The sequence below is a fragment of the Balaenoptera borealis genome (assembly GCF_965194805.1).
Source record: "Balaenoptera borealis genome assembly, chromosome: 15".
Lineage (NCBI taxonomy): Eukaryota > Metazoa > Chordata > Mammalia > Artiodactyla > Balaenopteridae > Balaenoptera > Balaenoptera borealis.
This window is the reverse complement of record NC_138871.1, coordinates 21,457,366-21,529,454: the sequence shown is the minus strand read 5'-3', so window position 1 is coordinate 21,529,454 and position 72,089 is coordinate 21,457,366. Positions and strand designations below refer to the sequence as shown.

General features: G+C 33.5%; 1 long non-coding RNA gene across 1 annotated transcript; it reads left to right on the top strand.

Annotated features, from left to right (window-relative positions):
• Positions 1 to 40,420: 40,420 nt before the first annotated feature.
• On the top strand, positions 40,421 to 71,117 carry LOC309611509. The gene is made up of 2 exons (XR_014234568.1): positions 40,421 to 67,752; positions 68,257 to 71,117. It is a non-coding gene; the product is annotated as an uncharacterized lncRNA (long non-coding RNA).
• The last annotated feature ends 972 nt before the right edge of the window (positions 71,118 to 72,089 follow it).

Here is a 72,089-nt window from a genome sequence, read left to right as displayed (position 1 = left end):
CTTAAAGTGGTTCTATTTTAAATAAATTGAACCTAAGAATCTTGAAAAATTTCTTAATGTGTTTCTTATACAAGAGATTTGATATGAAACTGTAATCAGCACACTAGTCCTCAAACTAAATGTCTTTTTGCTCCCTGAAAAGATATATAAGTTAAAAAGAAATGTTCCAAGTACATAATAGACAACATTTAAGAATATTTACCAAATTTATATATATGTATATATATATAATAATAATTGCATATAATCTCTTAAACTATCAGAAGATAAGGACATATTTAAGCTAATTTTTTAAATGAATTTTTTTTGAACAAAAAATTCCCCTGTATTAGTTTGGTAGGGCTGCCATAACAGAATATCAAAGACTCATTGGTTTAAACAACAGAAATTCATTTTCACACAGTTTTGTAGATTAGAAGTCTAAGATCAAGGACCTGTCTTCAGGTTTGTGTTCTTCTGACACATCTCTCCTTGACTTGATCATCCCTTTGACTGTGTTGTCTGCAGCTAATCTTTGCCTACTATAATGACACCAGTCATATTGGATTAGGGTCCACATTTATGACCATATTTGACCTTAATTGCCTTTCTAAGGCCCTGTCTCCAAATACAGTCACATTCTGAGGTATGAGGGGTTAGCACTTCAACATGAGATTTTGGGGGGACACAACACTGCTCTTAACATCTGTCCAAAAGAAATTTATGATTGTAAACAACAACTTTCTGCATTAAAAAATAGTGTTATGTTCTAATGTTCAACTCAGACAGGTGGTCCTAACCAGGAATTTTTACATCTCTTTAGTTATTCAGTCCTCTTTGTATACTTTTATTTACCATATTTCACAGACAATTAGTGAGCTTGACTGAAGTCATTGGTTATTTGATAATCTTCGCTAAACTAACTTTTCAAAATATTTGCCTGGTTTTCCAATTTATTTTTTGTTGTAATTTGAAAGAATTTGTTTTTTAATTAAAGTATAGTTGATTTACAATATTATATTAGCTTCAGGTGTACAACAAAGTGATTCAATATTTTTATATATAATACTCCATTTTTAAAATATAAACAACATCATTTTATTTATATAAAGTTTAAAAAATGGACAAAATGAAGGTTAGAAGGTTATCTTTTGGGAGGAGAGTAGAATTACTAACTGGGAGGACCTGCAGAGGGTTTCTGAGGTGCTATTAATGTGATTGCTTGTATTATTTTTTAGACATCATATAATATTTGTCTTTTTAAGTATGACTTACTTCACTTAGTATGATATTCTCTAGGTCCATCCATTTTGCTGCAAATGGCAATATTTCATTTTTTTATGGTTGTGTAATATTCCATTTTATATATATATATATACCTCGTCTTCTTTATCCATCCATCCATTGATGGACACTTAGGTTGCTTCCATGTCTTGGCTATTGTAAATAGTACTGCTATGAATATTGGGGTGCATGTATCTTTTTGAATTAGAGTTTTTCTTTTCTTGGTATTTGCCCAGGAGTGGGATTACAGGATCATATGGTAGATCTATTTTTAGTTTTTTAAGGAACCTCCATGCTGTTTTCCACAGTGGCTGCACTGATTTACATTCCTACCAACAGTGTAGGATGGTTGCCTTTTCTCCACATCCTCATTTATTATTTGTAGACTTTTTGATGATAGCCATTCTGACCAGTGTAGGGTGATACCTCATTGTAGTTTTGATTTGCATTTCTCTAATAACTAGTAATGTTGAGCATCTTTTCATATGCCTGTTGGACATCTGCATTATATTCCATTTAAAGATATTATAAAATATTGGTTATATTCCCTGTGCTATACAATATATCCTTTTATCTTATTTATTTTATACACGGTAATTTGTACCTCTTAAACCCCTATTGCTATATTGCCCCTATCCCCACTTGTGACCACTTGTTTGTTCTCTATACCTGAGTCTGTTTTTGTTTTTTTATATTCATTCCCTTGTTTTATATTTTAGATTCTACACATAAATGATAACATAAGTATTTTTATTTCTCTCTCTCTCTTAGTTCACTAAACATAATAACCTCCAGGTCCATCCATGTTGCTCCAACGCAAATTTTTTTTTTTTTTTTTTTTATGGCTGAGTAATATCACATGGTATATGTATATTAGGTACACCTCATATTTTTTATCCATTCATCTGTTGATGGACACTTAGGTTGCTTCCATATTTTGGCTATTGTAAATAAGGCTGCTGTGAATATTGGGGAGCATATATCTTTTCAAATTAGTGTTTTTTGTATTCTTTGCATATATACCTAGGAGTAGAATCACTGGATCATATGATAGTTCTACTTTTAGTTTTTAGGAAGCTTCATGATGTTTTCCATAATGACTGCATCAGTTTAAATTTGTACCAACAGTGTACTAGGGTTCCTCTTTCTTCACATTTTTGTCAACATATGTTATTCTTGGTCCATTTGATGATAGCCTTTCTGACAGATATGAGGTGAAATTTCATCCTGTTTTTTTTTTAATCAATTTTTTATTGAAGTATAATTGACTTGCAATATTATATTAGTTTCATCTGTACAACATATTGATTCCATATTTTTATACATTGCCAGGATAAGTCTAGTTACCATCTGTCACCATACAAAGTTATCACAGTATTATTGATTATATTCCATATTATTTATAGTACATCTCTGTGACATTTATTTTATAACTGGAAGTTTGTAACTCTTAATCCCCTTTGCCTATTTTGCCCAACTCCTCATCCCCTCCCCTCTGACAAAAAACAGGTTTTTTTCTCTGTATCTATGACTCTGTTTTTGTTTTGTTATGTTTGTTCATTTGTTTTGATTTTTAGATTCCACATATAAGTGAAAAAATATGGTATTTGTCTTTGTCTGACCTATTTCAATTAGCATAATACACTTGGTTCAGCTATGTGGTCACAAATGGCAAGATTTCATTATTTTTGGTGGTTAATATTCCATTATACACACACACACATTTATCTCACATTATCATATTTTCTTTATCCATGGACACTTAGGTTGCTTCCATATCTTGACTATTGGGAACAATGTTGCAATAAACATTGGGATGCATGTATCTTTTTGAATCAGTATTTTTGTTTTCTTTGAGTAAATTTCCATTTTTAATTTTTTGAGGAATCTCCATACTGTTTTCCATAGTAAACACAGCCCACCAACAGTGCACAAGGGTTCCCTTTTCTCTACATCCTTGCCAACACTTCTTATTTCTTGTCTTTTTGATAATATCCATTTTGACAAGTGTGAGGTATCTCATTGTGCTTTTAATTTGCATTTCCCTGATGATAAGTGATGATGAGCATCTTTTTATATGCCTCTTGCCATCTGTATGCCTTCTTTTAAAAAATGTCTATTCAGGTTCTCTGTCCATTTTTTTTATCAGAGTGTTTGTTTTATTATTGTTGAGTTGTGTGAATTCTTTATATATTTTGGATACTAACCCCTGTTGGACATATCATTCTGGTTTTGATTTGCATTTCCCTGATGATTAATGATGGTGAACATCTTTTCATGTGCCTGTTGGCCATGTGTTTGTCTTCTTTGGAAAAATCTATATTCAGGTCTTCTGCCTATTTTTAAATTGGATTGTTTGTTTTCTTGATATTCAGTTGTATGCACTGTTTATATATTTTGAATATTAACCCCTTATCAGTCATATCATTTGAAAATGTTTTCTCCCATTCAGTAGGTCATATTTGCATTTGGTTGATGGTTTCCTTTGGTATGCAAAAATTTTTAAGTATAATTAGGCCCAATTTGTTTATTTTGCTTTGGGCTCCTGTGCCTGAGGATACAGATCTAAAAAATATTGCTACAGTTTATGTCCAAGAGCATTCTTCAAATACTTTCTTCTAAATGTTTTATGATCTCTAGTCTTATATTTATGTCTTCAATCCATTTTGAGTTTGATTTTGTATTTGGTGTCAAAAAATGTTCTAATTTCATTCTTTTGCACATAGCTATTCAGTTTTCCCAGTGCTGCTTATTGAAGAGAGTCTTTTCTCCATTGTGTATTTTTGCCTCTTGTGTCATAGATTAATTGACTGTAGTGTGAGGGTTCATTTTTGGGATCTCTATTCTGTTCCATTGATCTGTATGTTTGTTTTTGTGCCAGGACCATATTGTTTCGACAATTGTAACTTTGTAGTATAGTCTGAAGTCAGGGAACATGATACCTTCAGCATTGTACTTTTTTCTCAAGATTACTTTGGTTATTTGGTGTTGTTTGTTGTTCCATATAAATTTTAAGATTATTTGTTCTAGTTCTGTGAGAAATGTTATGACATGAGATAAGGGTTGCATTAAATACGTAGATTCCTTTGGGTAGTATGGCCATTTTCACATTATTAATTCTTCCAGTACAAGAGCATGGGATATCCTTCCATTTCTTTGTATCATCTTCAATTTCCTTCATTAGTATCTTACAGTTTTCACAGTATAGGTCTTTTTTACCTCTTTTGTTAAGTTTATTCCTAGGTATTTTATTCTTCTTGGTGAGATTTTAAATGGGATTGTTGACTTGCTTTCACTTTCTGATTATTCATTAGTAGTGTATAGAAAAGCAGCAGATTTCTGCATACTTATCTTGTATCCTTGAACTATACTTGATTTATTTATTAGTTCTAATACTTTTTTTTTTGAAGTCTTTAGGGTTTTCTATATATAGTATCATGTCATCTGCAGATAGTTACAGTTTTATATCTTCCCTTCAAATTTGTATACCTTTTATTTATTTTTCTTGTCTGATTGCTGTGGCTAAGACTTTTAATACTATTTAATATAGAAGTGGTGAGAGTGGGCATTCTTGTGTTGTTCCTGATTTTAGAGGGAAAGCTTTCAGCTTTTCACCATTGAGTATAATGTTAGCTGTGGGTTTGTCATAAACAGACTTTATTATGTTAAGAAATGTTCCCTAATGCTAACTTTTATTATTAGTTTTTATTATGAATGGAAGTTGAATTGTGTCAAATGCTTTCTCTGCATCTATTGAGAAGATTATGTGACTTTTCACCTTCTTTTTGTTAACGTGGTGTATCACATTAATCGATTTGCAGATGTTGAACCATCCTTGCATCACTAGAATAAATCCCCTATGGTCACGCTGTATGATCCTTTTTATATATTGCTGGATTCAGTTTGTTAATATTTTGTTGAGTATTTTTTCATGTACATTTATTAGAGATATAGGTCTTTGTCTGGTTTTGGTATAATGGTAACAGTGGACTCACAGAATGAATTTAGAAGAGTTTCCTCCCCTTCAACTTCCTGGAAGAGTTTGAGAAGTTCTTCTCTATATATTTGGTAGAATTCCCCTATGAAGCCATCTGATTCATGGATTGTTTTGGGGGAGGTTTTTAATTACAAATTCAGTTTCACTACTAGTGATAAATCTATTCAGATTTTCTGTTTCTTCCTAATTTAGGCTTGAAAAATTGTTATGTTTCTAGAAATTTATCCATTTTTTCCTAGGTTGTCTGATTTATTGGCATATAACTGTTCATAGTGCACTCTAATGATTTTTTTTAACCTGTTATATGGGTTGTTATTTCTCTTCTTTCACTTCTTATTTTGTTTATTTGGATCCTCTCTCTTTTTTTTCTTGATGGTCCTGGCTAAAACTTATCAATTTTGTTTATCTTTTCAAAAACCAGCTCTTGGTTTCATTGATTTTTCCTCCTCTATATTATTTATGTTCACACTAATATTTAGCATTTCTTTACATCTACTGATGTTTGTCTTTGTTTGTTCTTTTCCTAATTATTTAGATGGTAAGTTAGGTTGTTTATTTGAGATTTTTCTTGTTTCTTGATGTAGGGCTATATTGCTATAAACTTCCCTATTGGAACTGCTTTTGCTGTGTCCAATAGATTTTGGATTTTTTTAAAAAATTTTCATTTGCCTTGTTGTATCTCCTGATTTACTCTTTGATTTCTTCACTGACACATTGTTTTTTAGTAACATGTCATTTAGTCTCCATGTGTTTATGTTTTTCCAATTTTAATTTTTGTAATTGATATCTATTTCTATACTGTTGTAGTTGGAAGATATGCTCAAATATAATTTCTATCCTCTTAAATTTGTTGAGACTTGTTTTGTGGCCTAGCATGTGATCTATATTGGAAAACATTCCATATGCCCTTGAAAGGAATGTGTACTCTGCTCTTTATGGATGGAATGTTTTCATCAGTCTGGATGATATGTCCATTTATGTAAATGGGGTGTTAAAATCCCCTACTATTACTGTATTATTGTCAATTTCTTCCTTTGTGTCTGTTAACATTTGTTTAATATATTTAGGTGCTCCTATATTAGGCAAATATATATTAATAAATGTTATATACTCTTAGTGTATTGATACATTTATTATTAATTAATGCTCTTCTTTGCCTGTTTTATAAACTTTGTTTTAAAGTCTACTTTGACTGATATGAGTATCACTACCCCACCTTTCTTTTTGTTTTCATTTGCATGAAATATCTTTTTCCATTCCCTCACTTTCAGTCTGTGTGTGTCTTTAGCTCTGAAGTGAGACTCTCGTAAGCAGCATATAGATGGATCTCTTATTTTCATCCAATTATCCAAGCTGTGTATTTTTTGGAGCACTTAGTCCTTTGACATTTAATGTGATTATTGCTAGGAGTGTACTTATTGCCATTTTGTTACTTGTTTTCTATTAATTTTTGTAGGTCTTCTCTACTCTTTTCTTCTTTTAGTTTATTCCCTTGTGGTTTGATGATTTCCTTTGGTGGTATGCTTGTGTTTTCTTCTCTCAAGTTTGTGTGTATCTATTGTGGGTTAATAATCTGTGGTAACCATAGATTTCATATATGGTGACCTATAAATATATCTATTAGTTTTAAACTGAGAGTGATTTAAGTTCAAACACATTCTTAAAGATCACATTTTTTACTCCCCTCCATCACCTTTTATGTTTCTGATGTTATGTTTTATATTTTCATGTTTATCACTTAACTGTTAATTGAAGTTCAATAAATATTACATTTCTTAACATTTAATCTTCCTATTAGCTTATTTAATTGTTTGATCTATAGCCTTATCTATATATTTGCCTTTAGGAGTGGAATTTTTCCTTTCCTATAAATTCTTACTTCTTATAGCATTTTCATTTCCACTTAGAGAAGACACTTTAACCTTTCTTTAGGGTTGATTTAGTATTGAACCCTTTTAGTTTTCACTGATCTGAGAAGTACTTTATATATCCTTTAATTCAGGTAATAACCTTTCAGTGTAGAGTATCAAGTAGTAGGTTATTTTTGTTTTAGTATTTTAAATATATTATGCAAAGTTTTTTGCAGGGAAATAGCTGATAGCTTTATGGGTGTTCCCTTGTGTAAGACTCTTTTTTTCAGCTTTAGAAACTTTTCAGTCATAATTTTTATCAAATGCAATTTCTGTCCTTTTCTCTGTCTCTTCTTGTTTTGGGACCATAGTACTGTGAATGTTAGTTAGCTTGCTGTTGTTCCAGAAGTCCTTTAAACTATCCTCATTTTCTAAAATTTCTTTTTCTTTTTTGCTGTTTTGATTATGTGATTTCCGTTATTCTATTTTCCAGATTACGTATGCATTCTTCTGTATCACCTAGTCTGCTGTTAGTACCTTCTAGTGTATTTTTTATTTCAGTTATCTTATTTTTTATCTCTGACTGGTTCTTACTTATATTTCTACTTCCTCATTAAAATTCTCATTGTGTTCATCTATTTTTTCCAAGTTCAGTTAGCAGTCTTGCTATTAATGCTTTGAACTCATTATCTGGTAAATTATTTATCTCTGTTCCATTATGAATAATTTTTTCCTTGTCTTTTCATTTTTTCCTTGTCCTTTCATTTTAAACCAATTCCTTTGTCTTTTAATTTTGTTAAACTTTCTCTGTCTATGAATTTAGGTAAAACAGTTATCTATCCTGCTCTTGAAGGGGTGTCCATATACAAGTTTGGCTCTATGCACCCTGTGGGTGCCCAGTGGCTTTTGTGGGAGAGCTGGATCTGAAGTGAGCATGGGTCATGTCTTCTCTCGCCTTGTGCTAGCAGCTACCACCTTGGTGGGAAGTAAGGCTGGAGATGGAGGAGCTTGAGCCACAGTCAGTTGTGAGCCAGGGCTTCTCCTCTGCTGAGTGATTAACACAGCTCTCTAGGGGTGAGGTTAAGACCAAAGTGGTCAATCAGAAACCCAAGGGTCAGGTCCAAGCTGACCTCTAAGTGTGTGCTCTCCCTAGGCAACGACACCTCCAACCCTAATGGAGAGCATCACAGGCACTAGAGGGGCTGGAGCGAACACCAGGTGCAGTGCTGAGGTGCACTGGGACAGTCTCAGCAAACAGTCAGAGTCCCTGGCAGCTCCCAATCAACTGCCTCCACCTGCATGCTGGCAATGGCCAACTTCAACCTGTTCAGATACAGGGAAATGTCCAAGCCGGCTTCATTCCTACCATGTGTTCACACTCTCTTAATCAATGGCATCTCCTCCTCAATGGAGAGCAGTACTGAAACAAGGGAGGCTGGAGTGGGCATCCAGTGAGGGATGGGGTGCATGCTGGGATGGTGTGGGCCAGTCAGTCAGAGCTCCAGGCAGCTTTTATTTGACCACATTTGCATGCCCTCTGGCAATGGCTGCCTTTGCTCTCTTCAGCGGCAGGGTCAGGTCCAGGTTGGCCCCATTTTCTCTAAATGTGTTCTCTCTCTTTGGCAATGGTAGGCTTTGCCTTAGTGGAGAGCTTCCCCAGAGCAAGAGAGTCTGGAGTAGACCCCTAGTCTGGGCTGGAATGTGCACAATGGTGGCCTTAGGAAACTGGCAAGAGACTCAGGCTGTTTTCAATCTGTTTGCTCTGCCATATTCCTTGGAGTAAGCAAGCATCTATGCAGCTCTTCATGAGCAGAATCTTGGTTTCTTATAGCCCTCTGGTAAGTCCACTTGTTTTCAAACCAGCTAAAGAGACTTGTCTGTCCAGTGTTGGAGTCCAGGGTTATGGTGCCCAATTTGTGGCCTGAAGCCCTCACTCCTGATGGAAGATCCCTGAGCTTGTGATATCCCCCTCCTCTTCTGTGTCACCTACTAAGAGTGTGGGTCCCAAACTGATCACTTCTCCACCCTTCCTACCCAATTTCATGTTGATATTTCTTTGCAACCTTCAATGTATAATAGCCTTACTACCAGTCTTCAGTTTGTTTTCAGTAAGAGTTGTTCCACAGATAGTACATAAAATTATTTAGACCATATTCTTTGTTCCTGTGTATGTGAACTTGTCCCATTTTTTTCCTTATTTCAAGTGAGTTTACCTTAATCAAAATACCCTGATAGATTAGAAGGAAATGAAAAGGGTTAGATTAAGTTCCTCTAGCTAATATTAGTTAACTCTTCATCAAGAACTGCTCTCTATATACAAGGATTAAAACTCAAATAACATGAATATATGTGGGTACTTGTGCCATAGTTGATTAATATCTGAGTGGGACCCTAATTCAAGATGGGGTAAGCACATTGTCTCCCCTGAGAGACATAAAGACTGAATTCTTACACTGAACCTTTTATCAATTCTACAGTATATATTTTGAACCAGTTATTTAGATCCACAGAGTGGTCCTGTTATCAGTCCTTAAAAAGGCTTACTTGGTTTGCAAATATTTTCTTCCATTCTGAGGGCTGTCTTTTCATCTTGTTTTTGGTTTCTTTGCTGTGCAAAAGCTTTTAAGTTTAATTAGGTCCCATTTGTTTATTTATGTATTTTTCATTACTCTAGGAGGTGGGTCAAAAATCTTGCTGATATTTGTGTCAAAGAGTATTCTGCCTATGTTTTCCTCTAAGAGTTTTATAGTGCCTGGCCTTACATGCAGGTCTTTAATCCATTTTGAGTGTATTTTTGTGTATGGCATTATGGAATGTTCTAATTTCATTCTTTTACATGTAGTTGGCCAGTTTTCCCAGAACGAGTTATTGAAGAGGCTGTCTTTTCTCCATTGTATATTCTTGCCTCCTTTGTCATAAATTAGGTGACCATAGGTGCATGGGTTTATCTCTGGGCTTTCTATCTGTTCCATTGATCTATATTTCTGTGTTTGTGCCAGTACCAAACTGTGTTGATGACTGTAGCTTTGTAGTGTAGTCTGAAGTGAGGCAGCCTGATTCCTCCAGCCCCATTTTTCTTTCTCAAGATTGCTTTGGCTATTCAGGGTCTTTTGTTTTTCCATACAAATTGTAAAATTTTCTGTTCTACTTCAGTGAAAAATACCCTTGTTAATTTGATAGGAATTGTGCTGAATCTGTAGATTGCTTTGGGTAGTATAGTCATTTTCACAATATTGATTCTTCCAATCCAAGAACATGGTATATCTCTCCATCTGTCTGTGTCATCTTTGATTTCTTTCATTAGTATCTTATAGTTTTCTGAGTACAGGTCTTTTGCCTCCTTAGGTAGGTTTATTCCTAGGTATTTTATTCTTTTTGTTGCAATGGTAAATGGGATTGTTTCCTTAATTTCTCTTTCTGATATTTCATTGTTAGTGTACAGGAATGCAAGTGTATGTATACCTGAATCACTTTGCTGTACAATAGAAATTAACACAGCATTGTAAAGCAACTATACTCCAATAAAAATTAATTGAAAAATAAATAAATCAAAAGGCTTACTTTGATTCATCTTTAAATTCTATGAGGTCCTGCAATATTATTTTGGAGCATGTGTGTATGTGTGTGTATATAGATTTTTCATTCTCTGAATCTAGTTATTTGATGAAAATATATTTGATAGTAAATTTTAATATAACAGGAAACCATATTCAATTATTATAAATGGATAGAATATTAATATTTTTCCAGTTTATCCAAAAATCCTCAACCTATTTTGCAAAATATAAGTAAAAGACTACTAACAATATAGATAAAAATTTCAAAGGATTTCTAAATAATATAACTTATGAAAAAGTACTCATGCAATTATGTAATAATTAATTCATTAGTGCACCAAAAGGATATAGTTTCAGGTGGGAATTATGTTTACAATTAATAGTATTGTATAATACTATAGTATTATAGTGTAAACAAACAGAAATTATATGCTCAACATACACAATAAATGCTAAAAAATTATTTAAAATAAAATAAACAAAAATAAAATTTAAAATGATTCCAAATTTTTTATTTAATAAATACCTAACAAAAATGTATTCTGATCCAACAACTTTACTAGGTAAATGGAAAAACAGATAATGATATGCTTAAGATGAAAAACTTCATTTAATCTCCAGCTGTCTAGAATGTATTAGCATAATGATTCTTTGGTAAGAACACATTAGGCAATTCAAAACCCACCCACTGAGGACTACACAACAAAATATTAATATAATCTGCTTTACATCACTGACAAGCTCACACATAATAATAAAATGAGGCCAAGATCTGGCCTGCAGACATTTATTAATTTGGAAAGGGCTAGAGGAGATGTTTATTTGTAGTTTAAACAGCCTAGGAAACGAGAATTGAACCCTAGAACTCAACAACAATTGAGACGTGACTAAATACTGAAAGACTACACCCTAGGAATAGGTGTGAACCAAAAAGAAATAGCCTTCCTATGAGCTGTGGCCCAGAATCTACTCTTCTAGGTGCCACACACACACAAGAAAAACCCTAGATTATTAGCATCCCTACATGCCTATAAGAAGCAAAATAAAATTCTGTCTGAAGAGAGATATCATTATCCTAAACCTCAAATAATTTCCACAAATAATATTTTTAACACAGTGTCTGGAACACAAAGATATCAGACATAAGAAAATCCATACAGTGAAACATACAAAAACAAAAACAATTACAAAAAAGAATAAGACTCAGGGAGACTGTAGATGTTTATGGATCTTAATATTACAAATTTTAAAATACTTAGGTTTATTATGTTCAAGAAGATAAAAGATATCAGCAAAGAACAATAGATTCTAAACAAAAGCAGATTATTAAAGTATGGTATATAATTAAGGTTTCTTCATGCATACTAAGAAACTACTGGAGGAATATTTTAAAAATAAATACATACCTAAATACCACATAGTAAAACAATTAAAGTTAAAACAAAGAGAAACTGGAAAATAGCTAAAGTAATGAGAAAAGAGAGACAGACAGACAGAGAAACAGAGAAATGTTTCCCAAAACAATTTAACAGAAAAAAAAGGTAGATATGTGAGGTGATAGATTTTATTTAACTAGTCTGTGATAATCATTTTATAATGTATGCATGTACTGTACACTTTAAAAAACAATTTTATTTGTTAACCATACTGTTTATCATAATCATTATGATTTGTTAATCATAAAGCTGTTTAAAATTTTTAAATAAAAAATAAAACAGTAATGACATCAACAGCAAAAACAAATTAATTGAGAACTAATCTCTCAAAATAATTAATGAATGCTGAGAGAAAATATAATAATATATTTTATGTACTTAAAAACTATACTGCCAATGTACAATACTGTACTTAACACAAATATTCCTCAGGAATGAAGGTTGAATAAAAATATTTTCAATTAAATTTTAAAAAATGAGATAATTTGTGACCAGCAGGCCCACACTAAAGGAAATACTAAAAGTCATAACAGTCTTAATGAAATATGTATAAAAGAGTACAGGATATAATTCAGGGAGCAGTAAGTAGAATTAAATATTTTAGGGTGTTCAGGAAGAAACTGAAAATATAACCTAACATTAAATTTTGTAATTTAAGGTTGTAATTACTACTATAAGTTTTACAACTTAAATATCTGAATTATAAATTAAAGAAAGAAAAATGAAAGAATATAAAGAATATAAAATTTAACACATTTTTTTTTGTTTCTATAAACTAGAAACAAAAGGAAAGACAATCTCAAAAGGAAATTAAGAAAATAATTGCATAAATAGTAGCATCCAAAAGAATAAAATACTTGTGGATACATTTAACCAAGGAAGTGAAAGACTTGTGCACTGAAAAACGTAAAACCTTGCTGAAATAAATTAAAGAAGACCTAAATAAATGGAAAAACATCAAACATCCATGGATTGGAAGACTTAATATTGTTAAGATGTCAATATCACCAAAATTGATCTATGAATTGAATGCAATCCCTATCAAAATTCCAAAGCATTTTTTTTCCCCAGAAATGGAAATGCCAATTCTCAAATTCTTATGGATTTGCAAGCGTCCTGTATATTCAAAACAATCCTGAAAAATAAAAATGTAGTTGCAGGACTTAGACTTTCCAATTGCAATATAATTGAGAGTACAGAAATAAACACAAACACCTATTACTAACTGATTTTCTATTAAGGTGCCAAGACCATTCACAGAGAAAGAAAAGTCTTCAACATTTACACAGTAGGATAACTGGATTTCCACATGCACATGAGTGAAGTGGAAGATTTTACTATACCTCTCCCAGAAACATATCAAAGAAACAAAAAACACAAGAACAAAATCTCAGTAAGGTTATGTAAGGGTTTGGCAACATAATTAATGAGCTTTATTTACTGGATATACATAGATCACTTCACTGGACAACTTCATAGTGCCCATTCTTTTTAAGAACACAAGGAATATTTGTGAAAATTGTCTGCTTTATTATTTGATTTGTAAGAATAAAGTAATGTCCTTCAATTCACTGATGCAAAGAATGAGGCAAAATTAAATTACATTTACCTCTAGCTTTCTTTCCTCTCCCCATTTTTCAGAATTCAATCAGTTCCTTATTATTGAGGCATTCTATTTTGTCATCTTAATACCATTGTTAGGTTTAGTCTAAGGCTAAGATTTTTAGCTTGTTGCCAGCTCCTTTGTCATAGTTCTCTAGGTGAACTCTTGGCATGCTTAAGATAGTCTCAAGGAAAAAATATTTCTAAACTTCTTAATGTTCAAATTCACTTTTCCATAGCTTTCATTCTTGAAGCTAATATAAAATTGGCTAAATATAAAAGTCTTGGCTTACACTGTCTTCCTTTGAATGTTTTTAGGTATTGCTATATGTCTTTTGTGACATTGAATTTTTCTGTGAATAAATCTGAGGCGAATTATATATATAGTTTTTACTCTTATAAGTTGCTTGATGTTTTTAACCTGGCCGTGGAAGAAATATTTATATTTGAAGGCTAAATATTTTACTAGGTTATATTGTGGTATTGACTCTTCTGTATCTGTTATCTTTTGCATATGTTGTCTACATACCTATATATCTTTTTAATTTATTGAAAGTATTCTCAAATTATATACCTAATATATTTTACATTTATTGTTTAAACTTTCTTCTCCATGTGCTCCAATTAAGCATATATACATATCTATTTGATCTACTTTACACACCTGTTGTTTCTCTCTTTATTTCCTTGGTCTTTTTAAAATGTTTCCTTTGGTTTTACTTTGTTTGCTTTGCTAGTTTCTATACACCATGTCTCTTAACTCTTTCTTTCACAGTGTCTATTCTTTCCTTCCACTTTATATCTTCATTCCCATGTTGTATTGTTGATTGTTTTACTTCTTTACTGAACTCTGCCAACTCATATTTTATTCTCTTACCTTGACTGGTTTGTAGAGTTCTGTCATGGGAACAATTTCTTTATTACTACTGATTTAATTTATTGCAAAGTAGTTGGTCAAAATTGTATTAGATCTGTGACATCATGTAGTTCTGATGACTGATTTTTATGTATTTGTAAGTTATGCTTTTATTTTTATAGAGTATCCCCTTAAGAGTTTTTTAGTGCTGGTACTATGCTAGAGGACTTTGCTGAATGTGTTTCATATAGGAAATATTACTCTCTGAGTAGGTCCAGGGTATGTCCAGAATACATTTCACAAAAGTTTTCTCCTTTTATGATACGGAGACTATTGTTTCCTGTAAATACTGTTGACCAGTGAGAGCCTATGGGCATTTCTAATTCTCCACTTCTTCAATAGATTTCAGTAGATGGTGCTCAATCCAATTTCAATAGCCATCTTGCATATATGGGATATTGATTATGTTTTACAATATGACTCCTTTCCTTTAAAAAAGTCGAATTTTGCTGGCATTTTCTAGGAGATTGTTGCTGTTCTCTCAACACTCTCTATACTTTTTTTTTTGTAACATCTTATATGAGGCTTTTAGCCAATCTCAGGTGATTTGACAATTTTTACCTAATTTTGGTCTATGGAGTATTTCTGTCACCATTTTAACTGATAATTATTTTTTTTGTCTGTTTAACATTGTATCTTTGTTTCCTTTGTTAGGTTTCCCAAAGGGGAAAGATGCTAAGATTCAAATATTACATTATTGTGCCTGAAACTTTGAGTCATTTTAATTTTAGCCTTTAAAAGAGGAAAGTTCATGAGCTCCTGGTTCTTGGGTTGCTTGGAGCTCCCCTATTTCCAGGCTGTTCCAAGATATTACTGTTCAAATCTTGAATTTCAGTATCCTGAAAATAAATTACTCTTTTTTTCTTTTCTTTTTTTTTTTGCTTAAGCTATCCGTGACCACCCAGAGAATTATTAAAATAGAATGCTGATATCATAACATTATTTAAGCTAATTTTCAAATAAATTTTTGACTGTGTGTATGTGTGTGTGTGTGTGATAATAGTCCCTTTAGGGAACATTCTATGATATAATATAGCTTAATCTTAATCTGGGCATATGTGACCTTTTAACAATGCTGACCACTGTCAGCTTTATATCTTGGTATATCTCAAGAATAAAGAGAGTTTCTTTTATTTCTTCTACTAGACATTTTAAGAGATTATTTATTTCAGTAAAGTTTCTGACATAGATACCATATTAAAATTTTTCAATTGTCCAAAAATACTCTTTCAATAATAATGCACAATGCAATCAAGAATAATATGATGCACTTGGTTGTTTTATCTCTTTAGTAACCTTTAATCTCTTTTCATTCTTGAACAGTTTCTTCAAGTTTTAAAAGAATACTTACCTACAAGATTATAAAATTTTCCACAGTCTGGAATTCTATGATTGAACTTTCATTATTAGGTTCAGCTTAAACACTTCTGTGAGAATACTGCAGTTAGTTGATGTTGTACTCTTGTGATTGCATATCAGAAAGCACATATTATTCCTTTGATCCATTTTTGATGATACTAAGCTTAATGACTTATTTAACTTACAGTTAACTATATCTGTATTGTAAATATATATTTTTTATTATTGTAATTAGCAAGTAATCTGTGGGGTGATAGTTTGAAACTTTTGGAAGGTCTTATTACCCAACAGTTTTTTACAAATTGTTCAGCATCTTTTAAAACTACTAATGATTTTCCTGTATCAGTTATTGCATTAATGATTACAAAATCTTAATTTTCTGAATGAAATAATCTTTCCACATTTAATAGCTGGCTTCTGTAGAGAAGAGTTTTTCCTCTCACCTCAGCCTTCTTTATAATTTTGATAATCACTAGGAATTACATATTTTTTGTTGTTGTCATTGGATATGTGATAATCCATTATCAGCATGAATCTTTTTTATGATCGAAATTTATCCCATGGGAGTCCCTTCATTCATCTTGTTTCTTTTGGTATAACTCCATTAGTTTCCAGGTACACTCTTGCTTGTTTTCACAGAAAGATGTAGTAGGGCGATATCATTCATTCCCTGCCTCTGCTCTGATATCAACTTTTGTTTGTTTGTTTGTTTGTTTTTGGAGAATCCACATCTTTTAAAATGGGGAATGGGAGAATGTAAGATCTGGAGATATTGGGTTTGTTCACTGCTTCAGGGCTACTGGTGGCTGAAGGTCTTTTCAGTGAACAGAGCTAGGAAATAAAATATTTTAAAACTCAGTGTTTACTATGACGGCTCCAACTCAAATCAACCATCATAGGGTATTTCACTTTGTCCCAATCCATAATTATGTCTCCCTTCTCTTACAGTGAGAAACCTGGGTCCCAGAAAGATCTGCATATTTATTTATTTGCTCTACACAAAAATACATGCATCATATTATCATAATTACTATACTAATATCTCTACCAAGAGCAAGCTTACCAAGTAAAGTTCAAGATTCCTTTACAGGTCTTTTGTTCTTAGACTATATCCCAGTAAAGATGCAAAAGGCAAATATACAAGTCTCTGAATTAACTATTTTTTGATGTAGCTTGATTAGCAATATATTATATCATTAAGTTCATTTGTTTCTTTTTGTATTCAATTTTGTTTGATATTTGTCAATCTTGTTGAATAAATTTTAATTTTTAGATGAATAAAATAAGTACTTGTGTCAAAGTAATAAAACTGTCTATTTAAAGAAGTGTTACTCTCATATCTATCATTTTGTCCTCTCTTTCTGGTCTTTATTTTAAAAAATTAATACACACAAATACATACATATAGTCTTTGGTACCTTGCTTTTTATTTAATAATATATCCTTACTTTTTATTTAATAATATATGTGTATGCTATTTTATTTTTATGGCTGTACAATGTTCAACTAAATAGATGTATCTTTGACTCTTCAATAAGTCTTCTACATGTTTTGCAAATGCAAATATCACAATAAGTAAAATTCTGCATATTGTTTCACACAGGTGGAAATAAATTACAGACTTAGATTTCTGGACCAAAGAATAAATGCATAAATAACTTAGTTAGAAATTGTCAAATTCCTCCTATGAGTAAGAGTGCTTGTTTTCTCACAGCTTTGATATATGTGTGTTGATCTGATAGATAAGAAAAACTATCTGGGAAACTCACTTTTTAAATGACTGCTTGCTTTATTTGTTGGTTCTAATAGTTTTTGTTTTGTTTTGTTTTGTTTTTTAGTGATTTTCTTGCAGTTTACAAGCCAACAACCATAACATCATGGATTTCTCAAGGTACAAGGTTTCAGGAAAAGACATGTGTGCTTTACCTTGGTTAATGGAGGTTATTACAAATATACACAAAAACACGAGAATACAGGTATCATTGATTTCTTGTTAGTAAGAATTTGGGAGAGAATTCATTTGGGCTGATAGCCAGGTGAGATTTTACTGTAGAATGGTAATTACTTTGTTACTTGAAGACAAAACGCATGCAGTATTTTGGTTTTTTCACTAGAAAATGTTCTTATCATGCCCTTTTAATTTCTAAATCACAGGCTACATAGTGTGCAAAGCGATTTTATTTTAATTCTAATATAAGAAGTAAAATGGGTGAAAGTCAACTGTTGATGGGCTAACACAGATTCTGTTACTGTTAGAACTATTAGTTCACTATTTATCTCCACAAAGAGGTTGTACACAAACTGTCATAGTCTTGAGTTAGACTCATTGCACCTAACTGAAACTGTAAAGTCAAGGTCAGGAATCAGCTTCTGCATTTTGGATAAGTGCTTTCTGCCATCCTTCTCACATATAGAGAGAGCTAGCAGTATTTAATTTTCTATTTCTAGGAAATAAAAAAAGAAAGACTGAAAAATAGACAGAATGAAAATTAGCTTTTAACTTCTTCATACAGTCCAGAAAAATGTCCAACTGATATTCACAAACAGAAAATAATTTCCAGTTTTATCTTAGAGCATTGGAGAGAGTTTCCTAATAAAATTATATGTTACAATTTAAGTGATAAAAATCAGAAGTTTTTAGAGTGAAATTAAATAGTAGTATTTCCCTAAACTTAGATTTTAATTTTACAGGTTGGAAAATGAAGTTCCATTACCAAGAGATGATGTCAATATTGTCGATGTAGCTATAAAAATGCAGATAAAGTCATGCATACCAAGCACTTTTATGTTTTACAAACACTCTTCACAAGCCCATTAAAGAGAGCTTGCAACCCTCTGTTCATGAAATGTTAAGAAACAGATGTGAGGACAGTAGCATGTCTCTTCCTGGCAGAAACCTGATTGTATTTGCTTTTGAAAACCCAACTCTTACCCAAAGTTCCATGTCCATGTTGATCTCTCTCGTTTCCTCTAGACCTAAATCTTCTCTCTCATTTGAAAGACCTTAAATACACACTACTCTGCTTTTTCACCAGACCAATGTGTGGGTCAATAAATTTAAAACATTAACATGTTGTCTTTTTCTTGTCATTTCTAGCCTTTTTTTCCCATCTATTCAACCGTTAAAAAAGGAATCACCCTTGTCTATAGCCTTCAAGAAGGAAAAATACAGAATAGATAGATACTGTGTTTACAGGGACTAGAAATAAATGTTAAAATGGCTTACATTAAAAAGGTGAAATTTGTGACACCTGTGAAAGAAAAAAATCTACTTCCTTGTTTCATGGATAAACTCCCTCATTCTTGATCATCTGCTGGGTAAGTAATCAGCTTAAAATTTCTGCTGGGAAATCTGGGGGTCCCAGGTATCTTGAACTTGCCTCAAATTTAGTCTAGAGATCATTGAAATCCTGGGGTAAAATGCGATTTTCAATATAATAGAGTTTAAAAGTGTGGTAGATTACAGAGTCCCAGATTCAATTTTGAGGTGAATAGTACTGTGTTCTGAAATTATATTTAATGGACAGCCCATGACTTTTCGTTCAATAAAGGCTCCATGAGTCTTCACAGAGAGCCCCAAGGCTCCCTAGAGCCACTTTCAACACTTCTAATAGAGTTCAACTCGCTTTCCAGTTGAGAAACTTATCTACAAGGACAAGTCAACAACTTCAAAGTCACTTATTTAATCAGGGACAGAGTTAGAAGTAGAATCTGGCATCTACTAACATGAGTTTTTTGTTTAACTCTAAAAATTAGATTGGTCTATAGATGTGACATTATCCAAAAGCCAAAGTCTTGATATATCTAGGGTTTCTTTTCCATTTGCCAGTAGGACTTTTTATCCTACTCTTTCTGATAAAACATTTTAATAAGGCAAAAGAAAAGGAGAGAATTTGTTAGTAAAATAAAGGGAGGGGGAATAGAAGAAAAGAAGTAAATAGATGGTTTCAGGTGGCCAATATTAGACATCTCAGAATTTTGCCCAAGGTTTGCCTTTGTGTTCACTGATGCTGTAAAAACAATTTTTGTCAGTTGCTCCCAGGCTATGCTGGCTGGCTTTCCTTGCTTGGGCATTCTAAGATGACTTCTATCCTGTGATGCTATTCCAAATCAATTACTAAGTTAGACCAACACAAAACATGTGGAAAGCATCAGAGAGCTGAGAGAGAGAGACAATATAACAGGATCAATTGTGATCCCTGACAGTGAGGACATTATCTTCTGGGACACACCACCACTATCAAATCTGTCAGCTACTCCATGACCATACCTAGACAATTAGGGAGAGTTTCAGGGGAAAACTTTTTACCCCTAACATATAATATCAACATCTTAATCAGAAATAATACTAAAATGAAGTTCCTAGGATCACAAACATTTTTTTTTAAACACAGATATATTTTACCTAATGACATACATGCTTACAAATATGTATAGATTTATGCTTTATAGAACAGTACATTTTGTTAAATAAAGAGTCCATGTTTGGACTCTTCTTATTTTAATATTTTGTCCTATTTTCATACCATGTGTCTAATCAACGTTCTAATTTTAGGGATTGAATGCACAGACAATAGCATTCCAAATAAAACTAACCTTTATTACATTAATTGAATGTGAACAAATGAAAGTTTATACTCAAAAAGTTAGTTAGTAAATGGTTTGAACCTTTGATTCAAAGCAAAAATTAATTTTATAAAATATTTGGTACTGGTTTTTAAGTACATTATGTTTAGTTCATTCAATATTTACTAGAAATATTACTGTTACAGATGACCTGGTGTCAGGATGTAAACTCACATTTTTTCTTAATTCCAAGTCTGTACTTTTAATCATTCTAGAACTTTATCAAAGATTATTACTTGGATTAGAATCAAGTAGTCTGGCCTGAGAACTGTTCCTATCTGATTAACATTATTATAAAGATTTTATAGTGAGAAAGTGAAAAAAAACTTTAAAAAATTATACGCATAAGATTAGTGATAATAGTTTATGTTTTACATTATCTAGAGCAGCTAACTATAGTAAAAAAATCACTGTGAATAGGAAACAAGGGCAGATTGGAGTTTAAAAAAAGATACATTTTTATGAATGATTTATGTAGAAGTTAAGACCACTCCAGCTATACCAAAGATACCCTAACAAGAAAGGATTTCCTGTAACCTTTTGAAGAGTGTGTGTGTGTATGTATGTTTCTACCTCTTTGTTTTCTCAAAATAGGTCTCTCTGTTTCTTCTTTCAGTGGTTTTTACATTTTTGATTACAAAATAATCCAGCATATCTAGCAAACACCCTTCAAAGACATTTTATGTGCATGATATATCTCAAAATTCTTGGAGAAAAGTTTATTACAATGAGTAGAATTATATATATTTAAAACAAAAATAAATTTCTTGCTTATTTTGTGTGTGCTAAAAATAATACATTTTCTATTTTGTATCAAAGTGTCTTTTGACAAAATAGCATCGGATAAGGACAATATTTAATGTCACAGATAAAATAATATTTTGATGTAAAAATAATTGTTTAAATCATTTAATCGTATTAGATTTGAGTATAACTCTGTATAAAAAGGACTTTAAGAAAATGTTTTCCTCTTTGTATCAATTCTTTACAGTCAATTTACAATTACAATTCTATACAAATCTAGTTCAACAATCAGCAGAAACATTGGCTCCATCTCTTTCTATTTTATTCTCAGCACTTTGCTTCTTAAATTTGCTCATGCTAAAAATGGCTATTGAACGCAGCCATTACAATTGCATTCATGTAGCAGGAAAAAGGACATAAAAAAACAAGTGAATTATGTTTCTGGTTGCGTCAGGTCTTTCAAAACTATCTTCTCAGGTGTCTCATACAATATTTCAATCTACATCTGTTTGGCCATAATTTAGTCATGTAGTTGCAGTGGAAGTTGGGAAGTATAATCTCTTAGCTAGGTGCATCAAAATCCTTCACAGAATACCAAGAAAGAATATGGTATCAGGCAGGACCCTGTGAGACTCCTGGGAACAAAAGCCTTTCTGTGTCCCCCATTTCTTTGATTACAGGAAATAGGCTTAATTCAGCCTCCATGACCTTCCCGGAGTTCCAACAAGCAGGTTCAATCAGTTGCTAATTAGGAAAGGGAGGGGATACAGAGACAAGGGAGGAATAGTCAAGACAAAAATAGTGCAGCCTTGGGGCAGGGTCCTGGTTGCCCACCAAGGGATATACATACCAATATCTTTGAGCTGTTTTGCAGATACTGAAACCCCCACTAGGTGGTAGAAGTTAACACTATGATACTCACAAGCACTTAGACCCCAGACAGGTTGGAAATAGGAAGTTGACGATGCTGACTCACACTTAACATCACCACCAACCAATTAGAAGACTGTCCACGAGCTGATCACCCTCTTTGAACCATTACTATAAAACTTCTCACTACCCCCTCCAGGTTGGGCCACATTTTTTTGAGGACATTAGCCCACTGTGGCCTCCTTTGCCTAGCAAAGCAATAAAGTTATTCTTTTCTACTTCACCCAAAACTCTGTCTCCAAGAATTAATTCAGTGTTGGGGTACAGAGGCCAGATTTGGCTTCAAATATTGTGTGGCAACTCATTCTTTCAGCCACAAGATAGAGAAAATGAATCAGATAAACCAATTATTTTTATTATATTTTAATCCTAAGTATGTTTTCTCTTAAGATATAATTAATGATAAACTTTCTATATGAGTTTGCTAGGGTAATCATAACAAAATACCACAGACTGGGTAACTTAAGAAAAATTAATTTTCTCAAGATTTTGAAGATAATAAACTCAAGATCAAGGTGTGGATGGGTTTGATTTCCTCTGAGGCTGCTTTCCTTGGCTTACAGATGGCTGCCTTCTTGCTGTGTCTTCACATGGTCTTTCCTTGCACATGAGCCCCTAATGTCTCTTCATGTATCCAAATATCCTCTATTTATAAGGACAACAGTCAGATTGCATTAGGGTCTCCCTAACAGCCTTAATCACCCCTTTAAAGGTCCTGTTTCCCAAGACAGTCACATTATGAGGAACTGGCATTTAAGGCTTTAACATGAATTTTGGGGAGACACAACTCAGCCCAAACACTATAGTTTAGGAATGCAGTGGAAACAAAAAGATAAATTCAAACTTCAATATAATTAATTTTATTATAATAAATAGCATAATGAATTTGGTGAAATGGACTTTTGGCTCTTTTTATTATTTATATTGTTATTTTTTCATTACTTCTAGCAGTTTCTCCCCTGTTTCACTTCCTTAAAGAGAAAAGAATATGTCCTACTTTACTTTTTTTTTAATCAGAAACTAATAATTTCTATGTTAAAATGAAATATTACATAATTATATACTTCAGTGATTCACAAATGAAGGCTCAACTGCCTTATTGTGGCTTATCTACACAATAAATTTTTCTTCTTTTTTTTTGAGAAAATGATAGTTTTATTTTCAAAAGATAGTGTGTATAATGCATTGGAGATTGAATCCTTTCCACCAGTTTAGACTTATAAGAAACATTTTTAATATCTATTTTAATTTAGATACATATATAAATATATACATTTTCTTATTGGCATATATTTGTTTTACAATGTTGTGTTAGTTTCTACTGTACAACAAAGTAAAGTAGGGTTCCCTATGCTATATGGCACGTCTTCAATAGGTATCTATTTTATACATATTAGTGTATATATGTTAATCCCAAACACATAATTCATCCCACCCCCCCTTTCCCCTCTTCATGTCCATTCATTTGTTTTCTACATCTCTGTCTCTATTTCTGCCTTACAAACTGGTTCATCTGTACCATTTTTCTAGATTCCACAAATAGGCACTAATATATATTTGTTTTTCTCTTTCTGACTTAATTCACTCTGTATGACAGTCTCTAAGCCAATCCATGTCTTTACAAATGACCCAATTTCATTCCTTTTTATGGCTGAGTAATATTCAATTCTATATATGTACCACATCTTCTTTATCCATTTATCTGTCGATGGACATTTAAATTGCTTCCATGACCTGGCTATCATAAATAGTGCTGCAGTAAACACTGGGGTGCATGTGTCTTTTTTAATTATGGTTTTCTCTGGGTATATGCCCAGTAGTGGGATTCCTGGGTCATAAGGTAATTCAATTTTTAGTTTTTGAGGGAAGCTCCATACTGTTCTCCATAGTGTCTATGTCAATTTACATTCCCACCAACAGTGCAACAGGGTTCCCTTTTCACCACACCTTCTCCAGCATTTATTCTTTGTAGATTTTCTGATGATGCCCAATCTAACTGGTGTGAGGTGATACCTCATTGTGATTTTGATTTGCAATTCAATAATTATTAGTGATGTTGAGCATCTTTTCATGTGTTTATTGGCTATCTGTATTTCTTCTTTGGATAAATGTCTATTTAGGTCTTCTGCCCATTTTTGGATTTGGTTGTTTGTTTTTTTGATATTGAGCTGCATGAGCTGTTTGTATATTTTGGTGATTAATCTTTTGTCCATTGATTTGTTTTCAAATAGTTTCTCCCATTCTGAGGATTGTATTTTTGTCTTGTTTGTGGTTTCCTTTCCTGTGCAAAACCTTTTAAGTTTCATTAGGTCCCATTTGTTTATTTTGGTTTTTGTTTCCGTAAGTCTAGTACTTGGGGCAAAAAAGATCTTGCTGTGATTTATGTCCAGGAGTATTCTTCCTATGTATTCCTCTAAGAGTTTTATATTGTCCAGCCTTACACTTAGGTCTTTAATCCATTTTGAGTTTATTTTTTTGTATAGTGTTAGGGAGTGTTCTAATTTCATTCTTTTATGTGTAGCTGTCCAGTTTTCCCAACACCACTTATTGAAGAGAATGCCTTTTCTCCATTGTATATCCTTGCTTCCTTTGTCATAGGTTAGGTGACCATAGGTGAGTGGGTTTATTTCTGGGCTTTCTATCCTGTTTCATAAATCTATGTTTCTGTTTTTGCACCAGTACCATACTGTCTTGATGACTGTAGCTTTGTAGTATACTCTGAAGTCAGGGAGTCTGATTCTTCCAGCTCCGCTTTTTTTCCTCAAGATTGTTTTGGCTATTCAGGGCCTTTTGTGTCTCCATACAAATTTTAAGATTATTTGTTCTAGTTCTGTGAAAAATGCCATTGGTAATTTGAAAGAGATTGCATTGAATCTATAGATTGCTTTGGGTAGTAGAGTCATTTTCACAATATTGATGCTTCCAATCCAAGAAAATGATATACATCTCCCTCTATTTGTGTCTTCTTTGATTTCTTTCACCAGTGTTTTATAGTTTTCTGAGTACAGGTCTTTTACTTCCTTATGTAGGTTTATTCCTAGATATTTCATTCTTTTTGTTGCAATGGTGAATGGAATTGTTTCCTTAGTTTCTTTTTCTGATCTTTTGTTGTTAGTGTATAAGAATGCAAGAGATTTCTGTACATTAATTTCATATTCTGCTACTTTAGCAAATTCATTGATTAGCCCTAGTAGTTTTCTGGTGGCTTCTGTAGGATTTTCTATGTATAGTATCAAGCCACCTGCAAACAGTGACAGTTTTACTTCTTCTTTTCCAATTTGGACTCCTTTTATTTCTGATTGCTGTAGATAGGACTTCCAAAATTATGTAGAATAAAAATGGTGAGAGTGGGCATCCTTGTCTTGTTCCTGATCTTAGAGGAAATGTTTTCAGATTTTCACCACTGAGAATGATGTTTGCTGAGGGTTTGCCATATATAGCCTTTAATATGTTGAGGTAGGTTCCCTCTATGCTCACTTTCTGGAAAGTTTTTATCATAAATAGGTGTTGAATTTTGTCAAAAGCTTTTTATGCATCTATTGAGATCATCATATGGTGTTTATTCTTTAATTTGTTATCATGGTGTATCACATTGATTCATTTGTGTATATTGAAGAATCCTTGCATACCTGGTATATATCCCACATAAGTATGATGTATGATCCTTTTAATGTGTTGTTGGATGATGTTTGCTAGCATTTTGTTGAGGAATTTTGCATCTATATTCATCAGTAATATTGGTCTATAATTTTCTTTTTCTGTAATATTTTTGTCTGCTTTTGGTATGAGGGTGATGGTGCCTTTGTAGAATGAGTTTGGGAGTGTTCATTCCTCTGCAACTTTTTGAAAGAGTTTGAGGAGGATGGGTGTTAGCTCTTCTCTAAATGCTTGATGGAATTCACCTGTGAAGCCATCTGGTCCAGGACATTTGTTTGTTGTAAGAGTTTTAATTGCAGTTTCAATTTCATTACTTGTGATTGGTTTGTTTATATTTTCTATTTCTTCGTGGTTCAGTCTTGGAAGACTAAGACTGAATTTGTCCATTTCTTCGAGGTTTTTCATTTTATTGGCATATTGTTGCTTGTAGTGCTCTCTTATGATGCTTTGTATTTCTGCAGTGTTCCGTGTAGCTTCTTTTTCATTTCTACTTTTATTGATTTGAGTCCTCTCCCTCTTTTGTGATGAGTCTGGCTAAAGGTTTATCAATTTTGTTTATCTTCTCAAAGAACCAGCTTTTAGTTTTATTGATCTTTGCTATCATTTTATTTATTTCTATGTCCTTTATTTCTCCTCTGATCTTTATGATCTCTTTCCTTCTACTAACTTTGGGATTTTTTTTTTTTTCTTCTTTCTCTAGTTCATTTAGGTGTAAGGTTAAATTGTTTATTTGAGATTTTTCTTGTTTCTTGAGGTATGATTGTATTGCTATAAACTTCCCTCTTAAAACTGCTTTTGCTGTACCCCATAGGTTTTGGGTAATCGTGTTATCATTGTCATTTGTCTCTAGGCATTTTTTGATTTCCTCTTTGGTTTCTTCAGTGATCTCTTGGTTATTTAGTAGTGTATTGTTTAGCCTCCATGTGTTTGTGTTTTTTACAGTTTTTTTTCCTGTAATTTATTTCTAATCTCATAGTGTGGTGGTCAGAAAAGATGGTTGATATGATTTCAATTGTCTTAAATTTACCAAGGCTTAATTTGTGACCCAAGATATGATCTATCCTGGAGAATGTTGCATGTGCACTTGAGAAGAAAGTGTAATCTGCTGTTTTCAGATGTAATGTCCTATAAAGGTCAATTAAATCTATCTGGTCTATTTTGTCACTTAAACCTTGTGTTTCGTTATTAATTTTATGTCTGGATGATCTGTCCATTGGTGTAAGTGAGGTGTTTTAAGTCCCCCACTATTACTGTGTTACTGTCGATTTCCTCTTTTATAGCTGTTAGCAGTTGCCTTATGTATTGAGGTGTTTCTATGTTGGATGCATATATATTTATAATTGTTATATCTTCTTCTTGGATTGATCCCTTGATCATTATGTTGTTTCCTTCCTTGTCTCTTGTAACGTTCTTTATTTTAAATTCTATTTTATCTGTTATGAGTATTGCTACTCCAGCTTTCTTTTGATTTCCATTTGCATGGGATATCTTTTTCCATCCCCTCACTTTCAGTCTGTATGTGTCCCTAGTTCTGAAGTGGGTTTCCTGTAGACAGCATATATACGGGTCTTGCTTTTGTATCCATTCAGCAAGCCTGTGTCTTTTGCTTGGAACATTTACTCCATTTACATTTAAGGTAATTATTGATATTTATATTCCTATTACCATTTTCTTAATTGTTTTGGGTTTGTTTTTGTAGGTCCTTTTTTTCTCTTGTGATTCCTACCTAGAAAATTTCCTTTAGGATTTGTTGTAGAGATGGTTTGATGGTGCTGAATTCTATTAGCTTTTGCTTGTCTGTAAAGTTTTGATTTCTCAGTTAATTCTGAATGATATCCTTGCTGGGTAGTGTAATATTTGTTGTAGGATTTTCCCTTTCATCACTTTAAATATGTCCTGCCACTCTCTTCTGGCTTTCAGAGTTTCTGCTGAGAAATTACCTGTCAACCTTATGGGGCTTCCCTTGTATGTTTTTTGTTGCTTTTCCCTTGCTGCTTTTAATATTTTTTCTTTGTATTTAATTAGTGATAGTTTGATTAATATGTGTCTCAGTGTGTTTCTCCTTGGGTTTATCCTGTATGGGACTGTCTATGCTTCTTGGATTTAATTGGCTATTTTCTTTCTCATCTTAAGCAAGTTTTTGACTATAATCTCTTCAAATATTTTCTCAGACCCTTTCTCTTTCTGTTCTTCTTCTGGGACCCATATAATTCGTATGTTGTGCATTGAAGGTTGTTCCAGAGGTTTCTGAGACTGTTCTCAGTTCTTTTCATTCTCTTCTCTTTATTCTGCTCTGTGGCAGTTATTTCCACAATTCTATCTTCCAGCTCACTTATCCGTTTTCCTGCCTCAGTTATTCTGCTATTGATTCCTTCTAGAATATTTTTTATTTCAGTTATTGTGTTGTTCATCACTGTTTGTTTGCTCTTTACTTCTTCTAGGTCCTTGTTAAATGTTTATTTTATTTTCTCCATTCTACTTCCGAGATTTTGGATCAACTTTAGTACCATTACTCTGAATTTTTTTCACATAGACTGCCTATTTCCTCTTCATTTATTTGGTCTTGTGGGTTTTTAACTTACTCCTTCGTCTGCTGCATATTTCTCTGTCTTCTCATTTTGTTTAACTTACTGCATTTGGGGTCTCCTTTCCATAGGCTGCAGGGTCATAGTTCCTCTTATGTCCGGTGTCTGCCCCCAGTTAGTGAGGTTGGTCCAGTGGCTTGTGTAGGCTTCCTGGTGGGGGGGACTGTTGCCTGCATTCTGGTCATGGACCACATCCAGTGGTGTGTTTTGGGGTGTCTGTGAGCTTAGTATGACTTCAAGCAGCCTGGTTGTAATGGGTGGGGTTGTCTTCCTGTCTTGCTAGTTGTTTGGCATGAGGTGTCCAGCACTGGAGCTTGCTGGCCTTTGGGTGGAACCAGGTCTTAGTGTTGAGATAGAGACCTCTGGGACAGCTTTTACTCATTAATATTCCATGGGGCTGGGAGTTCTCTGGTGGTGCAATGTCCTGGACTTGGCTCTCCCACCTCGGAGGCTCAGGACTAACCCCTGGCCAGAGCACAAAGACCCTGCAAGCCACACAGCTTGGAAGAAAAGAGAAAAAATTTTTTTTTTAAATGAACAAACAAAACCCCAAGACAAATGGTAAAAACAAAACTAAACAGACAAAAACACACAAAGAAACACACACACACACAAACTCACAAAAAGAAAACACAATTGAGGGGGAAAAAAATGAAGAGAGCAACCACACCAATAAACAAACACAAAAACCAAAAAAACAATAAAAACTATACTAATAAAGACAAAAAATCCAAAACAAATCAAACGCAGAAAGCAAACTAAAAAAAGGCTATGAAAGTAGAAAACAAAGACACAAAAATGATCCAAAATATAAGTTAAAAAAAAAAAAAGATGAAAACAAAAAGAAAAAATATAAAACAAAAAAGAGGTAAAGTAAAAGTAGAAAAATAGAAAATAGAAATTAAAAGAGGATAAACACAAGCAAAACCAAGGGGAAAAAAAGGAAAAAAACACAATGTAACAAAAAAGTACAGTAGAAATAGGAAGAAAATATTAAAAAGTATATTAAAAATAAAAGTATAAAAAAGAAAAGGAAAAGTAAATACAAAAAATTAAAAGAATAATAAAAAATGAACAACAATAGAACAAAACAGGAAAAATGAAAAAGGATATATAGTAGTAATAATAGTAATATTTTTCTGTGGCCTCAGCTGGCAGTGTCCTGTCCCCAACAGTGAGCCACAGCCAATTCCTGCTTACTCAGGAAGTCCTCCAGTATTTCTAGTAGGTATCTGGACCCACTGTGTGCAATATTGGGCCAGCTTGGACTCTGACCTAGCCTTACTCCCACGTGTACTTGCCTCCAAAGTCCACAGTTGCCCCCAAAGTCCACAGCCTTTATTGTGGGAACACTCGTTGTCTATTCATATATTTCACAGATTCAAAGTTTACCAAGCCACTTACAAGGCTTTAATCTGCTGCTCCTGTGGCTGCATGGAGAGGTTTCCCTTTCTCTTCTTTTGTCACACCACCCATGGAGTTCAGCTTTTGTTTTGCCCTGCCTCTACCTGTTGGCCACCCTCAGGCATCTCTTCCCCGCCCAGGCAAGAGGGGGCAAAAGCAGCGGCTGATTAGGGCTCACTTGCTCATGCAGGCCAGGGAGAGGGAGAGATATGGCCACCACAATTGGGATGTGCAGGGTGTGCCTTCAGCAGCAGGGGCCAGCAGGATGTTGCTACAGCTTGAGGAGTGCCATTCATTCTCCCGGGGAAGTTGGCCCTGGATCGTGGGACACTCAGCAGTGGTGGGCTGCACAGGCTCTGGGGAAGGTGTGGGCAGTGACCTGTGCTAGCACCAGGACACTTGGTAGCAGTGGCAGCAGCCGTTGCCTGCCTCTAGGGTCTGAGATAACAGCCGTGGCTCGTACCTGCCTCTGGAGCTCATGTAGGTGGTGCCCTGCTGTCTGTGAGCACAAAGAGCTAGAAGCTCCTATGGAGGGTCCGCTCCTCTCCTCGTGCACTACACAACAGTGGACTCTTGCTTCTATGGCAGCCCCAGGCTTTTTCCTGGACTCCCTCCCAGCTAGCTGTGACATACTAACCCCCTCAGGCTGTCCTCACGCAGCCAACCCCAGTCCTCTCCCTAGAGTCTAATCTCCGAAGCCCAAGCCTCAGCACCCAGTCCCCACCAGCCCCAGTAGGCAAGCCTACAAGCATCTCAGGCTGGGGAGTGCTGGTCAGCACAGATCCTCTGTGCGGGATTCTCTCCACTTTCCCTCCACACCTCTGTCGGTGTCCTCTCCTCTGAGGTTCTGAAGCTCCCTTCTGTCTCCATCAGTGAGGGGGGCTTCCTAGTGTGTGGAAACTTTTCCTACTTCACAGCTCCCTCCCACAGGCACAGGTCCCATCCTGATTCCTTTGTCTCTTTTTTTTTTTCTCTTTTATTTTGCTCTACCCAGGTACATGGCGATTTTCTTGCCATTTTGGAAGTCTGGGGTCTACAAGAATTCAGTAGATGTTCTGTAGGAGTTGTTCCATGTGTAGATGTATTTTTGATGTATTTGTGGGGAGGAAGGTGATCTCCACATCTTACTCATCTGCCATCTTGAAGCTCCCCCAATAAATTTTTCTTCAGTCATTTAATTAATGTCATTTTCCATTTTGAATAATACACAGCTAGCCCAAACAAATCCATGTTTGTTTTCTTTTAATAAACTTTTAACATTTGTTTGTATTTTTCCATATTCTTGTTTTTGCATTTTGAAATAAACACAAACACACATACACATACTTCTACTTTATGAAGATCTGAGCACCTAATATAAATTATTTTGCCATTTGATTTTTCCTAGTATAAAATGCATAATGTGGATTTTTTTTTAGAGATTTATTACTTATTTATTTATTTATTTATTTATTTATTTAATTTAGTTTTGGCTGTGTCAAGTCTTTAGTTGTTACAAATGGGCTCTTCATTGCAGTGCATGGACTTCTCTCTAGTGGCACGTGGGTTCTTTCTCTAGTTGTGGTATGCAGGCTCCAGGGCATGTGGGCTCTGTCATTTGCAGCATGTGGGCTGTCTAATTGAGGTGCACAAGCTCAGTAGTTGTGGCCTGTGGGCTTAGTTGTCCCACGGTATGTGGGATCTTAGTTCCCTGACCAGGGATCAAACTCACGTCCCCTGCATTGTGAAGTGGATTCTTTATCACTGGACCACCAGGGAAGTCCCAACATGGATCTTTTTAATCAACAGTTACATTTCTACCTCATTCTTGTAAGTAGCAGCATAATATTTCATAATATTAATTTAAATTTATTTACATAATCTATCACTCGGCAAGAAATTCCTGTGTTTTTTAAGCCTTCACCCTTAACCCTATAGAAAATATGCCTGTAATATTTCTATTTCAATGGGATAGTATTTTGAAAAAAATTTTAAGATCAAAGGAATTACTCTATCTTGGTGGCATTTTATATTAGGGCAAAAAGATTTGCCTGTGTCCCTCCTAAATCATATCAGGAACATCAATATTAAAATAAATTCTTATAAGCCAAACTCAAGATAAATGTAATATAATTATATCATATAATACCCTTGTTTAGGAATTAATAAACACAATGATTTTCTGCACTTTTGCTGAATATAGCAATCTCTTGGAGAGTCAATGTGAACATGAAAACCAAGAATCTCAAAAAGTATATTTATCACAAAGAGTCTGAATTATTTTTCTTCAGTTGGCTACATGTTCAGCTATTCACAGGCAAACTAATGTTTATGCAGTTTTGAGAGGGAGACAATAACAGCCCCTAAAGCAGTTAAACTGCAAGAACTTTTTTGAAGCTAGACAATTATAGAACTAGTGTCAATTATCATTCAATATAGAAAAGTGAGTGAAATACTGATATGCTGAGAATTATAATAATTTCTTAGAAAAAAGGCTTTAATTCATATAGTACACTTTAGATTCTGACTTCAAGACTACATAGTTGTTATGGGCTCCCGACTTTGGTATTGTAGTTTTAATTTTTCTAAAGCCAATTATACCAAAACGTTTCCTGATATTTTACTTCAATATTGTTTGAAATTCACACACCCTAATCAAAATAGCCAAGACTACTTTGTTTGTTGTTGGAGAAATTGGGAAGTAGTTTTGTTTTTTGTTGTCCAATTTTCACACATATAAACAATGATGGTATTACCTATAATAATCTTTGTGAAGTTTTGTTTTTTTGTCCTTCAAATTTTCCTTTATGGTAATTTTCAAAAGTTGCACTTTTTTACTAAAACATTTGGCCTATAGCATATATGTAGAGTAGTGCACAAGTCATAATTTTTCAAATCAATTTGCAAAGAGAACTTGCTCATATAAACAGCCTGGAGAGGCTGGGCTGTGGCAACTGAGGGTGTACTAGGAAGAAGACTGGGCCTGCCAAAGAGGCAAGGTGCCATTATTGGGAGGTGTATGAAGAGAAGGGCAGGACCACCACCCGAAGTTCTTTTCCTGTGAGTGCTCCCAGGCAACAGGACACTGCCTACAGGAGATCCAGGGGCAGGTGGGAGTCACTGCCACCATCTTGGGCCCCAGAAGTGGGCACTGGCTGTAACTATGAGACCCACAAGCAAGCACCAGCCCCTGCCCCTGCAGTCCCATGAGGGTGCAGAAATCGCCCGCAAATAGAAAATCTTTGAGCAGGTGCCTGGCCCTGCCCCCACTGTCCCTGGAACATGCGGATAGCACCCACCCTTAGGAAATCTGCAAACAGGCACCAGGCCCTGCCCTCACTGTCTCAGGAACGATCAAGGACCACTGTAACTGCACACCCCACATCAAGGGGATAATGGCCAGAACACACTGAGGAAAGAGGCAGCAAGTATCCAAACTAAAATCAGCCCCTTGATCCCAGGAAAAGAGGGCAGAGTATAAGGGCATCTCTTGCAAAAACACAAAATCACAACAAACTGCTGAACAGCCAATAAAATACACTGAACCTACCAAGAAAGATGTTTTACATTCAAAGACAAAGAGGAAGACGCAATGAGGTGGCAGGAGGGGCGCTTTTGCAACATAATCAAATTCCATACCCATTGGGTAGGCAACACACACACTGGAAAATAATTATATTGCAGAAGTTCTCCCACAAGAGTGAGAGTCCTAAGTGCCATGTCAAGCTCCCCAGCCTGAGGGTCTGGCATTAGGAGGAAGAATCTCCTGAGCATATGGCTTTGAAGACCAGTGGGGATTGATTGCAGCAGCTCCACAGGACTGGGGGAAACAGAGACTCCACTCTTGGAAGGCACAATAAGGTTTCATGTACACTGGGACAAGCACAATGCAGTACCTCCATAGGATCCAGGACTGGACCTACCTATGAGTCTTGGAGGGTCTCCTGGGAAGGTGGGAGGTGACTGTGGCTCACTTGAAGGGGGGGGTGTAAGGACACTGATAGCAGAGGCCCCAGAGAATATTGATTGGTGTGAGCCCTCCCAGAGGTCGCCATTTTGGCATCAAGTCCTGGCCCTACCCAACAGCTAACAGGCTCCAGTGCTGGAATGCCTCAGGCAAAACAACCAGCAGGATAGGAACACAGACCCACCCATCAGCGGTGTGCATAAAGCCATACTGAGCTCACAGTCACCTATAAATACAGCCCTGCCACCAAAAGGAAGATACCCAGCTCCACCCAACAGTGGGCAGGCACCAGTCCCTCCCACCAGGAAGCCTCCACAAACCTCAGGACCAACCTCACCCACCAGAGAGCAGATACCAGAAACAAGAGGAGCTATGATTCTCCAGCTAGCTGAAAGGAGTCCACAAACACAGAAAGTTAGACAAAAGTGAGACAGCAGAGAAATATGTTTCAGACAAAGGAACAAGATAAAAACCCACAAGAACAATGAAATGAAGAGGAGATAGGAAGCCTATATGAAAAAGAATTTAGAGTAATGATAGTAAAGAAGATTCAAGATCTTGGAAAAAGAGTGGCGGCACAGACCGAGAAGTTACCAGAGATGTTTAACAAAGAGCTAGAAGATTTAAAGAACAAACAGAGATGAACAATACAATAAATGGAATGAAAAATACACTAGAGATTGTCAATAGTAGAATAAATGAGACAGAAGAACAAATAAGTGTGTGGGAAGACAGAATGTTGTAAAACACTGCCACAGAAAAAAAAAGAAAAACAGAATGACAAGAAATGAGGACAGTCTCTGAGACCTCTGGGACAGCATTAGATGCACCAACATTCACATTACAGGGGTCCCAGAAGAAGAAGAGAAAAAGAAAGGATCTGAGAAAATATTTGAAGAGCTTATAGCTGAAAACTTACTTAACATGAGAAAGGAAACACATTCAAGTTCAAGAAGTGAAGAGAGTCCCATATAAGATAGACCCAAGGAGGAACACACCGAGACATATATTAATCAAACAGATGAAAGTTAAACACAAAGAAAAAATATTAAAAACAACAAGGGAAAAACACTAAATAACATACAAGGGCACCCCAATAAGGTTTTCACCTGATTTCTCAGCAGCAACTCTTCAGGCCAGACGGGAGTGGCAGGATATATTTAGTGATGAAAGGAAAAGATCTACAACCAAGAATACTCTACCCAGCTGGGGTCTCATTAATATTCGGCAAAGAAATCAAAAATTTTACAGACAAGAAGAAGCTAAGAGAATTCAGCACCACCAAACCAGCACTACAACAAATCCTAAATGAACTTCTCTAGGTGGGAAAGAAGAGGCCACAATAAGAATCAAGAAAATTGAATAGATAATCTCAGTGGTAAAGGCAAATATAAAAGTAGGAAATCATCTACACACAATTATGATATCAAAACCAGCTATCATGAAAAGAGCAGAGTACAAATTTGGGATATTGAGAATGCATTTGAAATTAAGAGATCAGCAATTTAAAGCAATCTTGTACATATATAGACTGTGATATAAAAACCTCATGGGAGCCACAAAACAAAAATCTACAATACATATAAACATAAAAAAGAAAAAGCGAACTAAACACATCATTAAAGATAAGACATCAAATCACAAGAGAATAGAAGAGGAAGGGAAAAAAAGGACCTTCCAAAACAAATCCAAAACAATTAGCAAAATGTAAATAAAAACATTCATATTGATACTTACCTTAAATGTAAATTGATTAAATCCTTTAACCAAAAGACATAGACTTGCTGAATGAATAAAAAACAAGAGCCATATGTATGCTGTCTACAAGAGACCCACTTCAGACCTAGGGACACATACAGACTGAAAGTGAGGGGGTAGAGAAAGATATTCCATGCAAATGGAAATCAAAAGAAGGCTGGAGTAGCAATACTCATATCAGACAAAATAGACTTTAAAATAAAGATTGTTAAAAGGGACAAAGAAGGACACTACATAAAGATCAAAGGATCAATACAAGAAGAAGATATAAAAATTGTAAATATATATGCACCCAACATAGAAGCATCTCAATATATAAGGCAAATGCTAACAGCCGTAAAAGGAGAAATCTACAATAACAAAATAATAATGGGAGATTTTAATACCCGACTCTCATCAATGTACAGATCATCCAGACAGAAAATCAGTAAAGAAACACAAGCCTTAAATGACACATTAGACCAGATGGAGTAAATTGATATTTATAGAACATTCCATCCAAAAGCAGCCGAATATATTTTCTTCTCAAGTGCACATGGAATATTCTCCAGGATGGATCATATCTTGGGCCACTAATCAAGCTTTGGTACATTTTTTTTAAAAATGAAATCATATCAAACATCTTTTTCGACCAGAACACTATGGAATTAGAAATCACTTACAGGAGAAAAAAAAAAAAAACTGTAAAAAACAGAAACACATGGATGCTAAACAATCTGTTACTAAACAACCAGTGGATTGCTGAAGAAATAGAAGAGGAAATCGAAAATACCTAGAAACAAATGACAACAAAAACCTTTGGGAAATAGCAAAAACAGTTCTAAGGGGAAGTATATGGCAATACAACCTTACCTCAGGAAACAAGAGAAAAACTCAAATAAACAACCAAACCTTATACCTAAAGCAACTATATAAATAGGAACAAACAAAAACCAAAGTTCGTAGAAGGAAAGAACTCATAGAGATCAGAACGTATATAAATAAAATAGAGACAAAGAAAAGGATAGCAAAGACCGACGAAACTAAAACCTGGTTCTCTGAGAAGATAAACTAATTTGATAAGCCTTTAGCCAGACTCACCAAGAAAAAAAGGGAGAGGTCTCAAATCAATAAAATTAGAAATGAAAAAGGAGAAGTTACAACTGACACCACAGAAATACAAAGGATCATAAGTAACTATTAAAAAAAATTATATGACAATAAAATGGACAACCTAGAAGAAATGGACAAACTCTTAGAAACATACAACCTTTCAAGACTGAACCAGGAAAGAATAGAAAACGTGAACAGGTAACCACACGTACTGAAATTGAAACACTGATGAAAAAACTTCCAACAAAAAAAGTCTAAGACCAGATGGCTTCACATGTGAATTCTCTCAAACATTTAGAGAATTAACACCTATCCTTCTGAAACTCTTCAAAAAAATTGCAGAAGAAGGAACACACCCAAGCTTATTCTATGAGTCCACCATCACCCTGATACCAAAACCAGACAAAGATGTCACACACAAAAAAAGAAAAATTACAGGCCAATATCACTGATGAACATAGACACAAAAATACTCAATAAAATACTAGCAAACCGAAACCAACAATACATTAAAAGCATCATACACCATGATCAAGTGGGATTTATACCATGGATGCAAGGATTCTTCAATATATGCAAATCAATCAGTGTAACACACCACATTAACAAACTGAAAAATAAGAAACCATATGATCGTCTCAATAGATGCAGAAAAGCTTTTGACAAAATTCAACACCCATTTATGATAAAATCTCCCCAGAAAGTGGAAATAGAAGGAACTTAACATAATCAAAGCCTTATATGACAAACCCACAGCTAACATCATTCTCAATGGTGAAAAACTAAAAGCATTTCCAGTAAGATCAGGAAAAAGACAAGGATGTCCATTGTCACCACTTTTTTTCCACATAGTTTTGGAAGTCCTAGCCATGGCAATTAGAGAAAAAAAAGAAATAAAAGGAATCCAAATTGGAAAAGAAGAAGTAAAACTGTCATTGTTTGCAGATGACATGATACTCTACATAGAAAATCCTACAGAAGCCACCAGAAAATTACTAAAGCTAATCAATGAATTTGCTAAAGTTGCAGGATACAAAATTAATGCACAGAAATCTCTTACATTCCTATACACTAACAATGAAAGATCAGAAAGAGAAATTAAGGAAACAATCCCATTCACCACTGCAACAAAAAAATAAAATACATAGGAATGAACCTACCTAAGGAGGCAGAAGACCTGTATTCAGAAAACTATAAGATACTGATAAAAGAAATCAAAGATGACACAAACAGATAGAGAGATATATCATGTTCTTGGATTGGAAGAATCAGTATTGTGAAAATGACTATATTACCCAAAGCAATCTACAGATTCAATGCAATCCATATCAAATTACCAAGGGCATTTTTTGCAGAATTAGAACCAAAAATTTTACAATTTGTATGGAAACACAAAAGACCCTGTATAGCCAAAGCAATCTTGAGAAAGAAAAATGTGGCTGGAGGAATCAGGCTCCCAGACTTCAGACTATACTACAAAGTTACAGTCATCAAGACAGTATGGTACTGGCACAAAAACAGAAATATAGATCAATGGAACAGGATAGAAATCCAAGAGATAAACCCACTCACCTATGGTCACCTAACCTATGACAAAGGAGGCAAGGATATACAATGGAGAAAAGACAGTCTCTTCATTAAGTGGTGATGGGAAATCTGCACAGCTACATGTAAAAGAATGAAATTAGAACACTCCCTAACACCATAAACAAAAACAAACTCAAAATGGATTAGAGACCTAAATGTAAGACCGGACACTGTAAAACTCTTAGAGGAAAACATAGGAAGAATACCCTTTGACATAAATCACAGCAAGATCTTTTTTGATCCACCTCCTAGAGTAATGGAAATAAAAACAAAAATAAACAAATGGGACCTAATGAAACTGCAAAGCTTTTTCACAGCAAAGGAAACCATAAACAAGATGAAAAGACAACCCTCAGAATGGGAGAAAATATTTGCAAAGAAAGCAACTGACAAAGGGTTAATCAGGGTTAAAGGTAAAATATACAAACAGGTCATGCAGCTTAATATTAAAAAAAAAAACAACCCAATCCAAAAATGGGCAGAAAACCTAAATAGACATTTCGTCTAAGAAGACATACAGATGGCCAAAAAGCACATGGAAAGATGCTCAGCATCACTAATTATTAGAGAAATGCAAATCAAAACTACAGTGAAGTATCACATCACACCAGTCAGAATGGCCATCATCAAAATATCCACAAACAATAAATGCTAGAGAGGGTGTGGAGAAAAGGGATCCCTCTTACACTGTTAGTGGGAATGTAAATTAATACAGCCATTATGGAGAACAGTATGGACTTTCCTTAAAAAACTAAAAAAGAAATACCATATAACTCAGCAATCCCACTCCTGGCATATACCTGGAGAAAACCATAATTCAAAAAGACACATGCACCACTATGTTCATTGCAGCACTATTTACAATAGCCAGGACATGGAATAACCTAAATATCCATCAACAGAAGAATGGATAAAGATGTGGTACATATATACAATGGAATATTACTTAGCCATAAAAAGGAATGAAATTGTGCAATTTGCAAAGATGTGGATGGACCTAGAGACTGTCATACAGAGTGAAGTAAGTCAGGAAGAGAAAAACAAATATCCTATAATATTGTTTATATGTGGAATCTAGAAAAATGATACCGATGAGCTTATTTACAAAGCAGAAATAGAGAGACAGATGTAGAGAATGGACATATGGATATGGGGGAGGGACGGGGAGATGAATTGGGAGATTGGGATTGACATATATACACTACTATATATAAAATAGATGACTAATGAGAACATACTGTGTAGCACAGGGAACTCTACTCATTGCTCTGTGGTGACCTAAATGGGAAGGAAATCCAAAAAAGAAGGACTACATGTATATGTATAGCTGATTCACTTTGCTGTATAGCAGAAACTAACACAACATTGTAAAGCAACTATACTCCATTAAAAATTAATAAAACATATATTAATTCTCATTCAGATTTACTATTTTATAGACAAAAAAACATTTTGTATTTGTTCCTCCAGTAAACTTACTAGAATTAATTTTTCAATGTCTTAAAAATAGCTTCTAGATGAATCTGAAATTTTGTACAATATCAGACATATTATTAGGATTTGACATATAGTGTAATACCAATACATGGGAAGGTATATGTGCACTCCTACTTGCCTTCCTTTATGTGTGGTGGCCCCCAAGCTGTAAGCTTATTCAGCTTTCTGCTTTCCGGAGAACTGCTTGTCTCTTTCTTGGTATGCACTCCTGACGCTGCGGTATTGAGCGTAAAAAAGGAAAATGGCTTGCGGCCAGTTTCGTTCCAGGTGCCTGCTCTGGATCTAAGAGCCCCTGGTTGTTCCCCAGAAGAAGGACGTGCTGCCCTGAGGGGGAAGTCTGTATCTCCAAAGAATGGCCCATAAGGCATGCTGACGCATAGATAGTGGCGCATAGATAGTGGCGACAGAATTATGTGGAAATACAAGGTTTACTGATTTATTGTCTAATATTCGTTCCGTACTAAACCTATATATACATTCATGCTCTTTGAATAAACTTGCCTTGCAACCATCAGTTGTCTTGGCCCTTCTGACCCCATACTGGTGCTTTTCAGTTCCTTACCCCTCACCGCCAGGAACTTCTAGCTTTCTGCAGCCGGTCTGTGGCATTTATGAATATGTAAATGAGGTATTGTCAAATATCTCTTTTCAATTACTTTTGGCATATCAGAATTCCACTGTCAGTTGCTCAAACTTTTGACATTTTCAGGTTGTGATTTCTGACTTGTAATAGCTCACAATTGTAGTTGATCCAAATTTTAAAAAGCAGCTTCCTTGAAAAAAAAGTGTTCCAAAAATTTTATTCACTAAAATAATTTCCAACCAAAGAAATTAAACTGATTTTTTTCTTGATGAAGGCAAGCCCTCAGAGGGCATCATGTTTCTTTGGAGAATTACAACAACACTGATAAAAATGGACTGCTGCTTGGAAGAAATCTATGGGCATCAGATTTGTAAGAGGACAATAAAACACATTGTACTGCTGCATTATTCATTAATCTTTTGGTTAAAGTGACACTGATTCAAATTAGATTAAGCCACAAAAGAATATTCATTGGTTCACATATCCAGAAGACTACATACCTGTGCTTATTTCAGGTGAGAATTGATCCCAGCGTTCAAATATGTCACCAGCAACCTGTGTCATTTTCTGCATCTCTTGTTTCTGATTTCTTTCTGAGACATCCTCTTCTTCATCATTATAAATGTTACCTATAGAGCTCCAGTTTAACAAAGAACTTATTTGTCATCACTTCACAGGCAGAGCTATTCTCCTTCCCAATTTCCATGTCACTAATTCCGCCTACCTCTCTTTCTACCACTCTGAAAAAAGAATAAATCAAGCCAAACCAAATTAATCAGTTAACTAGACAAGCAAGGAATTCCAATTCTGACTGGCTTAGCTTAAACCATATGAGCATCCTTAAACAAATTTTAATCTAAATGGAAGAATTATTCTAATTGAAAAGTTGGTCTGTGTGTGTTGTAGTGACTGCTTCTTAACAAATTACCCAAAAACTTAGTTGTGAAAAATGACCATTAATTTTGCTCACGGATTCTGAAGGGCATTGTGGGGAAGCATTGTCTGCTTCACTGGTGTCTGCAGGGGCAGAAGTCTGAAATTATCTGAAGTCTCTCTCTCTCTCTCTCTCTCTCATATGTCTGAAGGTTGATGCTAGATAGAGTTGAACAGCTAAGGAACAGTATAGACAAAACTCCTCAGGTACCTATCTCTTACTCTGTATGGTCTCCTCACCTGACCTCAGTATGAAAGCTGTAGGGTAGCCAGAATTTTTACATGTCAGCTCAGAAACTCCAGAAAGAGAGAGCAGGTAGAAGTTGTACTGCCTTTTTCTTAGAGTCAGAAATTATGCAATGTAATTTCAGACACATTCTATTCATTAGCAGTGAGTCAATAAGCAAATCGATATTCCAAAGACTCATATTTTGTGAGAGGAGACTTAGAGAATTTGAAGACATGTTTAAAACAACCTCAATGTGCCTGATTCTGGGAAAGTTAAGTGAGACATTTTGATAGAAATTTCTACCAGGCAGGAGAAGAATAGGTAACAAAAACAGGTGCATGTGTGCTTGGTACCAGTATATGAGAAAGGAATACATAAATAGTAATTACAATCATTTTCAGTTTTAGGGGTCCAATATACTACAGATATTATCTTATTAATTATAATTTGTTGTTACAGTGCTAATGAAATTAACAGTTATTTAAACTGTCTCTGAATTATCACTAAGCCTTGTTCATTGTTATACATTTTTATTAATCTTTCAATTTATGACTATCAATTTATGAGTATTAACATTGCTTTTTCTATCAATTGGTTGAAATAGATCTTTACAAAATTTCTCTAAGGAGAGTAAACAGGTTCAGATTTTTCTTGAGCCCTATTTATTCTGTGTGGCTTTTATCTTAAAAAGGAGCATCTGGTCATAAGCTTTTATTTTCAACATTAAATTACTGAGGATGCTGTGACTTTATATTTTTCTTCCATTGTTTTGAGTTTCAGTAGAATATATGGGAAACATGAATTAATTTTCTATTGTTAGCATGAAGTTAACCTTTATTTTTGACTTTGTTTTTATACATTTTATGGAATGAGTTTTCTCTCCTTTCTGTGTTTACATGTAGATGTAAGAATGATATTGCATGACCCACAGTGAACATTTTATTACACATGCAATGTATTTCTTTTTTTGTCTAGATAACATATATACCCTATAATTTTCGTTCCAACTTCTGCCCTATTTGTTTTGTTCTATCAGTAATCACCAGTAATCTGCCTTTTTAAATCACCAATTTACAGCCTCCACTTGCATGTTTTATCTGTTATCATTTTGTCCTGTGAATGCTGGGAAAGCTTTTCAAATTGTTCCCCATATCACTTAATCAACAACTTCTGATAATTCAAAACTATTTCTCAAACATTTTTTCAGATCATGGAATAAATCATTTTCAGAATTAATATCTTCCTTTAAGTCTTTTGTATTTTGTTCAATATATGTGATTCTATGCTATATTTTCATGGGTTACAATTACTCCAACATTGTTTATCAAGAGACGGAGTATGTTAACTCTATCTCCATCCTTTTGAGAGTGCCACCCTGTCTTGAATAATGTAATTTGTAGTAAGTTTTGAAATTGGGAAAAGTGAGTCTTCCAACTTTGTTTTTAACTTTTCATTATTGTGGCTATTCTGTAATCCTTGAATTTCCAATGAATTTAATTATTTGCCTAACAACTTCTGTGAAAAGTCCAGGTAAAATTTCAGTAGGGAATGCATCAAATCTGTCAATTTATCTGGGGACTATTTACATCTCAACAATATTGTCTTTCAATTTATGATTATGGGATGCCTCTCCACTTATGTAGGTCATCCTTAATTTCTTTCAAAAATGTTTTATAGTTTTCAGTGTACAAGTCCTGCACTTATTTTGCTTAATTTATTCTTAAACACTTTATTCTTTTATATGCAAGAGCATAAATAAGTGGAATTTGTTCATTGCTACTATAGAGTAGTACAACTGATATTTTATATTGATTTTGTGTCTTACAATCTTGCTGAACTAATTTATTACTTCTAAGAGTTCGTGTGTGTGTTCATGAAATCCTTTGTAATTTCTGTATCCACTAGTATGCCACCTCTAAACACATGTAAATATTTCTACATTTGTCAAGACATAACTCTCATGTTTTCCTTTAGTTCATGAGGCATGCTTTACTTTAGTTCCTGGAAGATATTTATAAGAGCTGATATAAAGTCTTTGTCAAGTAAATCCAATGTCTAGGTCTTCTCAGGGACAGTTTCTTTACTCTATTTTTCCCCTATGGCTGTACCATACTTTTGTGATCCTTTGCATATCTCATAATTTTTATTGAAAACTGAATACTTAAAATTATATAATGTGGCAACTGTGGAAATAAGATTTTTGTTCTTGTTTGTGTGTGTGTGTGTGTGTGTGTGTGTGTGTGTGTAAATTTCCTGAACTAATCTGTAAATTCTGGATCATGTGTTACCACTGAACTCTTTCTTTGATTATCTTAGTGGTCGGCTAATAAGTGCACACATTTTACTTAAATGCCTTAATCCAATAAGTCTCCCAGGTGTTGCTGAGGAGCCTTGCGTGTTTTTTAGGCACATCTTTAGTGCTAAAGATGTGCCTTTTTCTTCACTTTGAAGTTTCAAGCTCAACCAAAGGAGAGATTTTAGGGCCTTCTCAGATCTTCCTGGGCATATGGACTGCCTCACACATTACCTTCCAGATTCTCAGGAATATGTCAGAGTTTTTCAAAACCTCCTATGGACATCCCATTTTCCAATTTTTTAAGTTTTTTGGTTGTCTTCCCATTTGCCCCAGTTGTTATCATTGGCTCAAACAATTGTGGTATAAACAATTGTGGCTGATGGTTTTTAACACGTGTCCTGGGATGAAAACTTTTCACTCTAATTCTGACTCAGATCAAATAAGAACAAGCCCTGCAATTTGGCTTTGCAGGGAACTTCCAGGCCAAATCATAAAAAATCTGTAGGAATGAGGCTCCATGGGGGTACTCCAAATTTATTCTGCCCCATTAAGACACTAACTTCAAGATGTGCTCCCATTCATTTATTTTAAACAGATACATAAAAGTACTTGAAGAATGTTATCCAATTTATGCAGTGAGCAGAAGGTAGCTATCTTAAGATTATAAATACTATAAAACTTTGTGTAAAATCTATCTTTACTAGAAAATGTTAGATGATGTCTTTTTTATTTGAAGTATAGTTGATTTACAATATTGTGTTAGATTCAGGTATACAGCATAATGATCAGAATTTTTGCAGAATATATTCCATTATAGGTTATTACAAGATAATGGATATAATTCCCTGTGCTATACAATAAATTCTTATTGCTTATCTATCTTATATATTGTAGTTTGTATCTGTTAATTCCATATTTTCTTAAGATTGAGAATAAGACCAGGTCACCAAATATCATTACCCAAATTACCATAACTTCAGTGCAATTTCAATTATAATTCCTGACAAATTATTTGTTTAGTAAATACTCAACACACAGATTCTAAATACACATGTAAGAGCATCTATCCAATAATAGTTCAATTATTTTTTAAAAAGAATTGGGAAGACTTTTTCTAACTAAAAGATGGCATATCTTAAAGAAGCCATGTTAATAAAACAATGTAGTATAAGCATCACAGTAAACAAATTAGCTTATTGAACAGGATAGAAATTTTAAAACAGAAATAAAACACATATGAATGAATCTGTTTTGTGATAAAAGTATTACAAAATTTGGACATAGTGTGGATTGTTTAAGAGATGATGTTGGAAAAACTGACTCCTGGAGAAGAGCATAACTTATCACTATATACACTATATATATGGGAACAGTAAAACTGTAAAAGTAATAGAGTAAACCAAAGAAAATATATTTATACCCTTAGGTTTGATAAGAGATTTTAATAAAGCATTTGCAAGCACACATAATAAAGAAAAAAATTAAAATTCTGGTTTCAGTACTGTCTAATTTAGTATTTTTGTTCAATCAAAGGTACAACTGAAAAATAAACTGAGACAGGAGAGAAATTGAGGTATTTGCAAAATTAACACCTGAAAAACAATTTTCATATTTACAATATGCAAGTTCATATCAACAAAATAAAAAAATAGAGAACTAATACAAAGAGAGCTAAGCTTATTAATAAGCAATTAAAAGAGGCACCTGTATATATACTCAAGAAAAATGACACTCTTGTCTTTTAGTATATATTTTCAAGGTATTTACTACAGAATTGTATGTGGAAGCAGATTATTGGAACCATCCTTGTGATTGATCACCAAAAAAAAATAACATACAAGTAGGACATGTGTAATATATATGATGTCATAATAGGTAGTAAAAAGCAGTGTATAAACAAGAGGCACTCAAAGCATATGGATGCATCTTAAAACATGAAGTTGAGTAAAAACAAGAAGAAAAATAGAATATTATTGTATTATCATTGCTCCATACTATTTATGCATGTATACAATACAAGAAATACAATGCAAGAAAAAATGCATTATGCTTTAAAGGATACATATAGGTCTATGTATCTATGTAGACATATATGTATCATTGTGTATGCCTATGCATACATATATGTATGTCTATGCCTAATGTATTAGAGTGAGTGTCTGTGTTGGGGGTAATGGGAATATCGAATGCATATGGTGAGTAGAATGGGGAAATCCATGCTTAATTCTTGCACTACAGGTCCAAAATAGTGAGAGAAAAAATAAAAACAAAGCTATTCTAAACTAATGGGTAAAATCTTAAATGGATCTTGACCTGTAATACAGTGGTTTTATACTTTGCTCCTACAACCTCTTTTCACAATCAAACTATTATTTATATAATAAATAAATGTTAAGTTCATGGATGATGATGCCCAGTATCTTGGATATGTTTTCCTATAATATCAAGATAATAAAAAAATCTACTTCATAATGATGTTATAAAGGTTATATAATTCAATATGTGTAAATATTTAGAACAATGTTTGAGACATATTAAATGCTCTGTAAAATTGCCTTCTTGAAATTTTTGACTGTTAATAAACATAAAGAAAAAATGAAATTATAAATTAAATTTAAAAATATATATGCTATATATATGTACTTTAGAATAAAGGACATTATAATGTTATTTATTCATGTATTACATGACTAGAAATCTGAATTCAATATTGATTCACTTCTAAGGCTTACTGGTAGTCTCAATTTTGAACTGGTCTTTGAATAATTTAAGAGTTTAATAGTTAACTATGACTATATTAAATATGTATAAATAAACATATATCTTTATATATATGCATACATTGGATCATAGAGCTGAAAAGCCTAGAAGAACTGGATTCATTTGAATGTTAATTTCAACATTCACACATCTTCAGAACTTTTGTTTTGTTTTCTTCAATTTAGGTAACCCAAAATATCAAAATTAATCATATCAACATGTAACCAATATTTTAAAAATTAGTAATAAGATACTAATCCAAATCCTGTGTGTTCTTTACACCTGCAGCGTATCTCAGAGGCCCTTGCACTTCAAGTACTGTACTAGGCAGCCCCGTGTGGCACGTGACTACGGTAAGGGACATCGCAGCCCCCTGAACGCGAGGCTCAGACTCCTCAGGTGGGAGGCTGCTTGGCAACCTGGCCTCTCCTCCCTCTCCGGATCCTTCCACACACCCCTGCCCCCTACAGCTAGGCAGGACTGCTCCCGGCTCCTTGACTCTGCTATTTCTTAATTCCACACCTTTCTTCATGCTGTTCCCTCCCCCAGGGATTCTCTGCCCCTTCTCTCCACCTACCAAGGGAAAACTTTGGTTTGATTTATGTGTATTCTGTGATGTTTTTGACATTTCTTCCCCTCTGTGACTCACTTTCACCATTAGGACAGATTATCTGATGAGTAAAAGTATACGTAACAGTTCCTAAACTCCCATCCTCATACTATTCCAACTCTCCCAGTATTCCGTTACTTCTCAAGGAGCTAGACAAAGCTTCTTCCCTCACTGCCTTGGCAAAATGTTCTGAATGCCACATGGCCAAGAATGGGTCTCATGATCATCTCAGAACTGAATTATATGGCTAGGAGAATAGGAATCCTTCATGGAGATTGTGATGAATCACTCCCATAGAACTTTACAGAGTGAAATGGGGATGCTATTACACAAAAGAAAATCTGGAAGCTTTAGTGAGAGTTCTTAGGAGTGAGTTTTTGGTAAGGAACCAACAGATATCAACTTTAGAATGAATATCTGGAACACTTAATAGTTCTAAGCATTCCCTCTAGAGTCTCACTTTTTTTTTTTTTTTTTTTTTATTATAAAGACAACATGTGTGGCTCCATTTCATGTCTGTTTTCCTCATGTATTTAAAGACTTTCTCAATATGTCTATGCTCTTGGCTCCTCCTGTGTCAGCATTTCAGATACTGACAAATCCACTGGTTTCTCTTATTGATACTGTTCATAGGGCACTTAGATGCTTTGCTGTAACAGGCAAAAATGGAGAAGAAGCACATAATTTTGCCTGAAAAAAATCTGTCCTACAAAGATATTCAATATCATATTTATGTTATTCTTGTTATAAACAAACAAAATCAAGTGCATATAGTTTGATGAAATTTGTTCAGCTGTGAAATTATCAGGGTCAAGCTAAAGGATATAGGTTGGTCGCATCATCTAACTACATGTTCAATTTTCCTTACAGTATGAGACTAAGAATCAGTGACTCTGACCCTCTGAAGTAGCCAATCAACATGATACTGGAGATGTCCCTGGTAAAAGAATCAGGCTAATTTCAGAGTCCGAGGATGTACTATACTTTTCTTTAGAGGCATGACACAAATTTGAGAATGCTTTCAAAGAATGTGTATAAAGTCGGAAACAAGTATAGGATGCTGGAGTTATTTCTGTCTCACCTATAGGTGTCAGATTGCAGAAAAACACAAGCTGGAGACCCCATATTTGGGGGATTGATAGATTGTTTAGAGAAAAAATATATGACAACAAAAATAACCGTAATAAATTTATCTCTGACCACCAAATGGCAAGGATCAGGATTTTATCCAGGCAACGTGGAGCTTTTTCATGATTAGTCTAAACTGCAAGTGCAAATTTTACTTGATATTGCAATGTCTAACATGAAAAACACTAATAGAGCTTGTTTTGCTCCTGTCACAAAGTGGGTATTTAATAAATATCTGTGCAAAGGAGGTACAAAAATAATGGAGAATATCTCAGTACTGCAAATTTTGCTGTATTGAGAATAAACATTAAAATGTCATTAAGGTACAGATTCAATTATTAGGCCATAGTTTATAAAATTCAGGTGTTTGTTAGATATAAACCTGCTACATCCCAGAAATAATATTGTCAATGTGGTCAGGTCATCAGAAAACCTTCTAGAGAAGCAAGCACAACAGGCCAGTATGTATAGTCAGATGTTCTGATTTCAAATAACAGGAAACCCCAAAACAATTTACATTGAACAATATATATATTAATAATTATGTATAAGATATTTAGAGGCAGGATATCACCAAATTTAGAAAGGTTAGTTTTTAACTAAAACTTTCTTTGTTAACACCCAGCAATGTCAACAAAGACCCAGTTCTTCTTCTTCTCTGCCATCATGAGTGTGTTTGATTTGTCTAGCCTTCAGATGAGGCAATGGCTGGTGAACAGCAAGGAAGGTGCTGCACACTGATGTAGCCAAGGTAGATAAATTCATTCTGCCAGGTGGGATTAATAGCCCCGTTACCTGCATTACCAAAAACTCATGAAAATATTCCCATTGTGCCTTGTACAGTCATATGAGCATATGAAAGACTAGACTAGACTAAGCATTTCAATGAGATTCATGTCCTGAATGGACTAGTTTTTTCTCACTAGGCAGAGATTCCAGCAGGATTGAGAGTTTTCTTTGATAAGTCTGTTGAGCCCTGTCATCTAGCATGATACTGGAGACCACAGATGTGGTCATTCTTATGTACTCTGTTCTACTTCACACATTTTTGGCTGGCTAATTTTTCAAGCTGGTTTTGCCTGTTTTTATCAGGGAGTAATTTTTTAAATGTCAGATCTGTGGATGGATTTAATCTATTTTGCTTATAAAAAATTTTACTTATTTTATGTCTTGATGATTTCATTAGAAATTCGGAAGATTAAGACAGTGGGTAGAAAAATACACCTTATTTTAACATTTTTACTCTTTACGTGATACCATGTAAACCTTTCTATTTTTATGCATATGAACATTAATATATTAAAGAACACATTATGCATCAATATGAACATTTTAATCTGCTCCTTTATCTTATATTACTTTATAAAAAAAAAATGAACTGTCATTGATGGTAACACTGTAGGATATATAATTATTGCTATTAATACAATTCATTAAGAGGAAAAAATAACAAATTACTTTTAATGAGTCTCCCAGACATAAATTTGTTTCAGTCTACAAACTCATTTATATCTTTGTGGTATATCCAAATTAAATTAGCATTCTCTGACGTTCTCAGAAGTGCTCTTCCTTTGTAAAGTAATAAACATAGCACATAGATGAAAACAATTTCTTTAGTCAAGTTTTATAGTACTTTCAGGAAATTATTAATACTTCTGGCAAACTTTTAAAAATTATTATTCTTTTTTGTTTGATTAGGTAAACTCAAACATCACTATATAATGATATAGTGAAAAGCCACTTGTCTAAAGAATTAACATGATACATATAAGATATTACAGAATTATTTGTATCCAAACTATTGCAGATATCACCACATAAATGTAGAGGTAATGTATAATGGATAAAATGGGAAACTCTAGAGTAAACCGCTTGGATTGGAATTCTGGCTCAGGCACTTTCTAGATATGGTCATGAAGCTTAAAGCCTTTATGCTTTAGTTTTCTCATTTGTAAAAGTAAGAATAAAAAAAGTACTTTCCAAACGAGTGATATGGGAATTAAATATTGTAATATAGGTAAAATGCTCCTTAAAGTCATATTATTTTAATTATTAAATAAGATATATTTTCTTATCTTGAGTGTGTATATATATGAAATATATGAAAATATGATATGTATTTTATCTTTGCCCCCAATTCCTGACACAGAGATTCTAAAAATCTTGCAATTTCCTGGATGATAGGAACATCTTTTGTTTTAATGAGACAACTGTTGGTGAGCTCCTGGATAGCTTCAGAATGGGAACAGGTCACAAGAAAGACCAAGCCATGATTAAAGCTTGGAACTTTCAACCTCAACCCCATTCTCCAGAGAGGAGAGAGGGGCCAGAAATTGAGTTAATAATCAATCATGTCTATGTGATAAAGCCTCCATAAAGATCCCTGAACTACAAGGTTGCAGAGCTTCCAGGTTGGTGCACAGTTGAGGGTGGTGCCCCCCAACTCCACAAGGACCCTTCCAGACCTTGCCTTATGCACCTCTTCATCTGGCTATTTATCTGTATCCTTTATCATATCCTTTATAATATACTGGTAAACGTAAGTAAATGTTTACCTCAGTTCTTTGAGTTGTTACAGCAGATGTTGAACCTGCTGAGGGGACTATTCGGAGCCCCAATTTATACGTGGTTGGGCAGAAGTACAAGCAATAGCCTGGGACTTGGGACTGGTATCAGAAGTGGGGGGATGGTCTTGTAGGACTGAGTTCTTAACCTGTGCGTTCTGTGCTAATTCCAGTAGTTAGTGTCATGACTGAATTATAGGACACCCAGCTGGTGCCTGGAGAGTGGGAGATTGGTTGGTGTTGGGGAAAAAAAACACACATTTGGCAATGGAAATAGCGTGAGGGTAGAGGAAACTAGTTTTTATTTTAACATTTACAAGGCAAAGTATGTTCTTCTACAAAATTATAGCTACTACCATAATATGCTGGTCATTTTTATTAGTAGTTTTTATATTTAATCTTTACAATTCATTTGAATTTCTGTGCTTTCTCATGCCAACTTTTTTTTTGTTTGTTTTGTTTTTGGCTGTGCCACGCGGCATGTGGGATCTTAGTTCCCTGACCAGGGATCGAACCCGTTCCCCTGCAGTGGAAGCATGGAGTCTTAACCACTGGACCGCCAGGGAAGTCCCTCATGCCTACTTTTTTAAACCTCTTTTTTTGTCTTTATGTACATTTTATTCTTCTTGTAGACTCTTCTCCAACCACTTTTGGTTTTGCACATGCAGTTTATTGGGTTTCAGTATCTGCTGTTTAATATACAAACTGAAAAAAGCATATGTTCTGAGAAGGAAAATATGAGATAATATAGAATGTAAAGCATATGTATAATTTGTTGGTTGTAAATTTGAAGGTATAATACTATATAGGGTAGGGTGAGCATATTTTAACTAATAAAGCCACTATTTCAAAATGTTGAGAACTGGATAGGTAGCATTAATAACCCAATCAGATGGTATTGTGAACTTGTAGTAGTGTGTAATTTTAATGACTTATCCAATCAGAGATTAAGATGTACTCGATTACATTTTGTTTCAAGATGTATAGGAATCCTGCTAATTTCTTGTTTTGTTTTTTGGCTTTTTTTTTTTTGTCTTGAAAGGGGTAACAGAACTTTGTTGTTTTATAATTCTCACCTGTTTTTGATGAGTACTTAGTGTCAAGAACTATGAGAAGTCTGACAATTTTACCTTATGGGCAGACTAATAATTTAGCTTGCCACAGTTTTTATATTTACTAGCAGAAGACATGAGACTCCTGGGCCAAAGTCAAAATGCTTTATTACTCATGGCATAGAGGCAGTATGAGCTTAGTGTTCACGTCTGTTCCCCTTGTCCCCCAAATCTTACCAGGGTGACATGGAAGAGCCCATATTGGATGCTGCACACTCAGTGGATTGTGTCACAGCTGAAGAAACTTAAGCTTTAAAGAGGAATGCCAGCCAAAATATCCAACCACTGCCCCAGGGAAGGGAGCCATTATCATTAATATTATAAACAGTAACAACAAGAGCAATAAGAACAAAACTTCCCTCTTCCTCAGAGGGACACACTATGGCTATCTTCTATTTGCTATAATAAATTATTGATAAAATAGTCAGGACAAAGACTGTCAGTACTTCTACTCAGAAGGTGTGTAAAATATGAGAAATCCATAGAGAATTGTGCCTTAGTTATGTCAAGAATTGTTACTGGTCAATGGAGAAGAGATAAAATATTAAACAAATGTTGCTGGGAACACTTGTTCTGAATATGGAAAATAATCAATAGGACATCTAGCTCATGTAATAGATTTACAAAACCATGTCTGTGGATTAAAGACTTAAATATGAAAAGCAAAATTTTAAATGTTCCAAAAAATAAATGAGAATGTCTTGTAACTCTAGGTTGGGATGGAATTTAAAAACAATGCACTAAAATCAGTTATATAAGAGCTAAATTTAACTACATTTACAAAATTTCATGTATATGCATTATAAAAATCTTAAGACATCATTTAAAAACTGGGAAAAATATTGGCAAAACATGAAATTTATAAAGACATATGGAGAGATTTATAAGTCAATAATAAAATGAAAAATAAGATAATAGAAAATTAGCACAACTCTTGAACTGGCATTTCAGGAAGAAATAAACACAAATGACTAATTAACATGTCAAAAGATGCTGACATTCAATAGCTATCAGGGAAAGTACACTAAAATTAATTTGCAACACTATTTTAGATATACTCAGGACAACAGAATAAAAATATATATATATGTTTTCAAAGATATGTAGCCACAGGCCTTATACATATGCTTGCAGAATAGGAATTTTTCTTTTTTTTTTCCAGACTTGAAAATAATTTTCATTACACAAATAAAATTGAAGTTATATACATAAAACAGTGCAGAAATCCCATTTTTAGATATACATTCTAATTACTCAAACAGAAAGATGCTCATGACAGCATTTTTTAGTAACAGCAAAACCAGTGCATAACACAAATATTTGTCACCATGAGAATGAAAAAGCAAAGTGTGATATATTCAAAAGAAATATATAGTAGTAAAAAAGAGTGAACAACAGCTCCATTCATCAACATAAAGTAATGTGTTAACATAATATTAAGCAAATCCATAGTTACAGAATACATACTGTGTTTCCATTTATGTAACGTTTCAATCCTACAAAGCTAAGCAGTATATTATTCAGAAATACTACTGTAAAATAATGATTAAAATCAAACAATAAATTAAAAATGGGATATAACTATAAAAATATCATAGATGAAAGTGATAAATCAAATTATGAAATACGTGAACAATGAAAAGCTAGATGAAAAGTATGCCTTACTAGACTTATAGGTATATTTCCAAAATTAGCGCAAGAATAGAGACACTTAATAGACCAAAAAATTACTAAAGAATTTGAAATGATATAGAGCCTTTAATAGCTTCTCAAATAAATATTCAAGTATCCTTTTATTCTTGAAACAAATAATTTCCAATTTAGGGAGTTAATTACATTTTTAGACATTCAATGTTTAATGATAAAAAGGATACTTGTTATGTTCACAAGTGTCAGGAAACAAGCATTTTTCTTTTGTTGGCAGAACATACATTTCACAAAATTTCTGGAGGGGTAGTTGATTAATGTATCATAACCATCAATGTTTGCACCAAAATTTTCCTTTTATAAATCCATACACCAAGGAAGTAATTATATTAAAACTTGTAACTTATAAGCTCTGACATTTATTGTACTATTTTGTACAGTACCAAAATCTAGAAACACACAAAAAAATTGTTAATAAATATTGATACAGCTTTAAAAGAGAAAAGTTTTCATCCTTTTAAAAATGTATACAAACATAAACAGTTTGTCACTCAAAAAACTTCAGATATGTTGGTTTATGTACACAACCAGTGTGTTTATAATAGAATATACTAGAGCTTTTATTCCTTTTTTTCAATCAGGGATTATTCAATAAAATTATTTTAAAATTAGGAGCATAACTTCTTTTAAGTAGCAGTGGAAACATGAGAATAAAAAATGTTATAAGAATGTAATTAAGGAACTTTATGATAAAATATAAATTAATTATTAGAGTATCAAACATATAGGAAATATTTTTAATATATTTACAAATAGAAATTTAAAATATAAAATATAATTTTTAAAAACGCTCTCACCTATAATAAATGAAGGCCAGGAATCCAGAAAAAAAGTACATAAATATGCAATTCACAGGAGAGAACTTTTAAGTCACTAATATGTTCTTATATACTCGTAATGGATGATACCTAAAACAAAGGTACAGTGAGATACCATTTTATACCAATTAGAATTGGGGTAAAAGAAGACAATTGAATATTAACAAATTTAACATATCTGTGGAGATATGGATATAAACTTTTATAGTAGTCATGGAAATTTAAATTAATCAAGACCCTTAAAAAGGTAATTTAATAGTAGCTATTGAAATAAACATTATATCCAAATCCAGTAATGAAATTTATTGGCATCGACAATTCCACAAGTGCACAGATACAACAATATTTATTTAAGTGCTGCATTCATTCAATAGTCAGAAATGAGACAAATTAAAATATCCATCTCTTGAGAAATTGTTCACTGATACTAGCATTTTTAATTATGATGTACAAAGCAGCTATTAGAAGAAGAATCCTATGATATATACTATAGTTTAGTACTAATGTTGATAAGCATCTCTACTCTCAGTACCTTCTTAATATGTATGCATTCACATATACATCTATGAACATTTATATGTTTATTCACATTCACACATTTACCTATGTGTACACACATATTTATAAAATGTATAAAACACACAAATTTGTAACTTACATTAGAAAAGATTTTGTAATTTATTTAGAAGTTCTTTTATATGATCCAGGTAGCCAATAAACAAATAAAGAGTGCTCTCCATTTTTCTTTAAACAGCAGACAGTTACCTATGACATATTGAAAATTCACTTTTAGAAAGGGAATTTCTCATATGACTATGTACTTTTTTCTTTCCTTTCCACTTGAGTTTTGCTTACCAACAACGTTCATTGTGATGATTTCCTAACATGGTCATACAAAATTATTTTAGTTGTTTAACTTCATTATAACTTCATTATGCTTTTTATTGGATTTATCTAATTTAATTAAATTTTACAGAAATCAATAAAATAGTACAAAAGAAAATTTTTTAAATAAAAATACAATACAAAAAAAGTATTCAAAATCTTGAATCCACTGGAATTCTGTGCTCATGGGGCATTTCAAATACTAATATGCAAGACACTGCAGAACACATACTGTACATAACTCCTCTGTTCACAGGGATGTACCATCAGATGTCATTTACAAAGCACAAGTTTGAAAATAATTTATTATAAATTTCAAGATTGTAACAGAAGAACATTAAACCAATTATGGAACCGTAGGTAACTTCACAGCTTGAACACCCATGAAAATGTCCTTATTCTTCTCGGCTACTGGTTCGAACTTCTGAGCTATTCTTCCTTGTTCATTATCCTTCATGACCAAATATGAAGTGAATATTGAAAAATTTGCCTTCCTTGAGGGCTGCATTGCTGACTAACTCCTCCTCCTGCCATGGACAATTAGGGGGCTTGAACATTTTAATATTTAAATATTTGAAGGATCTTCAGGTCAGGTAAGTTGTTTCTTTATCAGTATAATTTCCTCAAAAATTAAATAGACTTCTGAACTCTTTCTTACAGTGAGTTTTATGATACAAAAACTTTAGCTAAAGCTCTTTCCCAGATATACTTATTAAAACTGACATTTATTTTCTTCCTTATATTCCATAACTTAATGGTGGCTATGTGAAGCAATTGACTTGCATGGGAAGGCAAACCCTTAATTTGATCTTTACTGATGGGTCATTTATTGAGAAATACTAAAAGGACTTTGCCATTTAAATCTCTCTTTAAAATCGAATTTCCTGCTGTTCCGGGTCCAGAAGCATTCAATGTTTCCGTCTCTTCAAGGCATATGTTTCTATACTCTATTTCCTTTCATTTATTTTGGATTTGAAACTAGCAAATTCTAGCCTGAGCTCATATTTTATACAGTAATTTGGAAGTGCAGCTAATAATTACAGACATCCACTAACATAGCAGCTACTTCCAATCTCTTGCTCTGGTTTATGTTATATCTCAGACAGCTGTATAACCTAAGTGTTGGACATTGAACTCTGGAGTTTTGTATGCCTATGTATATTTTATTATGCACAAAATTGTCATTAGACATACAAATCTCTGTTTAGAAGTTTTTTCTTCCAGCAATACTCAAGAATATTAAGGAGAAAACTCTTGCACTGGTCTCTTCTTATATCCAGTTTTGTTGTTAAAAATTATAAATTGTATTATTTCTCTTCTACTTGGATGATTTTTTTTCTCTGTGCCGTATTTTTTTTTTTTTCTTAAATGATGCTATTATATGTAAAGGGATGCCATTTTTACTCTCATTTAAGATTTAAGTCTATTTTTAAATTTTCTTTAAAAATGGAAATTGGTTATAATTATTTTACAACTATAACCCTGTTTTACTTTTTAAAGAAAATTCTTTGGGTGATCTGTTTTCAGCCCCACTCTAGCCCCAGTAGTGCTTTCTTTAAAAAATAGGCAAACAAAAAATCCACCAATGCATATTCTGCTATTGCTAGATAAAATGTTCTATAAATGGCAATTAGGTCAAGTAAATTGACTGTATTCAATATGTATTATATAGTCTTGTTGATTTTCTATCTCATTGTTCTCTCAATTGAGAGGGAGTCAAGTGACCAAGTATAGTTTTGATTTTATTTTTCATTTCACTTCTGTCAGTTATTTATCCATATATATTAAAGTTCTTTTGTTAGGCACATAGCTATTTAGGATTGTTAACATTCTTGATGAACTGACCCTTTTTATCATAAATACTTCCTTTCACCACTAATTTTCCTTGTTTCAAATTCTCCTTTTTTATGATATTAATATAGTGACTTCAGCTCTTTGAAATTACATTTTCATGGTATGTTCTTTTCCATCTTTTTGCCATTTACCTATCAATACAATTATATTTAAAATAGATTTCTTATTGGTAGCATAGAGTGGGGGTCCTTCTAGCCAATCTGATAATTTATGTTTTTAAAATAATATGTTTAAACTATTATGTTTAATGTAATTATTAATATGGCTGAATTTAATTCTAAATTTTTTATTATTTATATTTGACTTTGTTTTTTGTTTGTCTGTTTCAAGTTTCCTGCATTCTTTTAGATTCATTTTTTTTAGCATTTGATATTTGTGTTATATATGTTTAAAATATTTTTAGTTTCTCTAGGACATTAATACATACATACACAACCTTTCACAAACTACATAAAGTTAGTATTGTAAAACTTCAAATGACATTTCAAAACATCATTCACATAGGTCTCTTTTCCCTCCCCCTACCCTTTATAAGCACACCTGGGAGATAGGTCAGGTTTGGTTCCAAACAACCACAGTAAAGCGAGTTACACTAAATTTTTGTTTTCCCAGTTCATAAAAATTTATATTTACATTATACTGCAGTCTATTAAGTGTGCAATAGTATTATGTCTAAAACACGTACATATCTTAATTAAAAATAATTTATTGCTAAAAAATGGCAAAATAATTACAATAGTAACATCAAAGGCCACTGATCACAGATCACCAGAACAAATATAATAATAATGAAAAAGCTTGAAATATTGCAAGAATTACTAAAATATGACACAGAGACACAAAGTGAGCTAATGTTGTTGGAAAAATGTCTCCAATAGACTTGCTTAATGCAAGGTTGCCACAAACCTTCAACTGAAGTGCAGTAAAACAAGGTATGCCTGTATCGTAGTTGTATCTTTTATATCTACATATTTTGAAAAACCTCATAAAATGTTATAATTTTTGCTTTCAATAGTCATACATACACTATGAAGTTAAGAGGATAATAATTTATCCTATTTTTCCAAATATTACCATTTTTTTTGCTCTTCATTTATTCCTGAAGTACTAACTTTCCTTCTGGGTAATTTTCTTTAACCTGTATAAATCCCTTCAGTATTTCTTTTAGAGCAGGTCTGCTAGGGATGTATTTTCTTAGTTCTCTTTGTATAAAAATGTCTTAATTTTGTTGTCATGTTTTCACTGGATATAAAATTCTGGGTTGATAATTCCTTTACTTCAGCAATTTAAAAGATAGTCTTGCACAGTCCTTTGACTTCCATGATTTCTGATGAAAAATCTGTAGTTATTTGGGTTGTTCTCCTTTATGTAACATCAATTTTCTCTTGAGGTATTCAAGACTTTTTTCCTCTGTCTTTGTTTTTCATCAATTTTATTATAATCTGTCTCTTATGTGTGGTGTTCTTTAAATATATTCTGTTTGGAGTTTGCTGGACTTCTTGATTCTATAAGTTCATGTCTTTGATAAAAAATGAGAAGTTTCTAGCCATTATTTCTTCGCATATTTTCTAACCATGGAACTCTTTCGTATCTCTTCTGGGACTCCAGTGACAGAAATACTTACATATTGTTCCACGAGACCCTGAAACTCTGTTAATTTTTGTCAATCTTTAATTCTCTTGAGATTGAGTGATTCCTATTTATCTATCCTCAAGTTCACTGACTCTTTCTTCTGTCATCCTCCATTCTGTTAGTGAGCCTATCCAGTGTTTTTTTGTTTTTTTGGGTTTTTTTTAATTCTGGTATTTATTTTTCAGTTTTCAAATATCAGTTTTATCTTTTTTATAGCTACTATTTCTCTTCTGGGAATTTCTATCTTTCCAATAATTTCAAGAATCTTCATTTTTAAGTTATGGGACATGGTTATAGTAGTTGATTTAAAGTCTTTGATAATCTAGCACCTGTGTCATCTCATTTTTGACACCTGTTGAGTACCTTTTCCTTTGAAAATAGGACACATTTTCATAGATTCTGTTGGTTTTGTTTTGCTTTGTTTTGCTTTGCTTTCATGTCAAGTAATTTGAATTGTTGTGAGAATTTGGTTCCTGTTAAAATCCTCTGGAGAATTTATTTTTGTTTTGTTTAAACAGGCCATGGAACCAATTAGGTTCAGAACAAGTTAGTTCTGTCTTTCTTTTTTTGTCCAATATTTCCAGTGTCAGTATAGTTTCAAAGCTTTTGCTTTGGTTTCTAGATTTGCCATATCCTTGTGCCACTCAGTGGTCTAAACTTGGACAGCAGTTTACAGTGTAGTTTAGTTCTTAAAATTTTTACTGTGCATCCTTGTGTCTGTTTGACATGTACAGGTTATATGCCTAGCCAGGACTTTTGTCAGTTTACTCACAGAATTAAGGATCCCTTTCTTCAACCCTCTCCTGGAGGATTTTTCCCCCACACTCTCCCAGGAGACACTTTTCTTGTTTTTGTTTTTGTTTTGTTTTGTTTTCATTTTTTGTTGTGTTGTTTTCTGGTAAGAATGATGTATTACCTCAGAGTTTTTGTCCCCTATGTTTTTGTACAATTCAGTATAATTTGGGCCATCTTCTAGGCAAAGAAATGGGAGAGGAGACAGAGGAACAATTGACAAGGATTTTTGCTACACTGTTACAATAGTAGCAGTCCTTTTTGGGTTTCTCTGACCGGTGGGATAGAACTTTCTTGGGATTGTGGGTGTATATACTGCTTCTTTGGTAGCAGTGCAGCTCTGTGACTGAGGCTTGTCTTTGAGGAGGCCCAGGAGAGAAGAAAGAAAATAAAATTTTAAAAAAAGAGTAGATTTCTCTCCCCACCCTCCACTCCAGAGAAGCTCTGTTTTTGAGTCCTCTGACCAGAAAGAGGTCCTTGCCTGCTATACAGTTCTTAAATTTGGGCACCTTCAGGTCAAAGTTTGGAGATAAAAGAAGAATACAGCAAACAAAATAGGAAGCTCACTGCTGTACTGGTAGTTATTCACATTTTTGTTTTTCTGCCCAATCTGTCTGATATTATTTACTTTCCAGAGTCCTTGTATTCTCTCCAGAAATTGTAGCTGTACTGTAAGTCCCTTACATACAAACCTTCAAGTTGCAAACTTTCAAAGATGTGAATGTACGTTCCATCTCCCTCCTACTATCTCCCTCCTCCTCTCCTTCCTACAGTCAGTAACTCTTCTTGCCTGTTCAATCGATGTCTGTCCCTGTATGCCAGCTGTTGTATTATACTACTGTGTTTTTCAATGTACTGTAGTGTAAGATTAGAAATGTTTTCTTTATTTTTTGTTTGTTTGTTTTTCATATATTATTTGTGTGAAAAGTATTATAAACTTATTACAGTACAGTACTATATAGCTGATTGTGTTAGTTGGGTACCTAGGCTAACTTTGTTGGACTTACGAACAAATTGAACTTATGAATATGCTCTCAGAATGGAACTCATTCGTATGTAGGGGACTTACTGTAATCTGTGGGAGTAATTGACTTTAGTGTTTCTACTCCTTGTTGGATAGCACAGGAAAGTAATTGGTGCATTTTTGAAAACTAGAAAAAAATTCCCCTATTGCAAGACACTATCTACAAGGACATAGTTATAATAAACATACAGTTATATGATGGGTGTGGGTATAAACTGAAGCCATGCAAGGTATGCAATACACAGTGTGCATAGGCCCCTATGAGATAGCTACCTGTTTCCTGATGTTTGTCCTTCTATTTCTGTACTCCATATAGCATCTTCTACTTCTATATTTTCTATCCATTGTCCTTCATCTTTGCTTTCATAGATATTTTTTTTGTCTAGTCAGAACTGCTAGCTCACTAATTTGTTCTTTACTCAATCTTTTCTGCAATTTATTATCTTTGTTGTGTTCTTTATTTTATTTATAAACTTCATTCTTTTTCTTCCATATGGTTCTTGTTATGACTTCCATTTTCTGCTTCATATTACTAATTGCCTTGTTTAAAGATATTTATTATTGTTATTTTAATTTCTAAATTTTCTGTTCTATTTATTCTAGTTCATGTTGTACCTATAACTTATTTGGTATCTTTCTTTATAGCAGTTGAAATTGTGAGGTATTTAGTTATTTTGGCAAACAAGCTGAATGTCTGACAGTATCAGCTTTCCTGTATGGTAAAGTGTAATGGAAAAGCTAAAGGCCATATGAAAGTTTGGGTCCTTCTCAATGGGTTTAGGAAGAGGGCATATAAAACCGCTAATGATCACATCACTTCACCAGGCAACAGTTCTACTAATGAGTCACACTTAAAGACTTACAAGGGAACTCAAGTTGGAAAACATACTCTCTAATCTCCATAGTTTTATGTGCCATTGAGGGGGATTTGAAGTCAGAACAGAGTTGTGAATGCCTGACATCTGAGGGTCAGTTGCACCTCTTTTTACAGCTCCTCACCCAAACAAGGTATTGTGTCAACCCAGCAATATCCCAATATCCCAATTCACAACTGAGAAGCCTGGGCTGTTGCTGGTCATTTCTGTTGTGATAGATCAGTCAAAGGCTTTCCCAAATAATTTAAATGGGTGACAACTGTAGAACTTAAATCTTTCCCCCAGTTTATTCTCTTACCAAGGCAATGCCACCTTCTCTTCCATGAGTTTATGATGCTCTTTATTCTCCCTAGGAGTTTTGCAGAAATTGTCATTTTTCACATCCAATCTCCCCTGCAATTTCTATATTTTTTCCACAGCTGATTTTGGAGAATACAGACAGCAACACATTCTATTTGACACCTTGTCTGGAAACTTTAACCTCTTTTACAATATTACCTATTTTTAATTCCTACGTAACTTGATTCCTCCAAATGATTGTTTAGGAATCCTGCCTTTCAATCCTTATATCACTAGGAACATATTTTAGAAATCTCCCTTTGCATTAGAATTATTTGTATTATTTCCATGCTCCCAATAGATAGTTTTCCAGATTACTTTTGCATTTTTTTTTGTTTTCAGATACTTTGCACACTGTTTTCATCAATAAATATTTTAGAAATCATTCTATCCTGATTATTTAAAAGATAAAATATTCTATTACTTAGAATTGAGGTGGTGTTTAAGTATTATTGAGAGGAATTCAAATACATAACTATTTCCTATTCTTCACCACAAATATACATATTTATGGAGGTAGCCTAAGCTAGAAAGCTGTTGAAAAAGAAAGCAAATGTGAAAAAATGATCCAATCCATATCCCAGAGGATTATTCTCATTATTTTGCAAATAATAGATTCTACTGATGAAATGTTCAGAGTACTAGATAATGCAAAATAATAGATATTCTGCCTAGTTATAACCTTTCATTAAACAATGCTGAATTAGAGGTAACATACTCACAGCACATCTTACATTTCCCTAACATATCAAAATAATATGCTTTATTATAATGATGCTATAAAGAATCGTGATAATAAGAATATACTTTCCCCACAGGTAGAAGTTATAACTAACTCAAGTATAGGATAGTATTACATATAATACAATCCTAAAGTTCAACATGGTTGGTAAATGCAGTTTTCTGATTAATTATATACTTTAACAATGAATAACTATTCATTTAACACCTACTCTGTGTGTGTGCAGAATATATGATAAAAATAAAGTACAAGACACAGTACTAACTAAATACTTAAGAGTTTAAAATGCATTTGAGCAGACAATACATTTTTCCTGAAAACAACAGAGGAGATGTACAACACCTGCTATAATTTGAAGAATAAATAGCAAGTGTAAAAAGTGTTATTATTTAGATACTATATCAAGACAAGAGGATTTGAATACAAACAATATGTAAATGTCCTCAAAAAGCTTCAATTTTAAAAGTATTTCGGTTATTATAACATAAATAATTATTCTGAATTTGTAAGCTTATTTTTTCCTAAGTTTTAATTTTGTATTTTAGGTTTACTGCAGTTTGAATATATTTAAACTATTTTTACTAAATGTAATATGATTACAACCACTAATTAGCTATCTATTTCTCATATACACACTAGCACATATATGTAAACATAAATATACACACACACATATATGTGTATGTTTCTATATAGATAGATACAAATCTCTTAATATATTGATAAATGAAATATTGTTTAAGAAGGAGTCTGACAGAAATATTTACATAGAGGGAGAAATTCACATGACTGCACAAAGGAATGCTCATGTAGTTGAAACAAAAATAAATATGCCAAAAAAATAGAAGTTCAAACAACCAAGTTGTGTAAGGAAATTGCTTGGCCTTATAGGTGTAAGATAAAAAAATCACAACATAAAATTGGTTGCAATTTGCCAAAGACATCAAATGAAATGGGAAAAAAGTTCTTAAATATATAGAAACAAGATGACTATAACAGAAAATGCAACCTTTGCTATCCATGGAGACAAAACTTTGAAATTCTATGACATAAAGAATCAATCAACCATTAACATAAATTTGTTGTACGTTTATTACTAGTAAGAACATCAGAAAGCACAAAGGAATGTCTGACCCTTAATATTATTCCCCGCTCTGCAACAGGGTGTAAATATTCAGATGCAAGATCATAAAGTCTCTTAACTTTCTCCACTCCCACTCCATAAACACTACTGGGCTTTTTTCTCTGAAGAGAAACTACAGAGTGATGTATAAATAGTTATCTGTTACCTTCTCTGAAGAGAAGATAGGTTCATATATTATTTTACCTTTGACCAGCTCTGTGACATTGGCCAGGTGAGTTAAGCTCTGAAACCTGTGTTTCTCCAGCTTCCAATATTTTTTACAGTATTAGTTTGATACTGTATTTTACTTTAGTCCTACAACTTTCCTGTAAAATGGATTGAAGGAGTGCCCACAGGGTACAGCTTAGATACTAATAAGGAAGTCACCTCTGCCAGGTCTTGTTGATACCATTTATGAATATCCTGGTAACAGCTTTTCACTGATCTCCATCCATTCCAGCTTTAAATAAGGTAATGGAAGCCCAATTTAGTTAAATTTGTTGGTGAAGTATACTAAATGTAGGGTGACTCCATCTTTGTGTTATATTTCATTGAAAACATGCCTAAAAAGAGCTACCTGCACTACAGGATCTAAAAGGATTTTTAGTGAAACTATTTTAGTGTTGTCACTTTGGTTGGTGTCCAATGGCAGCTCAGCAGAAAGACATATCCAAGAAACGAACACTATGCTATAATCAAAATTGAATCTCCCGTCTAATGAATAGGGCACTTCCTGAGGGTAGGGCATTTTGTTTAGTTCATCTTTCTGGAATGATTATCTCCCTACAGAGTTTTCAATCCCTATGTAAAGGCTATCTCATTTATCTGATAAACAAACATGTTGCAAGTTTTGTGACTGTCAGGGGTATTTATATTGTTTCTGACTTTTCAATGTAATATGTAATGGGGAAATGAACATCTCCTCTTCTAAGACTTTTCACTTACATTGGTTTATTATTTTGGGATCACTTCTCAGAAGTGGTATTACTTTTTCAAATAATATGAATATGTTTATGGTTTCAGATACTTCTTGGTGAACTGCTTTAAAAAAGTGGTGTGTATAAATTTACAGTTCTTCTAAAACATACAAATTGAGCCAATTTCATTGCATATATACCATAACTGTGATATTAAAAAAAAAACATGAGAGAAACTCCACAGCAAAATGCAATATAGCCTATGAAAATAAATCTGAAAAGTATAATACAGATGATTTCTACAAAAATGTACAATAACAATATTATCTGAAAAGAAGAAAAAATGTGACCATACTGATAAACTGAAAATGTATTGGAGTTTTTAATCAAAAGATTACAGCAAGAAAGGCACTTAGCTCAGAACATTGTAAGAAGAATCATTTCAAGTCATTTCAAACATTATTCTCATGCTGTATAATTTGGTTCATATCATATAACTTTTAAAAATAAAACAATTGGTGACACTAAAATTACAAGTACTGTTACTAGAAATACTGAGTATTGATTCATACCTAATACCAATAACCACAAAAAATTAGAGTAAAATTCCATTCACAATGTTAACATGAACTACAAATTATTATGACATTTGGTTATATACAAAGAACAAGCAGTTAGAGTTTATAGTAGAAGTTAGCATAACATATTTAGGGACAACTAATAAAAATAACAACTCTTTTTGTGGTGATAGTGGGGATGGAGAGCTTGGACACAATTCAGTGAAAAAGAACATGTAAAAGCAGTAAGAAAGCACTTAATAGAAAATCAATGTGGGATAACTGGTCTTATTGGGTATTAAAAGTTATAAAACATCAAAAATGGCTTTAGTATATAAATAGAAAGACCAAAGTGAATAATAAAGAAAATCTAGAAAAGTAAATTAATGTAGGAAGGTATGGTATCTCAATTTTTTGGTGAAAATAGATAATTTTCAATAATGTTGGAGTAATTTTGTAGCCATCTGGAAAAACTATATATTTGGAAACTTATTCATACTATATACTAGCATAAGTTCCAAATGGATCAAAGATTTACATGTATAATAACATAAAAATCACAAAAATGTAAAAAGTTTTTGAATGATACTTTTATATGAAATATGCTCTAAATCATATATGTAAGAAAATAATTTAAAATATTATATTGTAAAAACAGCAGACATAGCTGCACATCTTAAAAACATAAGTAAAAGTAAAATATAAATGAAAACTAGAAATAAACATTTGAAATTTCTATCAAAATCTGTAATATATAAAACTCATGATGTATAAAGTTTTTTGATGATAATTAATAGGAAAAGAACAGCAGTCCTATAGAAACATGGCTCTGAACTCACATTATACAGATGTAGACTTGAAAATAATATTTAAACATAGTAAAATATAATCCATCTTATTTTTATTAAAGGAAACACAAAGAAATTTTACAATGATACCACTTTTATTAACAACATTGCCAAAATTTAAAAGTTTAATAAAATTCTCTTGGCAAAGATGTAGAGAAACAGGCACACAAAACATTGGTTGTGGTTTTAGAACTTATTAGTATACTTATCCAAACTTCAAATATATATAGACATTGACCTAGCAATCTAATTTTTATTGTTTAAGCTTATGATATACTTGAACAGTTGCTTGGCATTATTTATTGAGCTTATACATCATTGAAAAGAACTTCAAATGAGTGATATATTCAGCAATAAAGGGTAGTTAAACACATCATGAAATAGACATACAATGGAACACTAGCTACACAAATGTCAAAAAAAAAATAAAAAAGATGTTTTTGAATATAAATCTAGATCTAAATCTAAAATTCTAAATCTAAATATCTGAATTTATTGAAAATTAGGGAGGAATGTCAGTAAATAATAAATGAGAATGAAATTGAGCATTAGCATTCAAAATTGCAAGCACATACATAATTCACAAATGAAAAACAAAATTTAAACTTTGTTTAACAAAGATATCCAGAGATTTGTGGACGTGTAGCTATACCTTAAAATTATAAAAATTAGGTCATAATGACACTAGGACAATATAGGTTAATAGGGTGTAAAAGAAAGTCTAAAAGTTATCCAAAGTGTATATATTGGGAATACAATTAATGTAGCTTTCCAAATTTGGTATTAAAGGCAACTTATTTCAGAATGTACAGGATTTATTTGATGAACTGATAATTTACCCTTATCTCATATCCCAAATAAATTTTAAGTGAATTAAAGTTTTCAATGAAAATACTTAAAGTTTTGATATAAAGAATATAAGTTAATATTTAGATACATGAGAGTTATAAAAATGTTACCAAAAGCAAGTAAATAACATTTTTGAATAGAGATAATAATAATAATAATATACAGCTGATATTTATTGATATTTACCTGCTAAATATTTTCCCCATGTTATCTTACTAATACATGAAGTATGTGGGTCCATAAATTTCCTAACAAATCAAATTAAAATTCAAACATTAAAATAATTAAATTACAAAAGTTAATATAGTATCATGAAAAGCAAGAACAATGTTATTTAATTCAAAAAACATTTTATTTATATTGTCACATGAGGCTTGATCAGCAAACAAATGGAGTAAAAATGGTCACTGTTTCTTTTCCTTCATTCTGTTTTCTGCATCTGTCTGATCCTTTCCCTCACTGAACTCATGGTCAGAAGTGCTGACAACTTACTTGGCTACTTGTTTCATTTTTAAGAAGGGTAGTTAACCTTTTTTTTCCCCAAACTTCAAACAAAATCCCAAGGTCTAATTGAATCTTCTTATGCCCTATGCTCAACACTGAAATTATCATCATGGCCTGGCAATGGTCATGCTAATACGTTTAGACCAGAGCCACGTGCCCCATCATAGAAGTGAATAGATGGTGACGGGCAAAACAGGTGTTGTATAACCAAGAATAAAGGTGAATTGAGTCTAGTGGGGGAAAAAGAAAAAAATGCTCACTCTAAGTATATGTGGCAACTATTTTTTTTTTTTTTTTTTTTTTTATTTATTTATTTTTGGCTGTGTTGGGTCTTCATTTCTGTGCGATGGCTTTCTCCAGTTGCGGCAAGTGGGGGCCACTCTTCATCGCGGTGCGCGGGCCTCTCACTATCGTGGCCTCTCTTGTTGTGGAGCACAGGCTCCAGACGCGCAAGCTCAGTAATTGTGGCTCACGGGCCCAGCTGCTCCGCGGCATGTGGGATCCTCCCAGACCAGGGCTCGAACCCGTGTCCCCTGCATTGGCAGGCAGATTCTCAACCACTGCGCCACCAGGGAAGCCCCGTTCTATTTTTAAACCTTGAAAAGTATCAGGGGAAAGCGCGAACGCAGTCCCCCACTACCACAAATTATGCAGTCGAGTTTCCCACATTTGGGGAAATCGCAGGGGTCAGCACATCCGGAGTGCAATGGATAAGCCTCGCCCTGGGAAAACCACCTTCGTGATCATGGTATCTCCCCTGCCAGGTAAGTATTATGTGGCAACTATTATATAAACATCTTCAGTATATGAAGAATTTCCCCAAATCACTAAGATATAGAGAAACTTCCCAAGAAAAAACATAAGTTAAGAAAACAATATGTAAGTTAACACTGAAGGAAATTTAAAAGGCCAATAGAGGTTAAAAAAAAAAAAATTAATTGTGATGAATGGGATGGCTAATTAAATCATAATGAGTCAGAAATTTAGGTCTATTAAGTGGTCCATAATACTTTGGCTGTTTTAAATATAATATTCTTGGTGCTAAGAGTAAGGCATTGCTATCCTTCACAGATGATAGAAATGTAAAATAGTAAATGTAAAAAATCTCCCTTTATATGTCTGCCTATACATGTCTCTTAGCATATGCATGTGTGTGTGAGCAGAAGAATAAATTTGACAATGACTATCAAGACCTAAAAACTGTCTTCCTCATGTTTCTTAATATAGCCATTTTACTACAGAATATTTATGCTTAAGGTAAAAATCATCAATGTGAGCAAAATTTCATGAACAGCAGTCTACACTGATCTGTTTTACATTTATAATCTTTTAAACAAAAATATTCCTATTTAACTTATGGTATTAGATGGAAAGTAATAAACATTACAAGTTGTATAACGAGAGATGATTAAAAAAATGGAAATGTTCATAATGCACTGCTAGATAAAAAGTATAGCTCTCTATAGAAAACCTGAAAAATAATGATAATAAAAATCAAACCTATTACTTCATCACCCTGAACATAAACCCTGCTTACCGGGAAACAAGGGGCGATATAGTAACATATGTACAGTGTACATGTACACATGCAGGCCTTATGTGTGAGGACCTATTTATTTTTTAGTGTTTTCTGTACCAAGTCTAAAATATATATGTAAAATTGGAAATCATTATAAATTTATTTTTCCTTAATAATCTGTGCAAAAAAATTCTTACACTTTCATGAAATAATTATTAATGAGAGACCAAAAATTATCATGTATCTGTGACTGGAAATTTCATTCTATCCACTAGCTATTTTTAGTTTTTTTAAATCAGTTTCATAGCTTTAATTCTACCTTAAAAGTGTGGTATCTTCATCATTCAAAGAAGTAAAACTAGGTTGAATTTTGTCAGGACAGAAAAAACACACCTATTAATCTGAGCAATATATTTTTAAGTTTGTAGACTAGAACCCAATGAAGTTTAGGGGTATTTGTATCATAGTACTAGTTTATATGGAAATTACTCTGAATATGAGCAATTGTGCAAGATTTGCACATTTTATTTTAGACATAGTGGTGTTGATGGCTATAGATTTCTTTTTAATGAGAGGGAAAAAGAAATATGATGATTATGAAATTTATCTTTTTTCTTTTACTGTAAAAACAGTAGAAATGTTTTCTCCAACTCAACCTTAGAAAGATACTTAGATAGTGATGCAGATGCCAAAATCAATTCTAAAAAAGAAGTCCTGTTAAGAATGTCAGCAGTCTAGCTTGTTTGCTTGCTTGAAGGCCATTGGAATTCTCAGGGTTTATCTCTACTATTCCAGATATAAGGTCAGGTTAGCAGGCTTATTAAATCCAAGCACAAATACAATGGTAGATCTGATTCTTATTCTTCTCCCTGTGAATGTTATGAGTGTCACACACTGATAGAATTGAAGCTGTGTTGGGGCCAATTAGCTGACTTATACACAGACAAAGGATAAAAAAAACAACAAAACAACAAAATGTCTAGGTTGACAACTGTGATATACTGTACAGATCTCCAGTGATGAGAACAAAAAAGGGGGCTCAATTCTGTGTACTAATACTGACATTTTGGTGACCTCTTAGCAAGATACTTAACCATTAAATGTTTATTAAACTGTATACTTTTATTATTTATTTATTTAACATCTTTATTGGAGTATAATTGCTTTACAATGGTGTGTTAGTTTCTGCTTTATAACAAAGTGAATCAGCTATACATATACATATATCCCCATATCCCCTCCCTCTTGTGTCTCCCTCCCACCCTTCCTATCCCATTCCTCTAGGTGGTCACAAAGCAACCAGCTGACTTCAGAATCTCTCTTGTTTTCTCTCTCTTTTATCTTTATCCATCTCTACCTCTCTCCTTATGTTCATATGTGTGTGTGTTATATGTGTGTTGTATATATGTGAATATATATTCAAATCTCGGTCAGTTGTATTCATTTAGAACTAGCAAATGGAAATTGGAATTACTATACATTAAATACAATGTAAAATTTCAGATTTAAAGACTAGTATCTATTCCTTCTGCATATTTCATTTTGTATCATGCAGGCATGATTCATGACTAGTTTCTCTTACTTTCATGGTATATTGTTATAATGAGTTTTCATAATAATGTTTCTTGCTCACAATATTAAAATAGGCAAAATGTTCTATTGAATGAGCATATTAGGAGAAACAAAGTGCTTTAGCCTGGTTTAAAAGATAAAGGTATATCTATCACTGGCATGAAGAAGAATACTCTGACAAAATATTCTTTCTCATTGTAGTAAGAGTTTTAACTCAATAATACAAATGAGCTCAGTTCATCAATTCTTTAACATTTTACTTTGTAAGGAATTTTGAATTAAATTAGAAAATTCCAGTAACTTCCCCTTATTATTAGAGACAGCAGGATTCCGTATATAATTGGACATAGATGACTATAATTTACTTTTAGTTTTCCTCTTTGTGCCAACATTAGGCAAGCAACCAAATTTATATTGATTACAGGGGGTTATAATATTCTTGTTCATCATCTTACTCATGACTACCTCTGAGGTATCAATACAGAGAGTGTTAAAGTTGGAACATTTTTTAATGCATCATCTGAAACCATGGGCAGGGGGGAATAAATAGAGATGTGCAATTAATTGTTTCCCAAAAGGAAAAGTACTAAAGGTAAGATCCAGAGATAAACAGTTGAAGTTGGTTAAAGGAAATGTTATCACCATATTGGTGAAGAAGGAAAAGTGAGCCAGCTGATAAAACTTTCAAGAAATGAGGATGAAATAACCCCAAATTCCTGGGAAGACTAAAATTAAAGGAAGCATGAGCTTTTTTTTTTTTTTTTTTTATAGCTACTTTTATTTTTATTTATTTATTTATTTTTGGCTGTGCTGGGTCTTCGGTTCGTGCGAGGGATTTCTCTAGTTGCGGCAAGTGGGGACCGCTCTTCATCGCGGTGCGCAGGCCTTTCACTATCGCGGCCCCTCCCGTTGCGGGGCACAGGCTCCAGACGCGCAGGCTCAGTAGTTGAGGCTCACGGGCCCAGCCGCTCCGTGGCATGTGGGATCTTCCCAGACCAGGGCTCGAACCCGTGTCCCCTGCATTAGCAGGCAGATTCTCAACCACTGCGCCACCAGGGAAGCCCGGAAGCATGAGCTTTGAATGAACTGGAAGTTTAGGATATAAAAAATAGAGTGAATATGGAGGTAACAATAAGAAGTGAGGAGAAAATTTACTCCATCTCCAGGTCTAAGGAATATTGGAAATATTAGAAAATAATCTATTGGAAATATTGGAAATTAAAAACAAAACAAACACAGAAAACAAATTTCACTATAGAGCACTTTTCAGAGAAACCCTTGAAAAAACAAGAGGTTGTACTGATGATTAAAAATGCCCACCAGAGGTGCAGTTTTTTTCTAATTGATACTGGGAAAAATAGGAAGATATGAAATTATAGTTTTATTTGAAGCATAGACTAAGAGGTGATATTCTTTGCCTTTCCAAAGAGTTTTATAACATTTTTGTCATCATATTTAAATTATACAAGAAAAAAATGAAGTATTTTGAAGCTACAGTCTTATCAGTGGAG